At 41.3% G+C, this 72089-nt stretch overlaps 1 non-coding gene and 2 pseudogenes across 1 annotated transcript; all 3 read right to left on the reverse strand.

The window, feature by feature from the left end:
* Positions 1-26241: 26241 nt before the first annotated feature.
* LOC148825056 (5S ribosomal RNA) lies at positions 26242-26360 on the reverse strand (annotated as a pseudogene).
* Positions 26361-26901: 541 nt separating this feature from the next.
* Positions 26902-27020, reverse strand: LOC148825057 (5S ribosomal RNA; annotated as a pseudogene).
* A 31901-nt stretch (positions 27021-58921) lies between these two features.
* On the reverse strand, positions 58922-59034 carry trnal-caa (transfer RNA leucine (anticodon CAA)). The gene is made up of 2 exons: positions 58997-59034; positions 58922-58967 (listed from the first exon to the last, which is right to left on the reverse strand). It is a non-coding gene; the product is annotated as a tRNA-Leu (tRNA).
* Positions 59035-72089: the final 13055 nt, after the last annotated feature.

A 72089-nucleotide genomic window follows, 5' to 3' on the forward strand; every position in this document is an offset into this window, starting at 1 on the left:
GGCGAATAAGCAGCCAACTTCAGCCTCGTTAATGCAATAGGATTGGGTGAGGTAGAAAAATATTTCTTCCTCTGAATCCTAACATTTATGTAGGTGTTCTAGGACTTCTCGCCTCAGATAAAGCTGCCAATACATCACTTATTTCTACTCCATCAATATCAGCAGTGTTATCGGTACTGAGCCCTAAGTGTAGGTCCTGTCATCATATAAAAACTTGAACTTATGGACTGCATTCATCTGATAAAATCTGATAAAATTAAAAAAAATAGGAAACAAATTTGCATGTTTTTCTCAGATCCAGAATAGCATCATCATGAGACTCAAAACAGACCTGTTTTTAATTCTTTCCAGGAGGAAAGATTATTCAGATGCAAGCATGGGTCCAAAATCAATGTACTTACCTATCGCTGTTGCTTCTTCAAATCCATCAACTGAACGTCGATATTGAGGGATGATATCATACAACTTTTGGTTTTCTTTTAAAGCAAATTTTATTAAAATATGAGCCTCTATTATAGTTGTCTTGGATGTTTCGCAAGGTATAATAAACCCCCTTGTGCCCTCCGCTAAAATATTATTAAATACAACAATCTTTATATATATATAGAACAGCATTTATGGTTACATGTATATTAAAATTAATATAAATATACAAAAGTATTAAAATATAAATGTACAGTCCTAACATAATCATGCTGTCCAACTGTCTTTTTTGCTTTTTAAGTTCTCCAACAAATCTGTGTTGTAATTTTAAATATTTTAACTAAGGGTGCAACGAGAGTATAAATGAATTCTCCCGCCAGCCATTTGAAGGTCAAAGTCCATGGCTGAATACGATTCCCTTGAATGTTGGCCATGACTGGTCATTCCTAGTGATAATGACTAATGTACTCAATTGTTTACTTGTTGTAGTTCGCCACACAAAACAACTGCATTTCCTGCAAATATCAAGTGGGTTAAGGTTTTACTAAGAAATCCAATTATCTCCAATAATGAGAAATGGGCTCGAACCACTAACCTTTCAATTAACAGCTCCCAGAGACTCACGTGCATCCCTTTTCTCTATTTGCAAGCTTTTGGTAAAAAAAAGACTTTATTCTTGCCAGCCTGTGATATTTGTTTTGCACTGCTAAGCAAGATCTGTGTTTCATCTTTCGCAAGCTGTATGAATTTCATGAAAAGCAAGTTGTTCTAGAAAGAAAATGAAAACTTGCATTTAACAAAATCAAGCCACACGTGATCATCCATAGTGATACATTCTATAAGACAAGACAGGAAGAAAGGCAACACTGGGATTTGAACTCAAGATCTCCTGTTTAATAGGAAAACGCATTAAACAAATCAGCCAAAGTGCTGTCAGAGCAAAATGCCAAGTTTCCCACTGATGATACGTACAAAGAAATTAATGTACATTTTCCCCCAAAATCAACCAATTTAAAAATCAAATGCATCCCTCCTCATCTGCAGTTGGAGAGAATAATGTCAGAATAAATACAGGTTTAAAAGTCAGGAGCATTGATAGTCCTATTTAAAAATTTTGCTAAAATGCTCACAATATATTAAAAAAGTTCTATAAAATGCAAATATAATTAAAACATATTAAAACAAGGTAAAAAGAAATGATACACAGTTATAAAGATCAGGAATTATCAATTTGAAGTTACAATCCACTTACAATATGCCAAAAATGGCAAGAATATGTAAAACAGGTGTATAATTTTCTTTTTAAATAAAACAAGTTAAAAATAAATACTAAATACTTTTAAAATTCAGGAATGTGATTGGTCAGATGCTTACGATGAGTGTTGTTGGTGTTTCGTGTGATTTAGCGAATTGAAAAAATATTAAATTTAAAAACGGCAATAGCTCGTATGAAAAAATAGTTCGTAAGTATCTTTGTTGTAACAGCTGCGCCAGAACTAGTGTATTCATATTCAGCAGAAAATTACCTGAACTTGACTGGTTTATATTCAGTTATGTGCATTGGGAACAAAAGGGAGACTTACTGTACGTGGATTTTATTAGGTTTTATGAATCAGAAAATGCATTTTTACACGTTTATGCCTACGAGCAGAAATAACTTCCTGCTTTCAGCGCTTTTATTGTTTCTGCTTGTAACCTCGAACAGAGAAACCCAGTACTGACTCACAGAAACGCCCCGGAGTTTCTGTGTTTCTGGGATTTAAGAGGGATGTATGAAGACAGTAGAGGGGAGTTTGTTTGTTTTTTTTCCCCGCTGTAGAAGGCGGTGTGACGAGTCTGGAGGGAGGAGACGCACATTCCGCACTGGGAGTGCAGAGCAATGAGTTTCACCTGCAGCTCGCCGAGTCCTGTTCTATATAACCGCTGAGCCCGGATACACAGAGTCTCCAGCCAGTGTTGGAGACGCACAATGTCAATAGTTTTTTTTTAAGCAAAAGCCGGGGTTCTTTCGCTATTATTATTAGTGGATTATTTGAGTTAGTGGTTACTGAGCTAGACCGGCGCGAATAGCGCTTCTATTTCTTTTCTCTGCTCAAACACTGCTGGGCAAAGCTTAAATTAAAACCCTTTTTCTGAAACATTGAGTGTGAGGGGTAACAGGTGGAGGTAGTCCGTATCGAGGTCACCGGGGGGGTACTCCTGTCTCCCCAGATGACACTTTTTATTTTTAAGATAAACGCGAGATAAACAACGTTTGTTTGAAACCGCTCCACAAATTTTCTCACATGCACGTATTCTCCAATATCACCACAACAAAACCATAAAGTTTGTTTCCACAGACATGACACTATTATGCAATAAACCAATAAATTAATGAACTAGCAGAATCCCAATAAAAACACCCGGCCACCTGGCCAGCCCAGCATGTCAATATCATACATTTTACCAACAAAACCGCAAAAGCAAAAAACAGCAAATATATATATATATCCCATGTTTTTACCTTATTCTGGAGCATGATATATATCCAAAATAACCCAGACTAGTTTATCTCAAGAGCTAGAGACTAGTAAACGTTATTGATTACTAATAAATGTTTGAAGAACGAGCGCCAGAAATAAGGCGATTTGATTGGTAAAAACCGCTGTCATTCATTGTATTTTAAGCCATTCAGAGGCCTTAGGGGGTGAGACTTCCTCTGGAAGCTTCAGGCTGCATTTTTAGCTGTCAATCATTGACTCAGAAGGGATAATCAATCAGTTTTTTATCAGTTTCTTATCAGTGCTCCTTTTTTTCCACACCAGAAGGCAACTCTGAGGTTTTGTTTTCATTGCATAACAGCAGATAAAGGCTCTCTAGCAGTGTCTAAAGGTTTTTATAGCAATTGCAATGGTTTTTATTCTTATTTTCAATATTTTATTAATTTATTAATGTCATTCCAGGTCCAGTCTTCACAAAACATGATGTAGAATTTTTTCTAATTGATCAATTTGTCCCAGATTTTTATCCAAGCTAGTAGTTACCTAGAGGTTTTCAAATCATTCCCAGGCCCTTGACATGCATATAGTTGATAAATCTGACCTCTGAAGACCAAAAATACATGTTCGCCAGCTGTTTTTTTTGGGTTTTTTTCATATGTTTGTCTGCTGAGTGGACACATTAAGAAATATAAGAAATTAAACTATTCACACTCAAAGCCAAGAGGGCTAGCTTCAATTTAAGACCTGAACCAGGCTCCTGCTATGTTCTGCTGCAGAGATATAACATATGTTTAAGGGGGAGGAAATTCCAGGCAGACATTGTCTAAATATGTCAATGTTGTTAAGTGGTTAAAGCCCAAATGAAGGGCTGTTTTGGATGAAAGCAGTAGATTTGGGTCTGATCAAGCTCGTTACTGACCTCACTCACGCAAACTCCATACGCAGTATTCGGGACTACGTGCGATAAAGAGAAGAGTGCCCCCTTCTGATATATCAAGAATACACATAACTATGGAAGCCCGTCTCGCCAGGGAGTGAAAAAAACCGCGCTATGGTATCTCATATTTGCAACTTCGAAATTATCCCCATTTAACTGTCTGTTCAAGTTCAAGTTCAAGTTTATTGTCATTACACTCATATACATGGTATATGGTATAACGAAATGCTATTTAGCTAGCTCTCGGACATAAGTAGTACAAAGAGAAAAAAACAACAACAACAACAGTACAATTGTGTAGCAAAAGAAAGACAGAGACAACAGGCAGTGTGCAAAAAACAACAACAGACGATGTGCAAAACAACAAAAAGGTAACAGGTTACGTGCAAAAATATGCATCAACAGAATAAAATAAAGGGATAGAAATTATGGGGAGTGAGCTTTTGACATGTATGGTAGAGGTAGATTTTCAATGTGTGTCTGGGTTTTTGGTAAGAAAGAAAGGAATCAGGCACTGTGAGGTTCAGATCATAGGTGAGAGGTGAGGTGAGAGTGAGAGTGAGAGAGGCTGGGAATTTAACAGTTTGATAGTGCAGGGGTAAAAACTGTCTCTGTCTGGTAGTCCGGGCCCGAATGCTCCGGTACCGTTTTCCAGATGGTAGCAGATCATAAAGTCTGTAGCTGGGGTGTGTGGGGTCTTTGATAATGCTTAGAGCTTTCCTCAAGCACCGTCTGTCATAAATGGCCGGATAGATGGGAGGGTAACCCCAGTGATGGACTGGGCAGTTTTCACCACCCGCTGTAGGGCTTTGCAGTCAGCAGCACTGCAGTTGCCATACCACACTGTGATGCAGCCTGTCAGTGTGCTTTCTGTAGTGCATCTGTAAAAGTTAGTGAGGATCTGGGGACATGTCTTAACCTTCTTCAACCGTCTTAGGAAGTACAGGCGCTGTTGTGCTTTCTTGATCAGACAGGTGGCATTGAGAGACCATGTGAGGTCCTCGGTGATATGGACGCCAAGGAATTTAAAGTTACTGATCCTTTCCACTTCAGTCCCATTGATGTGGATAGGGGCATGTCTGGTTTGCAGTTTCCTGAAATCAACGATCAGCTCCTTGGTTTTGCTGACGTTGAGGGTGAGGTTGTTGTCATCACACCACGTTGTAAGGAGATTGACCTCCTCCCTGTAGGCCCTCTCATCATTGTCTGTGATCAGACCTACAACTGTGGTGTCATCGGCAATCTTGATGATGAAGTTGGTGTTATGTTTGGCCTTACAGTTGTGGGTGTAGAGGGAGTAGAGCAATGGACTAAGCACACACCCCTGGGGGACCCCAGTGTTCAGAGTTAGTGTGCCGGAGGTGTGGTTTCCAAGCCTGCCAGCCTGAGGTCTGCCTGTCAGAAAGTCCTGAATCCAGTTGCAGAGGGTGGTGTTGAGACCCAGTGCACTGAGTTTCTTGACTAGTTTCTCTGGGATGATAGTGTTAAAAGCTGAGCTGAAGTCGATGAATAGTAGTCTTGTGTATGTGTTCTTTTTGTCCAGATGGGATAGGGCAGTGTGTATGGCAATGGAGATTGTGTCATCTGTGGATCTGTTGGACCGGTAGGAAAACTGGTACGGGTCCACTGTGTTTGGAATGGTGTCCTTAATGTGCTTCATGACCAGCCTCTCGAAGCACTTCATGATGACAGGTGTTAGTGCCACTGGTCGGTAGTCATTAAGACATGTCACTGTGGTTTTCTTTGGTATTGGGATGATGGTGGTTGTCTTGAAGCAGGTGGGGACTACGGCTTGGGCCAGAGACATGTTGAAAATGTCTGTGAATAGACATTTGATTGGCGCAGGCTTTGAGAAAGCGACTGGGTATGCCGTCGGGTCCTGCAGCCTTGCTTGTGTTCACTTTTAGCAGAGATCTCCTCACTTCATCTGCAGACAGTGAGAGCAGCTGGTCAGCTGCGGAGGGTGCAGTTCTGATGACTGGTTCTGTGTTGTTGGCTTCAGACCGAGCATAGAAGGTGTTGGAGATGAGACTAGATGGGTCTTGTATCGGCCGAGAGATAACCCGGAGCCCACACATCCATCGTGACTTCCAGAGCACATCCGACCCAACCCTGAAGTTGAGAAGAGCTGGGGAAGGAATGATGAATCTTCAGGACAGCCCCCAGGTCTGGCTTTTGACACCCAAATCTTTCAAATAAACAATCCAGGAGATTTCAGCTCCTTCAACTGCTTTCCTGTCTTATAGTTACCTTATCTTATCTTCTGGCTCTGTCCTCCTGTATTTAAATGGGCCGGGTGTTTGCTCAGTCTTGAACTGTATCTAACTGGTTTTCGAACTTCTTGATACCGTTTATGGGCCAGTGGGAGTGTCGGTTGCAGTGTGCATATTGATTTCACTCTGTGCTCAGGACCTCGCTCCAAAATCCGAGAACAATGAGCAGTTGTTTGACACCGGGGTTACACCCCTACTCTTTCCGAGAAACGCCCTGGGATTGTTAATGAGCACAGAGAGTCAGGACCTCGGTTTTACGTCTCATCCGAAGGACAGCACCTGTTTACAGTCCAGTGTCCCCCGTCACTATACTGGGGCATCAGGACCCACACAGACCACAGGGTGAGCGCACCCTGCTGGCCCCACTAACACCAGTCCATCACAATCAGACTCACACCAGAGCCCAGTTTTCCCAGAAGTCAATTAACCCCACCAGCCTGGCTTTGGACTGTGGGAGGAAACCGAACCGCCTGGAGGAAACTCATGCCAACACAGGGAGAACATGCAAACTCCACACAGACAGCCCTCTGAGTCAGGACCTCGGTTTTAAGTCTCAGCCGAAGGATGGCACCTGTTTAGTGTCCCCCATCACTATACTGGGGCATTAGGACCCACACAGACCGCAGGGTGAGCACCCCCTGCTGGCCCCACTAACACCTCTTTCAGCAGCAGCCTCAGCCTTCCCAGGAGTCTCCCCTCCAGGTACTGACCAGACTCACACCTGCTGAGCTCCAGTGGCTGCTGGCTATACAACACCCTGAAAGTCTGTGGATTTGAACCCAGGCTCTCATCGACCGCAAACCAGCACGCTACATACAAGCTACAGCACCACAAAGAACAATGGCACCTGGTGGGCTTGAACCACCAATCTTTTGACTAACAGCCAAAACTGCTAACCAAGTGCGCCACAGAGGCCCAGATCAATATGCTCCCAACGAGAACAGGAACAGAGGCAGGAAGAGGAAACAAAAGGCTGGAAAGGCAAATCGTTACACCTGAATGAGGCAACAGGCCGAAACCAGAAACATTTGCTTTGGGGAGTGGAGAGACAGAGTATCTGTGAGGTTTTTTAGGTTGGACATGCTTAATTTTCTGGATTTAGCTGGGATCTTTGTTGGGCAAGATGACGAGCCAAAAGGAATTCAGGGTTACAAGCACAGCGGGTCATCTGTCTGGCTCTTGGTCGGATGAGAGGGACAGCGATAGAAAGCAGTCCCGCTTCTGACTGGGGAGAAATATCAAGGTTAGCTGCGAAAAGAGATCATTGCAGGACACGTATGCAAAATCCACTAACAGCGGATAACAAGCCTTGACGTTCTAAATGCATGAAACAGGCACTAATGCGGGCAGTATTTCTAAGGTGGGGGGAAAAAAGCTGTCTTAATCAAATCTTTCACATGGGGCTCAAAAGACAGGAGAGGATCGAGTGCGAGACTTAGATTCCTGGCTACAGATATTGTCTGGGAGCCTTTTACTTCTTAACGATCAACTTCGCTGCGCTTCAAGTGATATTAAACATCTTGGAGATGTTTTAAACCTTGCTCCTGATCTGTGGCTTTAGAAAACTAGCTCCTTCATTTTCATTATTGAATCTTTGCTTGAAATTCACTACTACAATTTATTCTGAAATCATGAGAACCCCTAGTATTGCACCCAGACCAGAGGCCACTTCCATTGTGTGGCTCGTGAAGATAGTTTTGTGCACATAACTGAGGTATGCCAAAACAAAGAGTTAGAATCATGTTTCTTTCATACAGTATGCTCAATTTATTTTTTGGGTTTTTACTTTGAATGCATGGAGTGGGTTGTGGCCACTACCTAAATATGAATTGCCGGTTCAAAGGCTTGTGGCTACAAGTAATGAAATGTGAAGAGTACTGTACGCATTGTTGTAACAGAAGGAATAAGGTTCTTGATCCCGAGATGAAGTAAAACAGATTAGTTTATTGCATGCAAGGAACAATAAAGCCAAAGTCTTGTTTCCCGCAAGAAACAACAAAACCAAAGTATTGTTCCCCGTACTGGTACAAACTTTTGGGTTATATAGTGTCTTCTTCTCCGTTTCTGATGTCACTCGGTCTGATGGTAAAGAGGGGGGTTCATGGTATTTGGCCAGTTTACGATGTCCTGGCCAAATGGTCAGTTTAAGATTACACCCAGGGGGGTTCCTTGCTCGCATCTGCAATCCTTATCAGTTAACCCCCTTTCCTGCCATAAACCCCAGCTTGTGACTTAGAAGTCTAAACCGTATACAGAAAGGATTAAATTCAAACCCCCGTCTTCACATCTTTCTTCATTCCCCACTTATAAAATACAGCATACGTCAGTGTAGCCTATTTTATACATACAATGTCAGGGCAGATCTTTCAATTCTAGGTGAACAGGTATGTATTGCCATGACATTTTACGTTCCACGGTTATAGCAAGATGTGATACATGTTTTTGTGCACGTGATGATTACAATTACACATATAAGCAAAACTATTCCTACAAATAAACACTGTAAAAAGGTTCCACCCCAGGCCCCAAACACAGACTTTACCCAAGACCCAATTCCCCAATTTTCAGTATAATAGTCCTGATATTTCTGTCCCTCATTGTAAATGTGTTGGGCCAGATCTGAGATGTGCTCAGAATTATCAGGAATATATGTGCAGCATTCAGTGCCAATTACTGCACAAGTTCCTCCTTGGGCCGCCAGTACATAATCTAAAGCTAGTCGGTTCTGCATGGCCACTGTTCTGAGGGCTACCATCTCATCATTAACAGCCTTCAGACTAGATGAGGTAGAATTTGCTAATTCCTCTAAAGTCGAGGCCATTTGAATTAACTCTTGACTCAGAAAGTTCATGCCAGCTTGTGGAAATATTATACCTAAATAATATTCCCAATCAGCCAATTTTCTTTGTGGTCTGTGGTTAGGTCCGAAGGGGCTGTGGGTTTGAACACGGATATGAGGAACCACATATCTTAAATAACATGAGCCAGACCACTGGGCTGGCAACCATGGGTAGGCTTGTTTTCCACAAATGAAGTATGTTCCGTTTGGCGCTCCCCATGCCTCTGAAAATAAGAAGCTTATACCGAATTGTGGGGTGTGCCGATCCCATCCTGGAATTTGGAAGGTAGAGGTGGATATATCTGCAGCGATGGTAAGGTTGCAACGACTCCATCCAACCAAGTGCAGACCATTAGTGTGCTGAAAACATATGTTTCCCTCACCTTCCTTATTTAGAGTCAGGTATGGTGGTGTATGGCTTCTGTTATACTTAGGAGCGTAAGAGCCTGTGAAACTCGTGGGCTCTAAGCCTCGCTCCTTTAGATATTGTAATGTTGTGCAAGTTAAAGTCGTGTTATGGCAACCCCCATAGTTTGTCATATTAAAATCTCCTATATTATCTCTCCAAATGATCATTCCTATGACTTCCTCGAGACGCCAAGGAATGGCCCTCATAGGAAGTCCTCCCTGTACATATTTGGGTAATGCGGCACACACCCAGCAGGCACTTTGGTTGGTTTTCTTAGCTGTCAGATAGGAGAGGCCTAAAAAGGAATTAATTCCATGTTCTCCTTTGTGGGAGAGATGATCATTAATCCCTGTGGAACATAGTCCTACAGCAACAATTATCGTTATTAACAGAAATGATTTCATTCTGAGTCTGTAACTGGGGATGAGGCTCGTCGGCAGTGTGACGCGTGGATCCAGCGATCTTTTCCTTCCACTCGAACCGCAGACTCGGTTGTCAACAGGATCTGGTAGGGTCCGTCCCACCTGGGCTGGAGAACCTGTGAGGGAAATTTCCTGATCCACACCCACTCTCCTGGGATGAGGTCGTGCCCTCCTTCAGGTGGTGGTCCCCACGCCTCCAGGACCTGCTCGCGGGCTCCTTGGGTGGCCTCTGTCAGCAACTTGCAATACTGTAACAGAGAATCAGTTAGTATACTCAAGCCTACTCTGTCATGTCCTGGAGAGTCACTCAGTCTCATGGGACGCCCCGTGATCACCTCAAACGGGCTCAGCCCCACTATTCGATTTGTCCCAGCCCGGATGCTGCACAGTACTGCGGGCAATGCATCCACCCAGGGGATCCCTCCCAGGTGGTACTTTGTCAATTTAGCTTTCAAAGTTCAGTTCACCCGTTCCACCATGCCGGAGGACTGCGGGTGATGAGGGCAATGCAGGTCCCATTTGATCCCTAGTAGGTCTGCCACCACCTGACACACTTTTCCAGTAAAATGTGTGCCCTGGTCTGAGTCTATGCGACACGGGAGTCCCCATCGGGGAATTACTTCTGTCACAAGATATTTGGCAGTTGTCTGCGCAGTCTCTCGTTTGACAGGGACAGGCTCCACCCATCTAGAAAACTGGTCCACCATCACTAGGAGGCCTGTTTTCCCTTTACAGGGTGGCAGTGAACAATAGTCTATTTGCCAGTGTCTAAAGGGCCCCTCGGGTGCAGGACGTCGAAGATTAGGAGCCCGAACCGGCGGTGCTCCAGAGGCTTTTTGGCACTCTCCACAGCGTTGTACCACATCAGCTGTGAAGGGTGTGAAGCCTGTGCCCACCCAGCTCTGAGCAAAGCGTCGAGTCATTTGGCTAACACCTGGGTGCCCTGTGGAGTGTATTTGCTGTGCCAGGTAGGGCATTAGTTGCTTGGGGCAGGCGGGTCTGCCTGTACGCTGGCACCTCCAGGTCCCATCCTTCTGCAGCCCCACATTGCGTTCAATCCAGGTCCATTTCTCAATCCTTGGGGCCTGGGCCTGGAGCTCGCTGAGCTGTTCCGTCCGGAGTGCCTGTATGTTCACTGTGCAAACTGAAATAATCTGAAGAGGTTTTTCTATAGACCACTCCTCCCATTGCCCCAGGGCAGCTTGACGTGCTGTCCAGTCTGCCAGCTTATTGCCCCTGGCCTCGGGAGTGTCCTCTCTGCTGTGGCCCTTACATTTGACTACAGCTACCTGCTTTGGGAGTTGGAGAGCCGCAAGCAGCTCAGACACCAGATCCGCATTCTTTACCGGAGTGCCAGCAGAGGTTAAAAAATCCCTATTACTCCATAATCTTCCAAAGTCATGGCATACTCCAAATGCGTATCGTGAGTCTGTGTATATTGTGGTGGTCTTGCCTTTTGCTAATTTACAGGCTTCCACCAAAGCTTTCAGTTCAGCTCGCTGTGCTGATGTGGGTACCTCAAATCTTCCCCCACATTGGATATCATGTTCTGTAGTCACAGCCCAACCCGCTTTCCTCTCCCCACTAGAATTTATGAATGAAGTTCCATCAGTGAAGAGGATGAGGTCTTCATTCCTTAGTGGTTGCTCGGCTATTTTGATGCCCTCATCTTCTCCCATTGCCCAAACATCACAGCTGTGTTCTAACATATAGGCTTCTGATGGGTCAGGTAACAATGTGGCTGGATTTAGAGCTCCTTCACATTCAATGGTAATATTTGGAGCCTCTAACAAGACCTGCCACTTGCTCCATCGTATCGCATTAACCTGACTGACCCGATTCAGGGACATGAGGGTGTGTACCGCATGTGGGCATCGAACAATCAGTTGTTGATCTAGCACTATGTTATTGACTGCCTGTACTGCTAGACAGACGGCCTGAACGGCTCGTAGACATGGTCCCCAGCCCCTGGCTACCTCGTCCAAGGATCCAGAGTAATACCCTACCGGGCGGTACCTACCCCCATGTTCCTGTGTTAGTACAGCTGTCCAAAATCCATTCTTTTCACTTACATAGAGGTAGAATGGTTGATCTGTCTGAGGAAACCCCAATGCAGGAGCCTGTAACAGAGCTTGTTTTAAATCATTAAAAGCGTGTTCAGCTTCAGGACTCCAAGCAATAGGATCAAGGGACCTCCCTCCCCCCTTTAATAGGTCTGTAAGTGGTTTGGCCCTTTCAGAAAAAGCATCAACCCAATTTCTATTGAAATTGCACAGACCCAGAAATGATCGGAGCTCTCTCACCGTATTGGGACTAGGGTGTGTTCAGATTGCCTGGGCCCAATCTTCTGTCAATTCCCTTTTTCCCTGACTAATCTTCTGTCCCAAGTAAATTACGGTGTCTAGGCATAACTGTGCTTTGCTATAACTAGCCTTGTGTCCTTTTTTAACCAAATGGTCGAGAATAATTTGGAGGTCCTTCGTGTGGGTTTCCTCGTCAGGAGACGCGATTAAAATATCATCCACATATTGGATAACGACGGAGGACACTTGAGGCAACTTCCGGAGATGCCTCCGAAGTGCCATGTGATACACGGTGGGGCTGTTATGAAACCCCTGTGGTAACCTGGTCCAAGTATATTGTTCTCCATCTACAACAAAAGCGAACCAATCTTGTACCTCTGGATGTAGAGGAACAGACCAGAACCCATTAGCCATGTCAATTACTGAAAACACCTGGTGCTCAGGGGTCAGTAGTTGAAAAATAGCAGAGGGGTCTGCTACCAAGGGGGTGAGACGGTTGAGTTTTGAGTAATCAACTGTGAATCGCCATGCTCCGCTGGCTTTCTTTACAGGCCATATTGGACTGTTGCTTGTACTATGTGTTTTTCGTACAATGCCTTGAGCCAATAGTTTTTGTATTACTGGTCGAACCCCTTCCTCCGCCTCTTTGTTGATTTTATATGGCTTTGTGTATGGCGGGGATTTCCCAGTAAATGTGGCGGGTTCCATATCCAGAAGCCCGCATTTGTCCTTATCCATAGTCCAGATTGAATGCCCTTCAGGCAGAATCAGGGCGATTCTCGGGTCTCAACGTCCTTTAAATCCTGCTACTTAATGCTTTGCTCTTTTATTATGAGGTGTGTTTATGTTAGTGTCGTGCGTGTGTATATGTATTTCACAAACAAGGAAAACACCAAAAAACATATATATATATATATCTCTTCTACTTCTGTTTCCTTTAAAACAAAAAACCACGCCACGCCAATATGGCACGATCAAGGCGTAGCTAATCTCAGGACCCCGGGCGCAATTAAGGCCCACACCAATCCTGGATTATACGTGCATTTAATGCACCACTCAGCTCCAGAACCCCGGGCGCAATTAAGGCCCACACCGATCCTGAGCCTCAGAACTCCGGGCGCAATTAAGGCCCACACCAGTCCTGACCTTCAGAACTCCGGGCGCAATTAAGGCCCACACCAGTCCTGAACTATGTGCATTTAATGCACCACTTGCTCCAGAACCCCGGGCGCAGTTAAGGCCCACACCGATCCTGAGCCTCAGAACTCCGGGCGCAATTAAGGCCCACACCAGTCCTGAACTTCGTGGTAAAGGTCCAAAACCCGTTCGAAAACTCCACGCGCAATTAAGGCATACACCAGCTTCGAACGCCTGTACACAATACCGTGGACCGCCTGCCAGACCAAATTCTGGGCTTACAGCAAATAACCCATTACATACACCGGTGTCTTCCCCGGGCCAGAGGAATTCAGGAACTCATGTTTACTCTGTCATCTAGGGCAATTCTTGCAGGGAGCTGAGACATCCCAATCGGTCAGAGAGAGTCGGGACTTTTAAATAAAAGAGCAGTCCTTACCTCTTAGTAATGTGCGCGCTGACCGTCTCTCCTGCCGATGGGAAGTTCTGCGCCTTCTGGAGCATCCGCTGACTACGCCAAATTTGTTGTATAAATAAGGTTTTTGATCCCGAGATGAAGTAAAACAGATGAGTTTATTGCATGCAAGGAACAATAAAGCCAAAGTCTTGTTTCCCGCAAGAAACAACAAAACCGAAGTATTGTTCCCCGTACTGGTACAAACTTTTGGGTTATATAGTGTCTTCTTCTCCGTTTCTGACGTCACTCGGTCTGATGGTAAAGAGGGGGGTTCATGGTATTTGGCCAGTTTACGATGTCTGGCCAAATGGTCAGTTTAAGATTACACCCAGGGGGGTTCCTAGCTTGCATCTGCAATCCTTATTAGTTAACCCCCTTTCCTGCCATAAACCCCAGCTTGTGACTTAGAAGTCTAAACCGTATACAGAAAGGATTAAATTCAAACACCCGTCTTCACATCTTTCTTCAGTATTAACATGGATTTTAATTGGCTTCTATGAAAATTGGCCATGGTGTGAGTGAGTCCTGTGATGGACTGGTGTCACATTATGGGTGATACAGTACTTTGCATCCACTGCTTGCCAGGATGGTTCCAGTTCTACCACAACCCTGAATTGAGTGGATGGGTATATCAATGTAGCCATCAACTTGCATGTTCCTCTTCTTCACTCAATGCAAAGGAAGCCAGCTGTTGTTTGAGGTTTTGTGCTCTTTAACAGGAATTATGACCATTTTCGTGCCCACTTGTTGAAACAACACTTTCTTTGCACCCATTCCTCAACCTGTAATAGCGAGAAAATAAAAATGAATACACCAAACTGTAAAAATCCTATATATGTAATTTCTTACTTTTGTTGTATGAAAGTATTCTTACTGTCATGTTCTTTACCACCCCTGGGTGCTACAGGTGCTTCAGCTGGAGAAAGGCCTGCAGGTAATACAGTACAAGAAGCTGCTCAGGCAAGGTGATGTCTTGCCCAGTCTGTGCAACACATCTCTCTTTGCAACCATCAACACCTTCCAGCATTCCTTCGTACTTGGTTCTGGACTCTGCAACTGTCTATATCTGTGGGAGAAATTAATACTCATCAACTTTTTTTTGTATTCAAATTAAAAGTACAACTGAAAGAAGTTTTAAAATGAAAATGACCTATTTTTAGTAATCTCTTGGCAACATTCTTACTGTTCTTCTTCTGAATATCCTTTAGGATACTTTGGAAGTTGATGATGAGGTTAGCCAGGCTGGGATCCTCTACTTTCACACTGATATCATTTAGGATGTAGCCCGGAAAATGGTTTATGTTCTTAATATAATTAGCAATGATTTGGTGAGACAGTCCAGTGGTCTTCATTTGGTTACAATAATTGTTGTTTTGGATAGGCCCTTTACAAAGTTTAAGGAAGATGCAGATGGATCCATAAAAAGAGGAATCTGGAAACATTTTCTACCTGACAAAGGTAGAGTCACTATGTTTATGGCTGAGATTTCACATGGGTGAATTTTAAGCTAAGGAGAAAAACATGTACTATGGAAATATCACTGCTCAATTTTAAATGCCTTTAAAAATAAATACCTCCTGAGAGCAATCTGCCACTCCAAGATCCTTGGTAAGGTCCTGTTTAAACCCAGCCAGGTGAGGAGCATCCAGGGAGTGAATTCTGTCCAGTCCAGCCTGGGTCACCGTCTTCCTGAGAGCCTGCTGATGGCTTTATAAGAACTGGGGGGACAGTAGGAATACAAAATACACATTTAAACATTTTTACTTCTAAGACAAACTACAATACAAGTATAAAACAAAAGATACATTTGGAAAAAATAGAAAGTTCTCCAGAACTCACATCTTCCCCTTCCTCTTCCACTTCAGTCTCTGGCATCTCTTCCTCCTCGACAGCAGCCTCTTGCTCAGGGCATCTGGACCACTGGTATATCATTTTAACATACCCTTACATAAAGGTAAAGGTTAGAAATGAAACAGAAGAACCCTTATAAATTATAAATATCTTACCTTGCTGATGTGTCCTCAGGATTCCACATAAAACAGTCCATGGACTCCGCCAGTCTCACATTCTCACCACACATGAGCCTTATGCTCTTGCAATCCCCGACCTGCCCATTCCTCAGGTGATTCAACAAGTCCTTCCTGGCCTGGAGAAGGACCTTGCTGATGTCCTCTGCTGAGGCTCATTTCATACACACCCTCTTTAGGTGAAGAGGAAACTGGTCAAATGTCTTCAGGCAGGTCTTGCACACCAGAGGAATCCTCATGGGTCTCTTTTGAAAATAAATAACTTTTGTGTAAAGGAACAAGTCAAGACTGTTTCAGTTTCTTAACCGAGCCTTAATTTTCTCTCCAATAGCTTCACCATATTGTTTATTGTATTTTTATCAGAATTATACCTGGCTCTAAAATAATGACTTTATAAAACAACTTAACTCTTACTTGGTCTTGTTCGCAGTCTTTCCAGTAGAAGTCGTTGCAGAATTTAAAAACTGCTGTGATAATTTGGTCTGCCCGAGTGTCCTTCCCTAACCCAGTATTGATAGCTTGTGTACTGTAGGGTCCAAAGGTGGTGTTCTGCAATTTCCTCCCATAATGTTTCTTTGATCAGTTGGAAGCAAGTTTGAAAACTTCCTCCCAGTGGGGAAGCTCAAGATCCTCTAGTTGTATGACAGATTTTGCTCTTCAAGGATCTGCAGTGTGGTGTGAAGCCAATTTTTGGCATTGCTTACCAGCTTCAAATATGTGAGTTTGGGTGGCTTGGCAGGTTTTATGAGTTCCTCGGTCTTCCGTCGTAGGCTGGCGGGTGCTCGGTTCTCCCGTCCAATAAAACTGCTGTGTTTTGTAAATGGTGGACTGTTTGGATCATTTTGTAGATGATCCTGGTTCCTTGTTGGAAGGTATCCTGTCTGTTTGACATGTTTGTTGTGTAGGCAGTGTGGAGGGTGACCGTACGGTTGCGTGCGTTGTCAACTCTGGATTGATCCATACTTACCATTTAAATGCCTAAAGCTTCGTTGACACCATTAGGTTTCCACCGTTAGGCAGCTTTACCTCTGTAGAATCTGTGGCTCCATAGGAAGACAATCTTGCCTTTCTGTGTGTCGCTATGTTTCTGCCTGGGTCTTCTTCAGGCATTGTTCTGGAACACTGTGTCCATGCTGGCCTGTTTTTATCCTGTTTTGTAAGGGGCAGTGTGTTGTAGTTCCTCCTAGGGGGCTAGTTTGTATCCTATGGTCTGTGTTCCTTCTGTACGTTTCTGTATGAGTAGGTGCAGTTTCAGTTGGTGAATGGGTTTCTGCTTTCCCTGGTGGGGATTATGCATGGACCATTAACATCTCAATAGGCAATCAGGGTCCTCCCTAGTAGGACTGTGCAAGCTGTGCGAGTTTCCATAGCTGATTGGTTTCAGTTATTCTTCTGTTTGTTGCGTGTTAGTATGGTGAAGAGTTCCAGTCCCTGTAGGATCTGGCTAGTTAGGAGAGGGGAACAAAGCTCCTTCTCCCAGATTTTATCCGAGAGGGGACCATCTGGGACAAGGAGAGCACTCTCCTTCCAACGACTAAAACCCTCCCGGTTTTTCTGATGTTCAGGTCTTGTGTAAAGATAGTAATAAGTCTTTTGATCCACTCCCTTTCCTTTTTCTTTCTTTCAATCTCTGTCCAGTTGGGGTTGCTTTCCAGTCCCGTGGTTCCTGATGTACCTGTGTTGTGTCAGCTGGGTTCGGATGGAGTTACCCGTTCCCCCCACATAGGTCACCCCGCACTTTTTGCACTGGATGCTGTAGATGGCGTTATTGATGTTTTCTGAGAGTGCCCTTTGCAACTGGAAGATTTCTTTAGTTTCTTTGTTTTGGATCATTGTTTTCTGTTATGAAATGTTTGGCTCTTGGTGTATATGATCTGTTTTGTACAGGTTTTAGCTTGCTTTGGACTAATTAATGCTGAAGGTTTTTGTTTTTTTCTGTGTGCAGATATGATTTTGTGCTCCCTTAGTATGTTTGTGTTTTCTAATATCATGGTTTTTGGTTGTTTTTTATGCTGAGTTGAGAATATGATGTGTTGAGGGGTATATTTCTGTCATCTGGAGTTTTTCTATTTAGAAATGTTTGTACCACATTTTTGAGGAAACTTTGTGTGTATCTTCTCTGGCATAAAGCTTGGAAGAGTGTGTATTTGGCTTCCTCAAAGTCTTGTTGTTGTGTACAGATTTTGTGGAAGTGTAGGAGTTGTGATTTTACCAGTCCTTTTAAAGTATGTTTTGGGTGGAAGCTATCCTTGTGCAGTAAGCCGTGTGAATGTGTCTTTGAAAAATACCTTGATGTCCAGTTTGTCTGTGTTGTTGAAGGAAGAAACCTTGTATGTGGTGGTGTCTAGGAAGTCTATCAGGCTACCATGCTTGGTGTATTTGAGTTTAATGGACCTGTGGTGTGTGTTGAGGGTGTTAATGATTTCTTGTAAGGCTTGATATGTGCTGCCTATATGTTTATTTTTTATATCTTTGCCCTGGGATGGACTGGTGTCCTTTCCAGAGTGTAGCCTGCCATGTGTCTATTTCTTGCCACGTTTTAAAGTGGAGTTACAATCTTACTATTTTTACAGTTTTAAATTGACATTTACAAATGTATATTGAAGCAGCTACCCACCTGAACTAAACTATGTCAGCATGTGTAGTCTGCAAAGGAACAAGTAATAGGTTTATTCCATACTGAAAAGAGAAGAGAGAAAACTCAATGTTTCGGCTGTGAAGCCTTCTTCAGGTGTGAGAAAGACAGGGCAGATTACAAAGATTAAATAGCACAGAAGAACAAAAGCTGGGAGAGGGGAGGAGGCAGGAGCAGCAGAGAGGCCACACAGGAAGTGCAAAATGGAGAGAGGTGAAGAAAGGTGTGAAGTCAAAACCTGCAAGAGAATAGAGAAGATTACATTAAAATAAGTCAGTCATTGAGAGATCCTGGCTATTTGAGGTGAAAAGAAAAACTATGGGCTTGGAGAAATCTTTAACCTTCCCAGCCCTAATATGTTCTCTGAAGCATTCTCCTAGTCTCCTTTCGGTTTCCCAAATGTAGATACAGATGCAGCCATTCAAAGTGCGCGTCACAGACACGTACCGCAGGTGACGTCGCTCAGTATGACGCAAGATGACGCGTGGCACCGCAGTACGTGATTGGTTGACCGACAGGGGCACTCGTGGTCCGTTGGTCTGTCGTAGAAAGACTTACAGTAAAAACGTCTTTGCTGTGCCCGTTGTAGATATTGAATTTTACCACTGAAGGGAAATCTTAGTAGCTGAGCATAAAAAGAATAGGAGCATACTGTAACGCGTGTGAAGGCCATAAACGATATTAATTTTGGAACATAAACATACAGTATATACTGTAGCTGGTCTTGGTACTTTAAAGAAAAAAATACACACCAGTATTCCATTTCTCCCTAAACATTTTAAGCTTTGAAGTCTTTAACTAACATGATACCGGAGTCAACAAGCATACTTTTAGAATTTGATTAAAAGGGAATATAATATGGAATCGCGTATCTAAAGAATTTAATAACGGTATTCGTGTGCTGCGACAGGGCTGTGTAGGGCTTTTTCGCCTGCCTGTTCATGCGAGCTGTCTTCTAGCCGACTGGTCTAGGTGCGTGACTAGCAACTGGGAGGTTGTGTGATTGAATCCAGCTGGTGCCGGACTTTTCTTTTAACAAACATTTCTTCGAAAAAATAGAATAGCGATATTATGGACAATAAATTGACTTTTATATTTCAAAATATCGCAACATGAACGATATTTGCGATATTTTGAACATATCTTCCCTTCTGACAGCGGTTCCTCCTTCTATTGTGTGTGTGTGTGCAACAGAGTAAATTTTTATAGAGAAATGGAGGCTGGACAGTATGCGTTACAATATAAACATTTATATTGATTTAAATCGTGTTCTGATTTAAATCGCAAACGCGTGTTTAATTATGTGTTTTTTAATCATAATCAGGCTAATGCATTTCTACATTTTCTGTATGAACCAGCTTAGAGGTTCATACAGAAAGACAGCTTGTGTTTAAATTGAGTGTAAGGTAATTTATGCTTCTAAAGTCATGGTCAGCATTTATTATTGTACTGTGCTGTAAACTTTTTCTGTGCCTAGTCACATTATTTTATAGCGTTTTTATTGCGTTATTAAATCCGGTGGCGCTGTGTGTTAGAGTAGTTTCCTGACTCCCTTGTCACATGGTCTGTGATTGAATCCCATAGAACTATGACTATATTTTTTAACAAACATTTCTTTGAAAAAATGAAACGTTTCCCTTGGTCAGAGATTAAATAAAACCTCACTCGCACCAAACAAATTTATATTTCTAAATATCACAAAATACGTTCATTGTCTTCCAATCGAGTCGAGTTGACATTGGAAGCCTGCCACACCCGGACTGTTAAACCAACGCATTAGCACATCAAAGCCCATCGAGGGTATTGAGCCAGTATTGCCTTTAGTATTCCCCCCTCTCCCCTCAATTCAATTCAATTCAAGGTGTTTTATTTGCATGACAGATGGGTACAAGCAGTGTTGGGTATGTATATTGTAACGCTTACGGCAGACAGGCACTGTGTAAGAGCCGGCGCACCAGAGCAGCGCACCGAGGGAGCGTCTGCATTTCTAACTTAGTTTTTAAAATTAGTCAAGCAATATGAAGCATCTCCTTTTACTTAGTGCCTGAGCATAAAAAGAATAGGAGCATACTGCAACGCGTGTGAAGTCCATAAACGATATTAATTTTGGAACTTAAACATACAGTATATGGCTGGAAACATACACACCAGTATTCCATTTCTCCTAAACATTTTAAGCATCGAAGTCTTTAACTAACGCGATACCGGAGTCAACAAGCATACTTTTAGAATTTGATTAAAAGGGAATATAATATGGAATCGCGTATCTCAAGAAATTAATAACGATATAATTATATTCATGTTGCAAAAGAACTGCAACGGACATAAAAACTCCCTTGCTTTTAACAGAGCGTTCCATAATTTCTAACTACGAAAATGCCAGGTGAAAGGATTTGTAAACATATTTTGTTAAAGCAAGTCAGAACCCATTCAGAGCCTACATTACATTTTAGCGTTTCATTCTGAGCAGAAGACCCTCACACCTGAAGAAGGGGGAGGTGTTTTTCGCTGGAAATCTCGCCTGCTTCTACTTTACAACCGGAGTGCTGGCTGTGACGAATTAAACCGGTATTACAGGTTACAATCACAGACCATGTGACATGGGAGTCAGGAAACTAACACAGCGCCACCAGATTTGATAACGCTATGAAAACGCTATAAAATAATGTGACTAGGCACAGAACAAGTTTACAGCACAGTACAAAAATGCTGACCATGACTTTAGAAGCATAAATTGCCTTACACTCAATTTAAACACAAGCTGTCTTTAGCCCTCTAAGGTGGTTCATACAGAAATGTAGAGATCCAGGCTCAGAACACACAGCTTCATTAGCGAATACATATGCAGGACAACTAGAGAAGACGTTTTACAGAGGATGGATTTTTAGAAACATCCCATCAGTGACATCACTGAAGTCAACTCCTAGGTACTGTAACTGTCGTGTGGATAGTTTCACAAGAATCAGACAAAGGTTTAAGCATCGCTTGTTCTAGATAAAACTGCAAAAAAAAACAACAACCCATAATGTACTTCTTTGCGGCTCTGTTTGCCCAAATCATATATTCACAACGTGAAATCTAGAAAATAATATTACGTAACCAAAATCCGCAATATGGAAACAGAACCTGTGTAATTGTTGATAGATGATGTACTCGTAACATTTTTTCAAGACGAACTACAACATTTAAAAAATGACTTGTATGTACTTGATATCTCTAATCAATCCACGGGTCCCAGCACGAAACGAAAGTAAAACGCATACCGTTTCGCGCTTCTTATTAGTTGCTCAAAAGTAATTTGACCGTATGAAATGCATAATATAAACCTAGAAACATATACGTGAGTAGTACTTAAGCACTGTAGTATCGGTGTTAAGACATACCTCTCAAATACTGTAAATCAAGTTAAAAATATCTCAAGATTCTGGTCATAATGAAACCATGTTTCGTGTATGTTTTCTTTAAAGTACCGAGACCAGCCATATACTGTATGTTTATGTTCCAAAATTAATATCGTTTATGGCCTTCACACGCGTTGCAGTATGCTCCTATTCTTTTTATGCTCAGCTACTAAGATTTCCCTTCAGTGGTAAAATTAGATATGAATATTCAATACTTAAACGGGCACAGTTAAGACATTAAATATACATATACATACTGTATACAGTACAGTTTGCATACGGTAATATGTTTATGTCCCTAAATCAATCTCTTTTATGAGCATGTGAAAGGCATGGTGAATCACTGTACTTTGCATGATTGGAAAAAAATGCGTGATTGCGAAATGCTGTGGCGTTACTTTTACAAAGACGGTCAATGAAAAAAAGAATGTGGACCAGGGCAATACTTTGAGTTTACAGCTTGTCCAAGGTCATTTATTATTAATACTATTATTAATATCTTCGTTAAAGACTTTGATGGCTACAGCTCAAACATGAGAGGTTGAGCTTTATTAGCTCCACCTTGCGGAAATTCCGGATACTATTATTTTGCTTGTCGTATTATAGGAGAATTTACGGTAACTCGCGGTATTTACCGGTAGCTTGCGGTAGACTGCGTACAGCGTACCGGAAAATAATGCGGTATCGCCCGCGCATTTTGAATGGCTGCATCTGTAGCTGGGCATTTTTTGCAAGAGATACAGTAAATGAGATACAGGATGTTGTTAGGGTTATCTGGAATTGTCCTGTGATGCCCTGAATGTCGTTAGATATGTATTTGCCAGTGATGCAGCGAGTGCTATTGCAGGGGAAGGTGCTGAGTGTGAGGGAGCTGTGAACAAGAAGCTTATGTGGTGGTCAGCGATAAGAGATGATTGGGCGGTCGGAAAAAAGAGTACCAATGGAGGGATCGTCCTGTAAAATGTACTCATTGTTAATGATGGTCCTGGGGATAGAAATTGGGTTAGGGTGGTAGGGAAGCACCGAGGGAATGCAGTTGTGAGACTGGGAGTTCCTGATTGAGTTGATGATCCGAGGGCTGTTTTTGGCCCGGGAGTAGAATAAAGCGACACCTTTCATCAAACATTTTGACAGGTACCACGCCCCCTTTTTCAGCCAATGGGAGGCCGCCATGGGCAGATGTCCTGCCCCCTTATCGGCCAATGGTGCAATGTTATGGGCGGATGTCCCGCCCCCACGAGAGCCAATGGTGTGTCATAATGAGTGTTGTTGTCCCGCCTTCCACCCCTAGCAGTCCCAGGCCTCAGGGTCCAAATGCCCACCACCGCATCCCCTTCGATTTATAAATAAGTGTGTGAAAGCGCGTATTAGCGATGAGGGATGGAAGGTGATAATGTCTGCTGCAGGTTTGAATGCAATCTATTATAACCCTAGGGAATCGGCGGTGTGGGAAGTCTGGTGAGGGCCGCGAGTTTCAGGGATGTGAGCACACGCACACACACGCACACACACGCACACACACACACACACACACACACACACACACACACACACACACACTGACTGACTGACTGACTGACTGACTGACTGAGTAAAGTGTCACAGAAAGAACTCGCAGGACAAATAGCATGTGAAATGTGAACCACTCTATTTCATCAGTAGGTTTTAAATTACAGAAACATCCCAGTATACACTTTTAAACTTTTCACACACATTACAGACTACTGCTTGCAATCGCCAATTAAATGTTGGTGCAGAAAATTAGTTGTAGCTATTGCCCCAACATTGTTCAGAAACTCAGCAGCATCTGAAAAAGCATTCATAACGCCCTTTCTCTCGCCATTTCTATAGCCGTGAACACCGAACTGGGCGACCCTAACAGAGAAAATAAATTAGCCTGAGTGATCAGAGGGACGGTGTTACCACAGGTTCTATGTAAAATACGTTGTATTTTGGAATACACACCGCTGAATCCGCCAGGCTTCAGTTTCTGATCTGAAAACATCAGAATCGCAGTAATTTCACTCATGTTCTTTACATGCACATCTATCTCTTTAACAAATTCAAGGACATTAGTATTCAGTTAATTGATTTTCATTTCAAGCTTTGCAGAAAGAAGAGTGTAAAGCACTTTTTGTAAGAATTCTTACGTATACATTCGAAATTTTTCATTCTTCTCATGATGGCAAACCTGTGTCTGTAAAACAGAGTGAAAGCTCTATTCACATTGCGAGTATTTCACAGCCCTGGTTTTACATAGATCTTTTTTCTTTTCTGTAAAAATATGTATAAATAAGTATAAAATAAGTTTTGCAACGCACCAAAAGTCACGTGTAGTATTTTTCCATCTACCTTTACAAGTAAGGACCGTACATACTCATATGGCGAGCGGTCGTCAATTATTTTTCTCAGCAAGTGCTTTATACTCCGCTCAGTATCATCTGTAAAAGTATAGGCACCCAGGCCACTGGCGATGTACAGAACAGCCGATAAAATTCGGGCTAAACTGAGACACTTATAAATTTCTAATGCGGCAAACAACACATCTTTGTACTGTAACATGACCAGGGGAAGGGTCATTCATAACAGGTATTTTCGGAATGACCTACTTAAAATACTAGATATGGACCTTAGCAAAATGGCTGCCAAAAAGAATCAGCTGACCGGTAAATGGAAAGGGTCTACCCTGAGAAACAATGAGACACAGCTGAGCCGCATCAGGAACCGAAATATAAGTGCCCCGGAGGCAGTGAACAGGGCGGAAGCCGATAAGGTGAATGCGGTTTGGAGGAAAAGAGAGGAAAGAGGTGTATGTTAAAGATCGGGCTAAAGAATAACGGACTACTGAAAGGAGAAAAGGTTTATGGTTTTTGGATTACGGACACTGGATAAGGATACATCGCGGATTGGCTTTATTACGGACTTTTGGAACTCGGATCGGATCAGGATTAAGGGAACTACTTTCATTTACATAAACTTTCCCCCGGAGACACCACAGTACCCATCCGCGCACCCGACAACTAGGCATGTGTGACCCCGTTGACCTGGATGATTAATCAAACGGGCCGCGCATTCATCAACCACAACCCCCTTTAAACAATGGTTGAAGGTGCAACATACCACCGACTTTACAATCTGATCCATAGCATCGGGCTCATTAGAGCCATCGTTAGCTAAACTAGGTTGAACATCATCATTAATCACATTTTGGCGAACACACATGAACAGACACGAAACATTCAAGCTTGATGGTAGTTTGAAGATTGATGCGTCGACCTCTTCGTTATTCTATTAAAGGAAAAAAGAAAAGGAAGGCTTAACAAAATAAATAGGCATGCTTTTTACCTAAAATATTTACAATTGTAATGCCTCTTTTGTGTTAGAGTTCTTTGTTTGCTTCGAACTTGCTGTGGTTTAATATTTACCATTTGTAGCAACTCTTCATCAGTCGTTGACGGACCCCCAACACCTGAATCACCGTCAGAGTTCACATGACAGCCACTGTCACACACCACTGAGTGCTGGGTCAGCTTTTGCTAAAAAGAAGACAAAGTGTTGAAAACGAAATACGCTAAACGCAGATTGAAAATACAATTCCACTATCAGAAAAAATATTTTAGCAACCTACTTCTTCAGTTTGCATAGCAGAGGAATCCGATGATTCTCTACTCAAAGAAGCCATCTTCGCAGCAGTCAATATCGGGGCCTGACAGCTCATGTGTCACACTTCAAAACCGGCAAGTCGGCTAATTTAAGCATAAACTCCAAATTTGTAACCATGCCTACATAGCTCAAGACATTTTTCAAATGGTTGTGATGTTTTAGAACGCCCCACCATATCCCCCCGCCCCAAAATCACACGTGTTTTATCGAGAGTGAAAAGTAATCACGTTGAATTAAAATATGTAAGCTTATTTCAATGACAAATTCTCAACAACTTTTCAAAAGTTTGAAATGATTTTCCACGTACCGTGAACGTAAAGTCTTTAAACCTTAAAAATATTAACATGCAACCCAAGCCTCAAATGATGTGTGTTTCTCTAGAAAAGAAATTACATTGAATCAAAAAATGTAAAACTTATTTTATCTTTTGAGAAGAGCGTTGTAGGGCAGGTCTTTATATTTTAGTGGATAGGTCATAAAAGTGTTAAAATAATTGAATAAGACACATTTAGCAGCGATAAATTATAAGCACGAGCAAAAATTGATACTTATAACGCTTATAGATTTTAACAATATAACAGACTTTACTAAAATGTTTACTTTTAAATTAAATATTACATCACAACATGTCCACACCCAGGCACCTGCCGTTAAAGGTTATGGGATGTAGAGATACAGTATATAAGGTTCATGATGAGAATAAAAAACGCTCATGCTAATACACAAGCACATGTGTCTCACCAAAGCTGACAAATAAAAAGCCAAAAAGCCGCACTGCACGTGTGAACAGGGGAATGAGCGAGTGAGCAAAGATAGGGCACTTCCTGCGCTTGAAAGCTTACAGCACCTGGTATTCCCAGGCAGTCTCCCATCCAAGTACTAACCAGACCCATCCCTGTTTAGCTTCCGAGATCAGAAGAGATCAGGCGTGCTCAACGGGGTGTGGCCGTAAGCGAGAGCAAAGCTCGCTGGCACCCTTCTTATAGAGAGGACAGCTCCGTCACCTCTTTTACGACGCTGCTTTTTTTCCCTTGCGTTTTTCTCTTCTTCCCACGTTCTCTCTCTTCACTGCCTTCGTCCCCGCTCTATTTCACTTCAGCCTTTCACTCTTGCTTCCTTCCAATGAGGACGGAGATGCGGGAGAAAGGGCGCTATAGAGGATCGCTGTGGATTGCTGCTGCTGTGCTTTGACATCTGAGCTCTGTGGAAAACGATCTCAATACAATTCTGAAAAACGCGACTCCCCGACCGCCAGCCGAACAAGTCTCCACAGCCGAAGCGCTGTGTCTCTTTTCAGCTGGCGATAAACCTTTCCTCGATCCTTTGCGGACTTGTAAAACTGTTCATGATCAGAATAAAAAACGCTCACGCTAATACACAAGCACCCGTGTCTCGCCAAAGCTCACAAATAAACAGACGGACAGGCCGCACTGCACGTGTGAACAGGGGAATGAGCGAGCGAGCGAGCGGGGATAGGGCGCCACCTGCGCTTAAAAGCTTACAGCACCTGGTATTCCCAGGCGCTCTCCCATCCAAGTACTAACCAGGCCCATCCCTGTTTAGCTTCCGAGATCAGACGAGATCAGGCGTGCTCAAGGGGGTGTGGCCGTAAGCAAGAGCAAGCCTCGCTGGCACCCTTCTTATAGAGAGGACAGCTCCGTCACCTCTTTTACGACGCTGCTTTTTTTCCCTTGCGTTTTTCTCTTCTTCCCACGTTCTCTCTCTTCACTGCCTTCGTCCCCGCTCTATTTCACTTCAGCTTTTCACTTGTAGCGGCAATGGTTGTTAATAAGACAGAATTAAGTGTTGCTGTGCTTTTTCTAATGAGGCCCCATCTCTCTGTTCATCTCTGTGGTGCAGCCACAGAGAAGCTATTCATGCAGGCTGATTTAAAGATGTTTTCTTTTGATAAGGGACAGCTCCCAAATGGGGATGCACTTAGCTAAGCCTAGCTATCATGATCAATGGTCATCCATTGGCGCCTATCTGTCTAGGGTGTGCCAGATGGACATCTGGACTGCATTCCTAAGTGTCAGGAGTAAGTGACTCACATCTCACCTTGATCAACCAATCAGGGACTGGTAGGGCCGAGTAACCCACGTGGGACTCTGATGCCCATGGAACTTTTAGCCAATGAACGAGCTGAAGTTCCTCCAGGTAAAAACAGGCAACACAGAGGGCCTGAGAGACTATTTCCTGGACTTTTCTAAAGGGAATTCAAAGGAGAATTCCAGGGCAGGACGGCCCAGGAGCAAAAGGCTCCCAAGGGCAGGACATTCTCGCAGCGCGCCTCTTGACCATCCTAAGACTCAGCCCGGACAACCACGGAACGGCCAGTGTGTCCAAGTGCCAGAACTTTCCTTTGTTCTAAGAGTCTAGAGCGGAGGTTGCCAGAGAGTAACCAGAGGATCCACCTGAGGAAAGCACCAGCAGCAAGCCTTGTGAACAGGTCGGAACTGTGGACAGGTGAATCACTATTCAGAACTAGCGCTTCATCAGGAATGAACCGGTCCTCTTCCTGACTTGCTAGGACCCACAGTCATCTTTTCTCCTGTGCACAAACTTTGCTAGTTAAAGCCAACACTAACTAGCCGGTCAGTGATCATCTGCAGCACAGCACAGCCTGGCACGGAGCCAGAGAGCCCGCAGGAGATCTGAATCCCCAGAGATTGGATGAGTATTCAACTTCAATGCATTACAGCTTGAGAATTCAATTGTTATCCCAACCAGTTGATATCAATTTAATTCCTAAGAGTTATGTACTTGTTTTCAGTATCTAATGTAGAAGTTATAACCAAGTTCACTTTATGAAACGATCTAAATGAATGATATACTGAACGTATGTCCTCTTGATATATGTAACTCTTTGTAACTGATTGTATATATACCTTTTGTATTCTGATAACCCTCTCGATAAGATCTGTTAGGTTTATATGCATATTTTATGTATTAATAAATGTATCCTCGTGTATTAGTACCCGTGTGTGTGTGCGTTGTTTGAGTTATATCGCATGGTTGGATTCTAAGGCCATCAAAAGAATCATTTTGTGATTTACGGCTACAATTAATAAATGTCCCCGTACATGCCCAAACCCTACAGAACTGGTGCCTTCAGAGAGCACACTACATTTATTGGCGTCCCTGGACGGGCTATGGTAAGACTGAAATGAGTCTACCAAGCGGAATAATTCAATATAAAACACCGCGGGTTTCATACTCGACAATACAGTGTGCTGAAAGCCGAAAGGAAAAAAGTTCCCCTTGCTCTTTAAGCAGTGCTTGATTGTTTTGTGATCTTTTGCGATCTACTGGGTTGATTGCATACTTGATCTTGTGGTTTTCTGTGGTAGAACTGTGATTTCGTACTTAAAAGTAATACTCTTTAAGTTTAACGATGGTTTCTAAAAGGTCTGAATTCAAGTCGCTATTAAGCACTCTCTCTAGCAGCGACAGGTCTGACCACGATCTCCGTCATATCTCCGTCAGCGGAGAAGCTAGGAGAATAAACCTCCATTCTCTGAGAGAGCTAGCGAAGGACATGGAGAGATTTGACCCTGCAGTGTCAGAGAATAATATCGAGAGTTATATTCAAGACCTCAGGTATACCCTGCAGTACCTGCCAAACGCTACAGAACAGGAAAAAGTGTTTCTGGTCAGGAAAACTAGCAGCAGAGCTGTACATGAGTGGATGGCTAGGCAGATGAAGAAAGTCTGTGATGACTTTGAAGAGCTGTGTCAAGCACTTATCAGAATACAGTGCGTTTATTGACCCGACTGCCGCGATAGCCGCCGCCCTTAACATTAAGCACGAGAGAGCAGAGTCCCCTCGCGAATATTACGAGAGACTGAGATGAACTTATTTTGCAGGGCGAAATGATGAGGGTTGTGAAGAGAACACACATTTCAAGGGTTTATTCATTGCGAATCTCCACCCGTCAGTCAGAAAGATGATCTTAATGCATACAGATGCACAGACCATGAAAATGACTGATATTAAGAGATTCGTGCAGAAAGCCTGGGAGTATGATGTCCAAAGTCGCTCTGAGCAAAAAGCTGTTAAAGCGACTGTGTTCGCCGTCAGAGCCAGCAGGGTTAATTCCCCCCTGCTTGAAGGAGCACAGGCTCCTGAGCTGGCTAAGCCCTGTTCCAAAGCAGGCACACAGGACCACACCCAGCGTCCTAAGTTCCATGAGAACACCGGGGAAGAGAAAGGGCTAGATAAAGCTGAACAAAAGGATTCAGTAGCCGCCCGCCTGGCCAGGCTTGAACAAGTTTTATTAGGACAGAGACAACCGCTCCCCAAGGCTGCCGGAAGCGTGAATGAGCTGATACTCTCCACTGGAGGAGGCAGAGACCCGCCCCCTCTCCCTCCCTCAGTCTATCTGATTGAATGGAAGGGTTCCTGCCTGGATGAGGTCAGCCACTCCCAAGCGAGTGCTGACTCCACCCCTGAAGTCACAGAGCAGGCAGTAAAACAGAGAGGAAAAGCAGGAAGCTTTTACCTCAAGGCTGCCATGGGAGATGTCTTACACAGTGAGACATTGATTGACACTGAGGTTGAAAGGTGTTTGATGTCATACAGCAAGCTCAAACGGGTAGAAAAAGAAAAGGGCATGCGACTCAGAGAGGAACCTTTGGTGGATCACCAGAAAGGCAAGGTGTGGAAACAGATCAAGGCTCCTAAGCCTTCTGTACAGAAGGAAAGGGGGGCCAAGAGGCAGACTGTGCTCACACAGTGCCCACCGAACACAGAAGCCTATGTGGAGATTCCTTCTGTTCCCTCTGGACGAGAAATAAAAATATTTTCTTGTTCCCCGGATATACAGGGAAGTCATGTCCCGGCTGAGGTCACAACAGCCTCCATGCCACAGGAGCGGTGCTCCAAGCAGCCGCCTGATCCACCAGGTAAAGCACACCCCTTTTACATCCCTAAAGAGGAGCAGATCTCCCCACCTGGCGATGAAAAGGAGCTTTCCCTGTGCACCCTGGCACCCAAGAGGGGTCATGACCACCACCCTGCAGTGGTGGAAGGGATCCAGATGGCAGGAGAGCAGGTTGGTGATGTAGCCCTCACCCTTAGCCCTGAGAGGTCCTCTATCAGTGAGGATCTGCTTGAGCAGCTGTCACAGGGCCACCACCAGGTGCCCCTGGTGCAACATTCACAGGTTAGACAGGAGGTCCAGCTGGACGCTGAGACTACTGCGCTGTGGACACACCTGATCCCAGATGCCGAATCCCTCTGCTGTGACCCAGGGAACCTGCAGTCAGGTAACATTATTTCTCACAACTACCAGGTAGTGAGTGAGACTGACCTGATTTTCCTGCCTCAACGGCAGGGTTTCCAACACACCCAGTCCCCCAGAAGGGACAAGGAATGAAAGCCAAGCCGGTTTTCCTACAGCCACCAGCTCAGTCTGTCAGTCTGAGGCTGACCAACAGTGGTTCAGCCAGACTGGAGCTGGATGGTCAAGCCACCCGCCTGCCAGTGCAGAACACGGAAAAGTGGGGTGTCAGAATCCCCGCCTGCACTGACATGGGCCTGGTGTGTGATAGCGAGTTCGAAGACTGTGAACTGGCTATCCCAGTGCTGGGGCAGCTCCCTGAACCCCTAGCGAGGGAAGGGGGGAGCGAGCAGGTGTCCTACACCGGCCCCCAGCGAACGACTGTAAACATGCCGATAGAGGGATTCCTCAATCAGGAAGTGTGCAGGGTGGACCTGAACAGTGAGAATGGGGTAACAATTCCAGATCACTCAGGTGCTCCAGATGACCACTCAGCCGGGGGTCAGGCATGCTCCACCGCTGCACCGCCCCCTGCAGAGTTCCTAGAGCACAGGCATGAACAAATCGAAAAAGCAGATGCCCTGGAAATGGAGGAGCAGCATCAGCAGCTGCGTCAGATCTCCCCAGATTTCCAGGATGTCGGTGCCCAAGATGCCACATGGCATACTGAGAAAGACACCATGTACACGCTGCGCCAGCTTAGAAAGGCAACAGTCACTCAGAAGGAGATGACTGGGATCAGCCACCCTAAAAGACTTTTGGGAGGACCGATTGCTGCCGCCACTGTTGTGCATTTGCTATTTCTGGTAGGTTTGTTTGCTACTGGCACTCTCACCCTGACTGCCCAAAGAAGGCAGGTGTCAGAGATGCCAGAGGGTAGTGACAGACTGTATCAACAGCAGCAAAAGTTGGAAAGCATAGGGAAAACCCTACAGGCAATTTCCTATGCAACTGGGTTAAACCTTATCCCCTAACCAGTGGACATGATTGCCGGTGTTATACAGTGGGTTTATGCTTGTGTGCAACAGGCCAGAATGTTGACACAAGACCTGTTAAGGGAGTTCAGTGCCACTGTAGCCAGTCTAGCCATGGCACAATTCCCAACCCACTTGATTCCATTCTTCTCAGTAGAGGAGTATGTGACATTAACCACCCCATCGCTCATAGCTCACCCAGAAGGCAATCCAAGATTGAATTTGGTTCCAAATCTTGAGATGGGTATGGCTACCAAAGCTATCCATTGGCTGTGTCTAAATGATTCACCAATGAAGGGTGTAAAGCTACTAACGAGCAGAGGGAGGTTAATGAACCCCATGAAGAGCAGGTGGGAAGTAAATGGCTGGTCAGCACACCACATTTAACTGTCACTATGACTTGTGACAGGCATGATACAGCTACCACAATGCAGCTACCTAACCAACAGTTTCCTGCAAGTTCCCGAGGAGGCCATAGTACAGCTTGGTGACTTAACACTGTACGGTCTGGAACCAGACAATATAAGACCAAACTGGAGGTCATGGATGCCTTCAGGTGCCACACTATTGAATTGGATAGAAATCCAAGAAACACTACGCCCTGAAGAGGTACAGGTAGTTAGTTTGCTTTAATGGAACAAACCTCCAACCCACCCTGGCAGGTGCCCAACACAGGTGTCGTGGTTTATCAGGGGGGCTGGGAACAGGAACTGTTGTTATTGTAACACTACTGCCGGGTCACTGTCATGACTGACAGTGTACTCTGAATGCTGTACTCTTACATCAAGATGTACTCCGGGTAGCATGAATGAGTCAAAGGTAGCATGTCAAAAGAAAGGAAGTTACTTCTTCCCAAATGTCTGCCTACAGAGGTATCAGATATTGACAGTGAACTTCCTGATGTGTAATGCCTAGACTGAGATGATGTCTCCTACCGTGTTTATACATACTCCAGATTTTATTCATCCTGTTTGTTCCCAATGCTGGTTCCGGTATGAATTCTCGAGGAGTAATGTAGACATTTAAGGTTAATGTTCTAATGACAAGGGACATCACTTAACTCTGTTTTGTTTTGAAGGCAACAACGCCTCAGGACCTCGTGACCTTCAAAAAGGGGGGATATGTAGCGGCAATGCTTATTAATAAGACAGAATTAAGTGTTGCTGTGCTTTCCCAAATGAGGCCCCATCTCTCTCTTCAAATCTGTGGTGCAGCCACAGAGAAGCTATTCATGCAGGCTGATTTAAAGATGTTTTCTTTTGATAAGGGACAGCTCCCAAATGGGGATGCACTTAGCTTAGCCTGGCTATCATGATCAATGGTCATCCATTGGCGCCTATCTGTCTAGGGAGTGCCAGATGGACATCTGGACTACATTCCTAAGTGTCAGGAGTAAGTGACTCATATCTCACCTTGATCAACCAATCAGGGACTGGTAGGGCCGAGTAACCCACGTGGGATTCTGATGCCCATGGAACTTTCAGCCAATGAATAAGCTGAAGTTCCTCCAGGTAAAAACAGGCAACACAGAGCTCCAAGACTATTCTAAAGACTTTTCTAAGGAGAATTCTAAAGGAGAATTCCAGGGCAGGACGGCCCAGGAGCAGAAGGCTCCCAAGGGCAGGACATTCTCGCAGCACGCCTCCTGACCATCCTGAGCCTGGACAACCACAGAACAGCCAGTGTGTCCAAGTGCCAGAACTTTCCTCTGTTCTAAGAGTTGAGAGCGGAGGTTGACAGAGAGTAACCAAAGGATCCACCCGAGGTTAGCATCAGCAGCAAGCCTCGTGAACAGGTCGGAACTGTGGACAGCTGAATCACTATTCAGAACTAGCGCTTCATGACTTGCTGGGACCCACATTCATCTTTTCTCCTGTGCACAAACTCTGCTAGTTAAAGCCAACACTAACTAGCCGGTCAGTGAGCATCAGCAGTGCATCGTCGCAAGCCGCACAACACAGCCTGGCACGGAGCCAGAGAGCCCGCTGGAGATCTGAATCCCCAGAGATTGGATGAGTATTCAACTTCAATGCATTACTGCTCGAGATTTCAATTTTTATCCCAACCAGTTGATATCAATTTAATTCCTAAGAGTTATGTACTTGTTTTGAGTATCTAATGTAGAAGTTATAACCAAGTTCATTTACAAAACGGTCTAAATGAATGATATACTGAACGTATGTCCTCTTATGTAACTCTTCGTAACTGACTGAATATATACCTTTTGTATTCTGATAACCCTCTCGATAAGATCTGTTAGGTTTACATGCATATTCTATGTATTTATAAATGTATCCTCATGTATTAGTACCTGTGTGTGTGCGTTGTTTGAGTTATATTGCATGGTTGGATTCTAAAGCCATCAAAAGAATCAATTTTGTGATTTACGGCTACAATTAATAATTGTCCCCGTAAATGCCCAAACCCTACAGAACTGGTGCCTCATGAGAGCACACTACACTGTGAAGGGGAAGAAGTTTGTGACTTCCAGGTGTTTCCAGAAGGGAGAGGTGGTGTGTGATTACAATGGCAAGGTCATCACAAAGACAACTGCTGAAGCTCACAGATGACAGAGAGGAGACATGAGATGTCTTTTCTTTTCAGATGAACCTGCACAAAAACTGTGCATTGATGCTCGTGAAAAACACTGAGCCTGCCTCCCGGATAAGGAGGCAAATCGGAAGATGGATAAATCAATCAAAGAGAAAAGACAATGTAAGGGCTGTAAGAAAGTCATTTATAATCAACGAACAGTCTGTCATAATTCTGTCTGTGACAAAAAGGGACATTTTTGAGGGGAGAAGAGCTCCTCTGTGATTACAGCATTTCCAGGAAATAATTTCAAGGTGAAGGACAAGCTCTGGAGTGGTTGGTTCACTGACCATTTCCAAAAAAGAAACTAAGTCAGTATATTAAAGTGCATATTTTGAAGATATTCATTTTCTTGTACCTTGGAATTAATGTAAAAATTATATTCGTGTTAATGTCTTGAAAATAGCATTTCTCATTCTCATCAGCAAGGATATAAGGAAGGGATATGGATCTTGCAACTTCTTAAAAGTTGTAAAAGTGATTACCACATTGCCAGTGGTTTATATTTAAAACCTAAAGATTTTAAATTGAATCTTTCTTAAACAAAGGACATTTTTCACAGGAACAGCAGCCTAAATCAGTTGATGACCGTAAATATGAAAAGCTTGTGATAAATTGTAAAGTGCAAAACAAAGTTGTATTGTTTTGGTTTTGTCTTCAACATCATATTAATAGGCATGTTATTTTTAGAGCAGCTGCCTGCCATTCACCACCAGCCAAGATGCCACGAGGTACATGAAATGACCCAGAAGTACTTAATGATACAGAGAAGAGCATATGGGGGGAAAAAAAAGAAGACAAGAAATATCCATTAACACGTGCATCTAGAAGCCAGAAGACGGGTGATGATCAGCATTTCAAAAGCAGACACTGGAGGTTGAATTCAAGTTTTAACAGTGATTGTCTATGTTTGGCTTCAACACAAATCATATTAATATGCTCACATTATTCATTTGTACAAAGTCCCCAATATTCATTACAGGCGACGTTCCCAGGAGTACACATGACCCAGCCAGAACGTGGCTAGCTGACGTGCAGTGGACCTCAGGGAAAGAACTCTTGCCCACACGGATGTCTCTGCTCTGAAAACCACTGGATAAAGGTATATGGCGGTCTGTTCTCAGCTGTTGATTTTGTGAAAAATATTGAATATGAAAGATTGAAGTGTCACTATTCAATGAAGTTCAGACATAAGTATTATGTTGAGAAGCTAGATCTCTTCTACTAATAGCTTAAGTACCTTAATATTGTACTGTTTGCTCTGGTTTTCAGACATCAGTCCAAGATCATTGGTGGGTTAATTGATTTCTGGTAAGATTGGCCCCACGTGTGAGTGTGTGTTTACATTTCTATCTGGCATCCTCAAAAGATGGTTTTGTTTCCTTTTCTTAATTGCTCTTGATTACTAGAGTTTATTTGGCATGATACATTTGTGATAAATGCTTTTTCTTTGTGAATAGTCTTATTTTAATCTACATAATGTCAATGAGTTAGTACATTAAAGAACAAGCACTAAAAGAAATGACATTTCAGGTTTATTAGCTAAAGTTTTTATAAGTGAACTGAGATTCCTTTACAGTGCAGAGACCCATCTTTAATATGCTGTGTGTGCTCATAATGGACTTGAAATTTGTTTTTGTCACAATGTAAAGGTATAATACATAGATAATATACTCTATTTATCAAGACTTGACTATTTTAATTCCATACTTCCATTGACTGCTTTGGAATGCATTCCTTACAATTTTCCTAAATAATCATTGTCTCACAGTGTAGACCTGGGTGACATAACAGGGGTCAGGGCTGTGTTGACTGGAGATTTGTGTAGACTGGCCATTGTCTATGTGAGACTGTGGGATCACTAGGGGTCCCCCCAACACCTGTAACATTGACAAGTGGTATAATTACCTACAAAAGCTAAAGTTTCCTCCATTAAGGGGTCACTATTTGTTACATTCTGGCGGAACAAGAGACAAGATAAACCTCTCACTGTCACTGACGGAGCAGTCCGGGACACTCTATGCTAGATTGGACTATTGTCTTTGGAAGATGGGGTCACAGGTGATGAAATAGACCACAGTGGCAGTCCTGCCTAGCTGTGATATCACTGACAGACTCACCCACACATTGTGAAGAGAGCACTGGTTTCTGTGCAGAAAGCAGAACAACTCACTTTAACTGGTCAATTAGGTCTAATGAGTTTTATTGCCCTTGACATCTAACTTACTCCAGCCCCCCTTATGGAAACAACCCCTAATTACTGTTCATGAGCTCCTGGCCACACTTGTTCCCAATGGAACCAACCTGGAGCAGCAGAACAGAGGTTTTTGTTTCTTTAAGTTGTCTGCTGTTGTAAAACAAGTCATCCCTTAGGAATAAAAACTCTCCCTCTAGTCTGGTTGCTATCTCCTTTATTTGCCCCATATTCCCAGGGCAAAGCAGCTGAGTGATCAAAAGCTGAACGGCAAGGAGCTGAATTTCACACTGGGTTACAACAGACCCTGGTGGGAGAATGGGCAGGAGAGGGCCGGTTGTGCTCCAGAACTAGTCCCCTCCTCTCCTACTCTCGTATTTGCATCACAGTCTATAAACTCCAGCCCTATTGCTTTTCTTCCAGTTCATTTTTTTTAATACAGCTCGTGAATTATGTATACTCTTGTGAAGTATCAAGAAAGCACTCTTATCTTTATTTCACGTACAGTATACAGCAGACTGCTTGATAAAAAAAAAATAAAAGCGCTATTCCCGACGGTCTAGCACAGAAACCAGAACTCCAATAACTTTAACTAGAGGAAGAAATCCATCTTCTGCTTAAAAGAAAACTTTAACTTTTAAAAGTTTTTATTGATACACAAGCAATAACAAGTTACACTATTAAGTTCTTACATAAAATTAAATAAAATACAAAAGCGAAGAATAAAAACACTAGACAGATTTTGTGCAAGGCAAGAGGCATCACAAAAAAAAGTTTCCAACATGACCTGCTGAAACATGACCTGTGATCCATCACCACTTGATTGCAACATGCTTGGGCCATAATGTCAACTTCCAGACCCTCTCAGTCTCTTTCTCCCCAAATCTTCTCCGGTGGATCAAAATGTAGTCTCTCAAATAAGACACAGCCTTCTGTATCACTGACAGAGGCAGGGTTTTTTCCATTCTATATACCAATGTAGTTCTAGTCTTCCATAAAGCTTCCCTTAGGCAACAGATGACCTGCCAGGCTTTGCTTTCTTCCGATTTTGATAGCTTCTCAAGTCCATGTCCATAGAGCACTACCTGGGGGTCACTTATACCGCAAGCCAGAAAACACCTTATCCAGCTGTTAGCCAATGTCCACACCTCTTTTGCGATGCCACAGTCCCACAGGACGTGCCGGATGGATTCTTCTTGTCCGCATCCTTCCACTGGACACCTTGATGTCTTCCCCATGCCTCTCGAATGCATCACAGCCCTTGTTGGTAAAACTTCATGTGCAATCAACCAGCACATATCTCTGTGTCTATTCAACAAAACTGTGTGGCCAACCCTTTTCCAAACATGGCTGGGATCCCCAGCCACGAGGCCACGAATGTGACATACTGCACCTCTACCCTGCACAACAAGTTCCAACCTTCTTGCGCTTGTCAACACATCCAGTGCCTCATTCTCCAAATTCTGTTCCCTTAAAAATTTCTTTATGATAAAATAAGAATACGGGAGGTTAAAAGCAACGGGTGCTGTTAAAGGGATCTCTAAAACTTTCAATGTCCTTAAATAAAAACCACACAAAAAGCGAGACATAAAGGATACTTTCCCCCTGTTCCCTACCGCTAAAGACAAATGTAATGATACATATTTGTACATTAGGAAAGTGAACAGTTCAGGCATGCCTTTTCCACCCATTTCCACCTTTTTTTCTACAACCACCCTCTTTACTCTCTCCCATTTTGACCTCCAGAAAAAATAAAAAATAGCCCTCTTTAAAACCAGTAAAACAGACCTTGATGGCATAAAAACAGCGCTGACAAACAACAGTAATGGTAAAATTACAGTCTTGACAACTAAAACCTTGCCTTCCATTGTTAATTCCCGTAAACTCCACAGACCGATCTTGCTTTTGACTTTCCCTACCACCCTCTCCCAATTCCTACTCCCCATCCCATTTCTGTCAAAGTTTATTCCCAAAATCTTTATTTCATCTCTACGAATTGTGATTCCCACATTTTCCTCTTCACTCCAGTTTCCATATTGCATCAGCACACATTTGTTTTTATTCAGCTTGGCCCCTGATGCTCCGCAAAACTGGGTTGTCACCTCCAAGCTATTTCTGACTCCCTTATAATCTGTACAAAAAACAGTTACATCGTCCATGTATAGTACAGTTCTCACCTCTTGGGCCCCACTCCCAGGGATTTTAATGCCTTCAATCCCATTCTCCATTCTCAAGGCTTGTGCCAGTGGTTCTATACAGCAAACAAAAAGGAGTGGGGATAACGGACAGCCTTGGCGAACACCGCAACTCACATTAACCACATTTGACATGCTGCCATTAATCATTATTCTACTTCCTATACCCTTATATAATAACCTTACCCAAGTGAGGAACCTGGTTGAAAGCCCCATCTTTTGTAGTACTCTAAACATATACTCATAAGAGATACGATCATAAGCTTTCTCAAAATCCAAATTTAAAACCGCCAATCCAATATTCCTCTCTCTCGCATAACCTATGGTATCTCTAATCAGTATCAGGCTGTCCGTGATCCTCCTCCCTGCCACTCCACAAGCTTGATCTGGATGAATGACTTCACTCAGGACAGATTTTAATCGAAGCGTTAAACACTTGGAAAGCAGTTTAAGATCACAATTCAATAAAGTTATCGGTCGCCAATTTGCCAGGTCTGTGCGATCATTCTTTTTGAATAGTAAGATCACAACTCCCGTCTTAAAGCTGTCCGGCAGTTCTTCTAAAAACTCAAATTCTTTAAAAATGGTTAAAAGATCCAATGCTAAAATATCCCAAAAGGCCCTGTAAAACTCAATGGGTAGACCATCCAACCCTGGAGTCTTACCCGTTTTGAAGGTCTTCAAACTTTCCATTAACTCTTCTACAGAAAGGCCTTTTGATAACACAGTATCATCTTTTACACTTTTTGGAATGACTTGCACAAATTTTTCTAACAAATCCTTAGACACTTGTTTCTTTCCAAACAACTCCCCATAGAAATCCTCAGCTACAGTCAACATGTCTTCCATACTAGTTTGCAAAACCCCCTCTCGTCCCTTCAATGCAGACATTAGTCCCCTCCCTACAACCCTTTTCTTGAAAAAGAATCTTGTACATTTTTCACCTTCTTCAAGCTCTTTCACTTTGCTTTGAAACATGATTTTTTTAATCTTTTCTCTAGAGAGATTTAAAAGCTCATTCTTTAATTCTTTGATTTCCTCACTGAAGTCCCACCCCTCTTCTAATAACTTAACATACCTCTGCAATCTCTTTTGTAATCCGTTTTCAACCCTTCGTATCCTAGCCTGTTTTCTCCTCCCCATCTCTATGAAAAATGCTTTTGTACGCTCCTTTACCTCCTCCCACCACTGTGCTCTTGTGCCAAACAGGTCGTACAAAGTCTGCCATTCCTTATATCTTTCCCTGAACCTGCTCCTCACTTCCTCATCCTCCAGAAGTGAAATATTCAGCTTCCACACACCCTTCCCCACAGTAACAACTGTTGGAATAGCAAGTGTACATGACAGTAAACAATGGTCAGAGAAAAAAACAGGGGTTAAGCCTGCAGTTGTGCAAGTAAAATCACGTATCAAAATAAAATCTATACGTGAGGCTTGGGTCCCATTAGACTTGTGCCATGTGAAACCTGCCCTCCCCTGACTATGAAGTTTGAGGGCATCTTTCAGTTTAAAATCTTTACATACAGTTTGCAATAATATTGATGATTTATCAAATTGGACCCGTCTCTCACCCCTCATTCTACCTTCTCTTTCTAAAAGGCAATTAAAATCCCCAGCTAAAACCAGTGGTTCCCATCCCAATAAATATTCTCTCAATTCCTGAATTAGGACATATCTGTCGTGTGGGCAACTCGGACAATACACATTTAAAAGTTTAAATTTGACATTCATGAAACCCAGATACACCACCAGTGCTCTCCCTGGTTTCACTACAAGGTACTGACGTACCTCTACCATCTTATTTTTAATTAAAACAGCTATACCATCAGATTTATTCTCATTGGACCCACTCCAAATTGATGGGCCCAATGTCCACAGTTCTTCCATATCCTTATAGCTGTTTTTAAAAGGTAATCCACACTCCTGTAACAACATAATATCAGCATTTACCTTACTCACAAATGATAATATAGTCCTTGCCCTCAACTTGGATCGAATGCTTCTCACATTTATGGACACAATGTTCAGAGCCATACTTAAAGTTAGACCAGGGAAGACTAAAAACTCTGGCTAGAATCATTCAATCTGTGACACCTACTATACAGGCCTTTTTCTTTTTCCATTTGCTCTCCTTGCCTCCTCCTCCACCACCCCCACCATCAATAGGATGGTTCTCCACCTGCCCTCCTTGAGTCTCTAGTTCTAAAGCTGGATCAGTAGGATTGGAGAGAACTAATCCCATGGGAGAACCTGCCATCTGAGGACTCTGAAAATGATCTTCCCTCACTTTTCCACTCGGAGTTAGATCACTTTCTATATCAGATGTCTCAGCAGACCTTTTAGACTGCACCCTTTGTTCTATACATTCCATTTGAGCGCTTTCAGTCTCCACAGGTGGCAGACGATCAGGAGAGATGCTACCACTCAATTCAGAGTCCACCTCACTTTCCACATTATCATCATTCTCTTCTACCTCAGCCTCATCTCCTTCACTCCATTCTGAACCCTCGCTCTCTTTTCCACTACTTTCTTCAACGTCAACCACATCCAGTTCCTGATCCAGGACCACTGCTCCAGCCCTAAATGCCTCTTCAAACTCTTCCTGCTTTTGCATCGGTCTTCCCAGTTTTGTTCTATTTGCAAAAGAATTTGGACAGTCTTTAAACACATGACCTTCACACTCACATAGATTGCATTTCCTCACGCTTGTACATTCAGTATATGCATGTCCAATTTCCTTGCACTTACCACACACCACCTTTGTACAGGCATCCACAAAGTGACCCAGCTCCCCACATCTCCTGCACAGTTTTGGCTGCCCTTGGTAGAACACAAGGCCTCTATTTTCACCTAATCCAATCAAGGAAGGAATGTGTTTAAATCCACCATAACCATTTTTGTCTTCATGCAACGAAATAGGTACTCTCCATGCACAGTTCCAGATGCCATCATCATCCAAGACTTTCTGAGGCTCACCTTTCACTAAACAATACTTAGACAACCATGTCACAATATCTTCCTTCATCACCATCTCATTAAACATGCGAACAATCACAGTTCTATTAGAAAGATCCGTCAGCTTCTGCCATTCAAACATTCTAATCAGGCCCACATCTTTTTTCTCCTCTATTTTTCTCCCAAATTCTTCCAATAACTTTGCCGATTTGAAACTAATGTCAAAACCAATTCCCTTCGGCAAAGTAATTAAGCAATTGACATCTAATGCCTTAACCTTTAACTCTTTCTGTAACACCTTCCTTGAAAAGTCCAACCGTGAAATATCACCCGAGTGAGCCGAGCCCTCACCACTCTTGTACACCAAACGCGCGCAAAAGTAACGGCGCATGCCGACCCTACAGGCCGCCATGGCCGTTACAAATGTGTCAAAACTAAACAAAAACCAAACCTAAGCCTCTTCTGTGCACCAAACCCTATCCCCTTAATCTTATAATCGTACACAAACTCTACTCTCAACTTCTGTGCTTTAACCCTGTAAATCTCCAACACTGGCTGGAGACTCTGTGTGTCCGTGCTCAGCGGTTATATAGGACAGGACTCGCGCAGCAGGTGCGGCTCATTGCTCTACGCTCCCCGTGCAGAATGCGCGTCTCCTCCTTCCAGACTAGTAACACCGCTGCATACATCCCTCTTAAATCCCAGAAACACAGAAACTCCGGGGTGTTTCTGTGAGTCAGTACTGGGTTTCGCTGTTCGAGGTTACAAGCAGAAACAAAAAAAGCGCTGAAAGCAGGAAGTTATTTCTGCTCGTAGGCATAAACGTGTAAAAATACATTTTCTGATTCCTAAAACCCTAATAAAATCCATCTAAGTCTCCCTTTCGTTCCCAATGCACATAACTGAATATAAACCAGTCAAGTTCAGGTACTTTTCTGATGTACAGTATCTGAATAGTTCTGGCGCGGCTGTTGTAACAAAGATACTTACGAACTTTTTTTTCATACGAGCTCTTGCCGTTTTTAAAATGAATATTTTTTTGAATTCGCTAAATCACACGAAACACCAGCATCACTTATCGTAAGCATCTGACCAATTACATTCCTGAATGTTAAACCCATTTAGCATTTATTTTTAACTTGTTTTTTTATTAAATTACACACCTGTTAACTTAGCCCGGATCGCGGTCACCGAGGACCACTCCTGTCTCCCCAGATGACACTTTTTATTTTTAAGATAAACGCGAGATAAACAACGTTTGTTTGAAACCGCTCCACAAATTTTCTCACATGCACGTATTCTCAAATATCACCACAACAAAACCATAAAGTTTGTTTCCACAGACATGACACTATTATGCAATAAACCAATAAATTAATGAACTAGCAGAATCCCAATAAAAACACACGGCAACCCGGAAAGCACAGCATGTGAATATCATACATTTTTACCAACAAAACCGCAAAAGCAAAAACCAGCAAATATAATGTAACGCAACGGGGGCTCAGGCGGGCGCCCTTGCAGCATCAGGTCGGCCCCATACTGTCCGGGGCTCGAACCAGGGACTTCCGCGTCACTCTGCAGCGACCTAGCCCCGTGAGCTAAAGAGAGATTTCTCTGCAGCCCAGTAGCTGTAGTCCTGCTATCACAGGGAAGGGCGGTGACGTCACCTGCTCTGGTACGCCGGCTCTTACACAGTGCCTGTCGGCCGTAAGCGTTACAATATATATATATCCCATGTTTTTACCTTATTCTGGAGCATGATATATATCCAGAATAACCCAGACTAGTTTATCTCAAGAGCTAGAGACTAGTAAAGGTTACTGATTACGTAGTAAATGTTTGAAGAACGAGCGCCAGAAATAAGGCGATTCAAGCTTCAGGCTGCATTTTTAGCTGTCAATCATTGACTCAGAAGGGATAATCAATCAGTTTTTTATCAGTTTCTTATCAGTGCTCCTTTTTTTCACACCAGAAGGCTACTCTGAGGTTTTTTTTCATTGCATAACAGCAGATAAAGGCTCTCTAGCAGTGTCTTAAGGTTTTTATAGCAATTGCAATGGTTTTTATTCTTATTATTTTCTATATTTTATGATTTTTTATTATAGGCGTGAAATTTCATTCCAGGTCCAGTTTCACAAAACATGATGTAGAATTTTTTCTAATTGATCAATTTGTCCCAATTTTTTATCCAAGCTAGTAGCCACCTAGAACAAGAAATTTGACTATTCACACTCAAAGCCAAGGGGGTTAGCTTCAATTTAAGACCTGAACCAGGCTCCTGCTATGTTCTGCTGCAGAGATATAACAAATGTTTAAGGGGGAGGAAATTCCAGGCGGACATTGGCTAAATATGTCACTGGTAGTAAAAGGTTAAGTATTCTTGCCATTTTTAGCATATTGTAAGTGGATTTTTTGCAAACATTTTATTTTTTAAATCACATGAAACACAATCAACCCATTGTAACTTCACATTGATAATTCCTGAGCTTTATAACTGTGTATTATTTCTTTTTACCTAGTTTTAATATTTTTTTTTATTATTTTTGCATTTAACAGAGCTTTTTAATATATTGTGAGCATTTTAGTGTCATTTTAAAATAGGACTATCAATGCTCCTGACTTTTAAACCTGTATTTATTCTGACATTATTCTCTCCACCTGCAGATGAGGGAGGTATTTGATTTTAAATTTGTTGATTTGGGGGGAAAATATACATTCATTTCCTTGTATGTATCACCAGTGGGAAACTTGGCATTTTTGGATGAATTGCAATCTTTACTGCAAGGCCTTCAGACTGATATAGAAATGACTGGAGATTTAAATGACACATTTGATAAATCAGACAGGGACAGCATAACATCTAAAATGGCAGAACCCTCTAAAGTACTGAAAAATTTCCGGCACATTCATAATAAATAAAATTTATTTAATTTAAAGCATAAAATTTGCTTTAAAAAGAAAACCACAATTTGTACGATATCATATTTCAATATCGACGTTCAGATGAAGAATTTGAGGATTTGAATATCAATGGAGAGTACATTGATTTTGGGACAATGTTTGCATCTGAATAATCCTTCCTCCTGGAAAGAAGGAAAAAAAAAGTTTTGAGTCTCAGTCTTCAGGATCCCCCCCAAAAAATGTGCAAATTTGTTTCCGATGTATTTTGGATAAAGATATAACTCTCATAGAAGATACATTTTATCAGTTGAATGCAGTCGATACTTTCGACTTATATGATGATAGGACCTACATTTAGGGCTCAGTACTGATAACACTGCTGCTATTGATGGAGTAGAAATAAGTGATGTACTGGCAGTTTTTTTTTCTGAGGCAAGAAGTCCTAGAACACCTCCTATAAAAATGTTAAGATTCAGAGCAAGAAATATTTTTCCACCTCACCTAATGCTATTGCATTAACGAGGCTGAAGTTGGCTTCTTATTCGCCAGCTGCTGCTTTGCGTTTTTCGTTCCATCTTAAATGCTGCTGCTGTGATGTTATGTCGTCTTTCGCCTGTAGATGGCTCTCTGCAGTCATTTTTAAAAATACTTATCCGGATGTATTACTGTACATTTCCTCAGTAAAGGGGAATATGTAAGTAGAGACTGTCCAAATTGCATTTTTGTATGAAACACATTTCAGAAACACAACTCACAATAAAACAAACTGGCATGTTATACCACGAGTAAATAAGACAAAGGCAAAACGTAAATTCACTGGCACTTTCTGCATATTTTCCACGACCTTGCCTTTTGATCATAAAAAGTCTCAAACTCTTGCATTTTACAAGAAATTTTAATATAGCAGTTTTAAATGGGACATTTAGAACATGGCATATGAGACTATATGGTTAACTGAGGATGAGCAGAGGGTGATCGAACCTACCTCCTGGTTATAAAAATGTCTAAAAATTCTGACACAGATGTGAGAGACACAATGGAAAAGACTATCAAAATCCTGAACTTCAGGACATTGTACTGTACCGTTTTTTAAATACGACCCTCTGAACATGGCATGAGAGAATACATTGTCAAATGGTCAATGCAATGTTTGCTATATTGCTAGGGCCCTCCCTCCTGATTTTAAAATTGTCTCATATTTCTGACATCAAGGTGTGAGACACAATATAACAGACTGTCAAAATCCTGAACTTCAGGACATTTTATGATACCATTTTAAAAATATGACCCTCTGAGCATGGCATGTGAGAAAATGGCATGTGAGAATGCATTGGGAAAAGGTGAATGCAATTTCTGCTGAATTGCTATGGCCCTCCCTCCTGATTACAAACTCGTCTCACAATTCTGACACTGAGGTGTGAGACACAATGTAACAGACACTATTAAATTGTGAAGTACAAGAGATTATACTGTTACGTTTTTTTTTTAGTATTGACCCTCTGGCATGTGAGGACTTGTAGTCAACAAAATAGCACACATTCTGCCAATTTGCTTTGTCCCTCCTTCCTCGTTACCAAAACATCTTAGTATACCGACACTAAGGTAAATGTCTCTAAATCCAGAAGTTAAGTTGTCAAAGTATATCGGAGTCAACCGATACTGATCAGGTTCTGCTGATGCTGAGCCCGTAGCCTTCACCATAAGGTCCAATTCCCCAAGCCTGCTGACCTTATATGTCCATCCCTTCTCGTCAAAATTCGTATTTTCACAGGGTACCCTTCAGAAATTGCAGTATAGAATGAAAAAAACTCCAATAGATATCGGCCACTGTTGGCGATTTTCCTTTAAGATAGATAGATAATACTTTATAAATCCCGTAGGGAAATTGACAGATGATTCTCCAGAAATTTTACCGAGTGTATCACTTTCACTGAGACCGAGAAGTGTTAAGCTGTATATGAGTCTTTGTGGCTTGGTTGTTAACCAAAAGGGTGGTGGTTTGAGACCTCCCAGGGACGCTATGAGCCTTTTAATGAACACACCCTCTTCATTTCATTTCTCCATGGCCGGTCTTGTACCGCAATCAAATACAGAGCCCGTAGGGGGCAGTAAGCCCGCATATATAGCTCACTGTGTATATAATGAAGAAGCAGAGGTTAGTTTCTCATATGCATGTTGCAGAGCCTTACGCAACTCGTACCAACAGCTGGGGTTTGATCCCTGCGTGGGCTATTAGTTGAAAGACCATTGTAAATGACGTGTAACAGATTTATCCAGCTGGCTTTTATGTTTCATACTAAATTGCTATCTTGAAACCAAAAATAATTAGTAATATGGAACACAACTGTTGTTCCCCATGAAGGAAAGCTGTTTTACACTGACGTCACTCCTTTTTATTTAATCCAGATTTTAAAAACAACTCCGCCCTATCAAAGGAAAATGTTACACAAAAGTTGGAAAGCACACTCTGAATCCAGATGTATATTTGATTTCCGCAATCCGTTCAAGGCTGCCTATGTTAATCGTAAGTGTATAGATGAAACATTTAATATATTGTTCAGTTTAAATCAAAATGCTTTACTACTACAAGAGAGAAGTATAGTATGGAGGATGCGACAAATGTGTGATTTCTTGGAAGAAAACTACTTTTCTTTGCGTTCGAAATTAATCGAAACAATTGACACACAAACCCTTTGTCTTTTTTAAAGAGATTATATCTTTAAACAGACAAATGTATAAAATGTGTTTTTTTTACCTAGAGATTTTGGACAGGGGCGATGTATTACTAGTAGAGGCTGCTGACTAATTAACACTGTACTGTCTGGAGATCAGCTCCATTTGCAATAAAAAAACGTGCGTAACAAAGCTGGAGAGCAGCTGAACTTGTGCTCAGTAGTCAGTATGGTGCTGAGGGTTCAATACTGGCGTTGCTGTATTAGCACGAGCTGCACAGGCTCTGAATCAGGCCATTTCAATTAGTCTGATTAGTGCAGGACAAGTTAATGTAGAATTATTGCTTTGTCTGTCTCTTGTTTGTATATAAATGAATGTCTCTGATAACTTAATGTTAGTTTTTAATTTAGTTTTACGATGTAGGTCATGCGTTGATATATGACATGTCTCATTCCTGATTCAGCTCATGCTCCATAGGAGAGAAGAGATTCCTCCTGTTTCCCGTACAACCATATCAGAACAGAAGCCCATATCACCCAGCTCTGATTCAAGATCGAGTTGCATCTTCAACATTTTGTTTTTGTTTCTGATCATAAATTTCTTTAGTTATGATCAATATTGAACTTTTTCTAAATAAAACAAGAATAATCAAACATGCAGGCAGATTTTTGAAAAGTATTAGGAGTTGACAGGGCGCTTCTTCGGAATAGTCGTCAGAAAATGTGAGAAAAGGAAAGTTACGTAAGTTCTCACACACAGCATTAAAGATTGGAATCTGATCATAAAAAAACTAGCTGTCTCCCTGTCGGTAATCAAACCCCGGTTTCCCACGTGACAGGCAGGGACACAAACAACTTTACTAACTAGGAGCGCTTGCTAGCTATTAGGAGGCATTTACTCTTAAATATGTTACTGTTTTGGGATTTGACTTTAATTTTCCCGATACCAGCTTTTAACAAAAGTAAAGGCACACGGCACATGTGTGCCACATCACGTCCGAGTTTAGTGACAACTACCTCAGAGATTGTAAGCTGGGTAGTTTCAGATCAGATCACTTTTTTTATCAAAGGTTCAAGCAAACCCGAATACTTTTGCAAGAGACATTTCAGAATCCCAGTCAAATCCACTACGATTGCTGGATCCTTCGAATTCGACTGAACTATAGCACAGATCTGCAGTCCACCATTAGAATACTGTGGGTGTGTTGTATAAGCCACATGGCCAAAATAGTTCTAAAACAGGAGATGCATCCTCGTTTAGGAATGTGGTATAAAGTGAAATGGTCTGGGATGAGTCCTACGTTTGAACAGTTCAAAATAGACGTAAAGGGGTATTTACGGACTCTTTCGAAATGTAAGAACAAGCTGTGCGGACCTTATCTTTATTTACCTTGTGTAATCGTTTTTCATAAAGTGTAATTGTATTATAGCATGTGCCCCTGACGATGTTCTTGATACGTTATATGTGCTCTTGTTTGTATTGTATGTAGTTTTGTTGTTCAAATAAAACGTAAAAGACACAACTTTCCGGATGCGGCTGCTGTAAAGATAAAATGACATCAAGGGTGCTGTACGCAGAGGTCTGAAACCTGCTCCACAGAAGCTCTTTATCCAGAAGTGTTAAAGAAGTCGAGATCTCGCCATGAGAGGGGAAGCATCTCAGAAAAAGCAGGTGCAGTCGGTTCCACGGTCATAACGCCACTAAGTCGGGCGACAAGAGCAAAACCCACCCGACCTCCTCCGAGCAAGTAACGAGACAAAGAGACAGCGCACAGCGGGTAGCGTGGCCGAGCAGTCTAAGGCGCTGGATGAAGGCTCCAGTCTCTTCGGGGGCGTGGGTTCGAATCCCACTGCTGCCAGGTGCTTCTGTCGCCACCTCCTTTCAGCTGACTTCAGACGAAAGGGAGGGAACTGCCTTTTGGCAGTCTCTCGAGAAACTAAGCAAAGTGTTTAAAGATACTTTCTCAGCTTGACATCAAGGCACAAAACAAAAACCTTCTTGCGTCCTCTCAACCCAAAAGCGCTTTGCCACTTTTTGCGTTATGCAGGGAACGACGTCTGCCCAGATCACTTTTGTGTCAATGCAAATCGTAGTGTGCCCTCCGTTTTAATGTTGGCTGTGCTGGCGTGCCGCTTCTGTCTGTGAAACTTGAATGTTCTGCTTCTTCACACCGAATCGTTGGCTTGGGTTGAGCTTGTTAAATCTTTGCGCATAGCGCTCCTTTGGAAGTACTTTGTCCACGTTCAAAAGCGATCGTGGGATTTACTTCATGCGTTCAAGAAGCATGCCTCGCACGACAGATTTAAATGGGGAATGGAGCCTGCTTCTTGCTGTTTTTCCTGTGGTTGCAGTTACAAAGTTGATCGTGCTTTCACATTCTGTTAACAGTATTCACTGGCTGAGCTTTATCAGTTGGTTCGTAAAGGAATCTCTGCTTCGGTTCCAGAAAAGTCATCTGTAGTGTGTTTTTTTCCGTGCCCATGGCAGTCTTTTAAAGCTGGTAGTAATGGCGGCGAAGTTAATTTTTTATCCTCTTTAAAAGAATAAGGACGGGCTGGGGCGAGCTCCATTTGCCACTCTTTTAGCTAACTGCCGAACTCGCGAACTGATTACACTGCAGAGCCACAGGCGCCTCGCTTTTCTCCATTCTCTCGGTTAGGGTGAAAAAAAAACACTGCTGGTATTAGCTGGCCTGCTGGGAGTACCTCTTCTTCACTGATAAGCAAGATTTGTGTTTCATCTTTCGCAAGCTGTATAGATTTCTTTCAAAACAAGTTGTTCCAGAAAGGAAACGAACACTTGCATTCACCTGAATTAAAAGGCATGGGATTTGCCCGTAAGGATAAATTCTGTACAGTAAGACAGGAAGAAAGGCACCGCTGGGAATCGGACCCAGGATCTCCTGTTTACTAGACAGGTGCTTTAGCCAACTAAGCCACGGCACCGGCAAAGGGCCGTCCTTTGACAGCCACTTGGACACGTCTCAACTGCTCTGAGACATCTGCGTTCGGTGTGCACCGAGCCTGCTCGCCTTGCATGTTGCCTCATTTACATGCGATAGCTCCACCACTAAGAGAAAGGATGAGAAATGGCTTTTATCTGGCACTTTTCATGTCAGAGGATCTCAATCTGCTTTCCGTGTACAAGAGGATGTCCAACTCATGTAGCTAAAGACGTAGACGACAGTGCTCCACTGAAATCTTGATCTCACAACCCTCGGCATGACTCCGCTGTGTTCTGCTTTAGACAAAGGGGGGAAAAGACTTCTTTCATCACACGTTTTGCACTGTTTACGGTGTTTGCAGTGCTCTTTCTTAAATGAAAACCAGGAATCGGCACCATATGAGGTGAGACTAGATAATATTGGAACAAGTAGCCTCGCCATTCCATGCGTGACGTGAGCAAAGTGTAATTCCTGTCTTTATAGTGTGCTTGTTAGAGACTTAGCTGGCACCCAGAGCGCTTTAAATGCGGGAGTCAGCAGCCCAAGACAAGAGAGCTTCCTTCGTCTATGTTTTTTGCGTGAAGGGGGGAAACCATGCGTGTGCTGCAAACGATCTTAGTATCGAAGTGCCGTCCCACATAACCGATCCGAACAATCTGTTTTACAGAGGAGCACTGCCGGAGCTTATCGTTGGCAAACTGAAGACCAGGCCGACCTCTTCTGTGACTCTTGAACACTGAATCTCAAGGTTGTGAATTCAAGCTCCACGCTGGCGGGAAATTCCATAGGTAATGATCACATTTTCTTGCATGCTAATCAAAAGAAATATTAAGAAACTTTTCCCGATACCAGTTTTTTACAAAAGTAAAGGCACAAGAAGACTCTTTCGAAATGTAAGAACAAGCTGTGCGGACCTTATCTTTATTTACCTTGTGTAATCGTTTTTCATAAAGTGTAATTGTATTATAGCATGTGCCCCTGACGATGTTCTTGATACGTTATATGTGCTCTTGTTTGTATTGTATGTAGTTTTGTTGTTCAAATAAAACGTAAAAGACACAACTTTCCGGATGCGGCTGCTGTAAAGATAAAATGACATCAAGGGCGCTGTACGCAGAGGTGTGAAGCCTGTTTCACAGAAGAACTATATCCAGAGGTGTTAAAGAAGTCGAGATCTTGCCATGAGAGGGGAAGCATCTTAGAAAAAGCAGGTGCAGTTGGTTCCACGGTCATAACGCCACTAAGTCGGGCGACAAGAGCAAAAGCCACCCTGTTTTGTCCGGGCAGGTAATGTGGCTCAGTGGTTTAAGTCTCTGGCTTAAGGCTTCAATCTTTTCGGAGGTGTGGGTTCCAATCCCATTGCTGCCTGGTGTTTTTGTTTTAGAACCACCTTCCTACTGTTTAGGAATCCAATGGGGGACATGTGTTTTTTTGATAAATGGAGCAAAAGCTATTTTATCAGCTTAACATCAAAGCAGGGAAAAAAAAAATGTTTCATCTTTTCAACACAGATTCTCGTTTCCACCTTCAGCAGGGAAGTTTGTCTACCAAGATCACTTTTGATTCAGTGCAAATCACAGTGTGCCCTCAATTATGATGTCGGTTGTGTTCCTTTTATCGTTCTGCGTCTTCAAGTCGAGTCGTCCTCAGAGGTAGAGCTTATAAAGTCTTTCTGCATAGCGCTCTATCAAAAATAACTTGTCCAAGTTCAAAAGAGATCATGGGTTTTACTTCAAGCGATCACAACGCATACCTCACATGTCAGATCTAAGTGGGGAATTGATTCTGTTTTTTTTATGTTCTGCTAGAGTATCTATTGGCTTGCCTTTATCAGCTGTGTTGGAAAGATAATCTGTGCTTCGTCTCAGAAAAAAATCATCAGTACCGTCATTTTATTCTGTGCGTATGGCCGTTATTTAAAGTACAGATGCAGCCATTCAAAATGGGTGCGTTATTTTGCGGCATACCCCGGTGGGCGTGTCGCGGTATCACGCAGTGTCACGTGGTTAATCGCGCATCATTTGACGCTCTGCCGGAAACTATCCGGCGTCACCTTGTAAAACCGCCAGGGGGAGCTTAACCTCTCATGTACAGCATTTGAGCCTTTAATTTTGAACAGTGTATTACAGCATGTTAATCTTCAGTCATTAAAATGTTGGTATATTTTATGAAAGCAAGATTGCTCAGTTGGACAAAAGTACACAACCTACCTTTATCAGAAATATTTATGCATCAAAGCCTTTACCGAAGATATTACTAATAGTATTAATAATGGATGACTTTGGACAAGCTGTATACTCAAAGTATAATTTCTTTAGCACATTTGTACAAGCACTTGGAATCTGTCCAAGCCATACTTTGTCAGGCATTTTGTTTTACTTCAACGGGCATAAAAACTTCCTTGCTTTTAACAGGGCGTTTCATAATTTCTAACTACGAAAATGATTTAAAATGCGACACCTATCATTCAACTAGAGCTTAAAATATCACAAGGAAAAATACACACCGGTATTCCATTTCTCACGTTATACCGGAGTCAACAAGCATACTTTTAGAATTTGATTAAAAGGGAATATAATATGGAATCGCGTGTCTCAAGAATTTAATAACGGTATGATTATATCCGTGTACTGCGGCAGGGCTGTGTAGGGCTGTTTCGCCTGCCTGCTCATGCGAGCTGACTGTAGCCGACTGGTCTAGGTGCGTGCCTGCCAACGGGCAGGTTGTGTGCTCGAATCCAGGTGGAAGGTGCTGGACCTTCCAGTTTTATTTATTTTTTAATCGCGTAACATATTACCGTATGCAAACTGTACTGTATACAGTATGTATATGTATATTTAATGTCTTAACTGTGCCCGTTTAAGTATTGAATATTCATATCTAATTTTACCACTGAAGGGAAATCTTAACATAAACATACAGTATATGGCTGGTCTCGGTACTTTAAAGAAAACATACACACCAGTATTCCATTTCTCCCTAAACATTGTAAGCTTCGAAGTCTTTAACTAACGTGATACCGGAGTCAACAAGCATACTTTTAGAATTTGATTAAAAGGGAATATAATATGGAATCGCGTATCTAAAGAAATTAATAACGATATAATTATATTCATGTTGCAAAAGAACTGCAACGGACATAAAAACTCCCTTGCTTTTAACAGAGCGTTCCATAATTTCTAACTACGAAAATGCCAGGTGAAAGGATTTGTAAACATATTTTGTTAAAGCAAGTCAGTTTTTTCTGCAACACATAAAATACATTTTTCCAAGAAAGTTTAGCCTTTGTCACTAATGAAACCACTAAATAAAGACATAAATATAGAAATCTTAAGATTTGTTTTATTTAATGTTGGTAGCAGGATGAACTGTCAGAGTGTATATTTTGCTCGCAAAGTTGCTGCAAGATGTTAACAGTGAAAAAGGTATTTAGAAATGAGTTATTTCAAGATGAAAAAGAAAACATACACGAAACATGGTTTCATTACGACCAGAATCGGTCTTGAGATATTTTTAACTTGATTTACAGTATTTGAGAGGTATGTCTTAACACCGATACTACAGTGCTTAAGTACTGCTCACGTATATGTTTCTAGGTTTATATTATGCATTTCATACGGTCAAATTACTTTTGAGCAACTAATAAGAAGCGCGAAACGGTATGCATTTTACTTTCGTTTTGTGCTGGGACCCGTGGATTGATTAGAGATCAAGTACATACAAGTCATTTTTTAAATGTTGTAGTTCGTCTTGAAAAAATGTTACGAGTACATCATCTATCAACAATCACACAGGTTCTGTTTCCATATTGCGGATTTTGGTTAGGTATTATCAAATCCAGTGGCGCTGTTAGTTTACTGAGTCCCATGTCACATGGTCTGTGATTGAAGCCAGTTAGACCGGTTTAATTCGTCACAGCCAGCACTCTTCAGGTGTGAGGGTCTTCTGCTCAGAATGAAACGCGAATGTTTGTGTATATTCTAATGGTAGTGGGGGCAGGGTGTGTGGGAACAGGTTTGGTTGAAATTGCATTAGAGTTCTATGTTCTTCACACCTGAAACATTTTCTCTGAAAGCATTTTCTTCGCAGTTTAACCGATCTTGTTACAGCATGTTACAGTTTACTTTTATTAACCATATTAATTTTAAGTGCTTAATGTAAAATCTTGTAAAAATATATTTTCATTTCATTGTTCAAATATACATTAAGTCTGACTATCATATAATAAGTTAAATACAAAACTAAAGAAAAAATAGGGATAAATATAATTCAAAATATTTTGCTAACAATGTTAACTGTTTATGAATAATAAAATGTATTAACTAAGGAGTAGGATGGCACAGTTGTTAGTATGTTTTTTGTTTTGTTTCTTTTTCATAAATACAACAGTAGTACCTGATGTCTCAGTGGCTTTCAAAATTTAATTATGCAATAAATAACCACATGTAAGACTCTGATGCTTAAAATGTTTAGGGAGAAAGTGGAATAATGGTGTGTATTTTTTCTTTAAACTACCAATACCAGCCATATACAGTCTGTAACGTAGGGATTTCTATACGTCTTTATTTAGTGTTTACATTAGTGACAAAGGCTAAACTTTTAGCTTCAGTAACGTGTACATATCTCCCCTTTTTATAAAACAACATGGTTGAAAACTGTTCCAGAGCCACTGTTGTTTCATCAGTGAAAAGTACATCATGAAATGCCTCTCCCTGTTCAATCCACTGGAAAAAAGAAAAGGAGCATAAAGCCTCTGATGGTCATAAACGATATTCATTTAGGAGCAGCATCAGAGGTATGTTTTTAACTGCACTGCATTGGAGAGAATACCATAGTGTGTTTTTTTTTTACTCCCTGGCGGAAACTCGCTTCCAGAAGAATCAGTATGGCTCAGAGATTAAATAAAACTTCACTCGCACCAAACAAATGTATATTTCTAAATATCACAACATGATCGAATTTAAGTCATTTTAATAACAATGAATAGTCACCTATGCGTTACAATATAAACATTTATATTGATTTAAATCGCGTTTAAATCACCTTTATTTAAAACCCATAAATAAAGCTGATACTGTTTAGACTTCCAATTATTTAAAACTGTATTAAAGCAGCACGATACACAATGCAACGTAAATCGCTATCTTTGTCTTCTGTGTAATAATGTTCACCTCTCTGTCCAGCAAATTTACAGGTTAAAAACAATACTGTTAGGCTGGGAAAACGATTTTTTTTAAGAAATACAAAATGAGATATAATGATATGTTCCGGCTTAGACATTAACGAAGAGCATAACGCGTGTACTGTATACACTCCAAGTACAACCCCCCTCTCTGCAGGAGTGCTGGCTGTGACGAATTGAACCGTCTCACGGGTATTTTCAAAGTAGGAGGCGAGATTTCCAGCGAAAGACACTCCCCCCCCCCCCCCTCAAAAACCCAGTAAGTACAGTACTTACTAGTTAAAGGCTAGGCTCCCGACTACGGCGAAAGGAACCCTTCTTTCATTAGAATACAATGAACATATTTTAGCCCTGAATGAATAAATAGCAAACATGGTTTACATAAAAGACATTTTTCCAAGAAAGTTTAGCCTTTGTCACTAATGAAACCACTAAAGAAAGACATAAATATAAAAATCTTAAGATTTTTAAAATGCATGACTTTGCTAAAATTTATTTGAAAATAAAAACAATTACAACCGCCAGGGGAGAGAGAGAACAGGGGAGGGATGTTGGTTTTGCATAAGGGGCGGGGCTATGGAAATTAGGTCTGTTTGGGAATGTGTAGTTACATGTTCTGGCTGTTTGTGAATTATCGTTGTTGAGTATGGAGTGTTGAGGTATTGATTTTGTGTAATGCTTTATGTTGAAAATTGAGGTGGATTTTGTTTATGATAAACAGGATAAACTGGGATGGGAGGAAGGTTTGGTTTTGCATAAGGGGCGGGATTATGATAATTGGAGGACTTTGCGAGAGTAAAATGGTTTGATATATTTGATTTTGTATTGTGGTTGTTATCTATGTTTTTGGTTGGTATTATGTTTATATGGTTGTTTTTGTTGGTTGGTTGTTATTATGGTTATTAATAATACGATCTATAGTTGAAATCTGAGCCTAAATAAAAAGAAAAAGCAAGTGATTAGGTTTATGAGCAATCTAATTACTTATTCGTTTAAAACGCTATATAAAATAAAGTTTATTATTAATTTGCTGCACAGAGCGGTGAATATTATTATGCATAAGACAAAGATAACGATCCTGATCAGTTTAGAAATCTGTGTACGCTGTAAGGTTTTTACTTCTTAAACTTTTAAAATACACGTTTTGAATAGAAAGAAATCCTCTTCCTGGTACAGTTTGTATAGCAAACCAGCACGTCTTTTTTCTCCAATCAGAGGGGTGTCAGATGGTGTCAGCCAATCACCATTCTGCGTTGGGTAGCAACGGGTGACTGTTCTCAGGCGGAAGATGTAAACAGCTTAATGTTCGTGTTAAATAATTTTTTTAAATTCAATTAAACGGGCACAGTTAAGACATTAAATATACATATACATACTGTATACAGTACAGTTTGCATACGGTAATATGTTTATGTTACGCGATTAAAAAATAAATAAATAAAACTAGAAGGTCCAGCTGGATTCGAGCACACAGCCTGCCCGTTGGCAGGCACGCACCTAGACCAGTCGGCTACAGTCAGCTCGCTGGAGCAAGCAGGCGAAACAGCCCTACACAGCCCTGCCGCAGTACACGGATATAATCATACCGTTATTAAATTCTTGAGATACGCGATTCCATATTATATTCCCTTTTAATCAAATTCTAAAAGTATGCTTGTTGACTCCGGTATCACGTTAGTTAAAGACTTCGAAGCTTACAATGTTTAGGGAGAAATGGAATACCGGTGTGTATTTTTTTCTTTAAAGTACCAAGACCAGCTATATACTGTATGTTTATGTTCCAAAATTAATATCGTTTATGGCTTTCACACGCGTTACAGTATGCTCCTATTCTTTTTATGCTCAGCTACTAAGATTTCCCTTCAGTGGTAAAATTCAATATCTACAACGGGCACAGCAAAGACGTTTTTACTGTAAGTCTTTCTACGACAGACCAACGGACCACGAGTGCCCCTGTCGGTCAACCAATCACTTACTGCGGTGCCACGCGTCATCTTGCGTCATACTGAGCGACGTCACCTGCGGTACGTGTCTGTGACGCGCACTTTGAATGGCTGCATCTGTATATAAAAATCACGAGTTCATAGATTTCTCCAAATATCAACGACACCTTGTAAACCTGTGATAAGAATTCCTTCAATCCAATAGTTTCACTCCAGGGAAAAGGCAGGGAAACATGGAGAATTCTTATTTAAAGACAACATCCGTATTGGATTGCATGTAAGCAGGCATCACTCAGAATTCCTAATATGATTCTGAATTCAGTTTTGCAGTTCTTTAGTGTTTTACTACTTTCAGAGAGTCCTTTATTGACCTTGCTGAAGCAGAGAAGCGACATAATCACAAATGTGACCAGTTTTTTTGCTGTTTCTGGTTAATAATGATTATTATTTTGTATTTTGATTAGTATTTTTCGTAGCATTCTTCCTCAGCTTTTAAGTTATTTGGTGAGCAAGAACCACTGAGAACGAGTCTGAATGTGTGAGCCCATTTCAAAAAATAAAAAAAATAAGTTATATAAATCAAACCTTTTCTTCTGTAGTAATTTCATTTGATATTAAAATTAGTCCTGATTTACAATTTTTGGACATGGTTCATCTTAAATAATTTTGTAATAAGTTTCAGTTTAGGAAAATCATGCCCAGAAGCTACCAAAACTGGTAATGTTCACATAATGTGTAATGCAATAGCAGCAGTTGGGGTGGGAAACAAAAGGCATCTTTTGGTATGAATCCTAAAACTTCATCGAGGGCGTTCTAGGATTTCTTGCTTCAGATAAAGCTGTCAATACAACATAGATTTCTACTCAGTCAATATCAGCAGTGTTATCACTACCAAACGCTAAATATAGATCCTGGCAATACTTCATGAGTTGTTCATTAGAAAATTGTTTATGTTTTTTTAACATATTTTCAATACCAGACAAAAAGTCGAAAGTTTCAATTTCATGCAACTGATGAAATCTCTCTTCGATGGAAGTTATAAGTACAGTACATCCAAAATACTGCGGAATCAATCAAATTTACATGTTTCTTGTGGATCCAGAAGATCATTTTGAGACTCAAAACATGCCTGTCTTTTCTTTTTTCGAGGACGAAGGAGTAGCAGCAGGAGTAGCAGTAATGGCAAGAACATGTTTAGAGTTCAGCACTTCTCATTTCTAATGCGGAGCCATCGACTCAGAAAGCACCAGCCCCGATAAAATAAATTGCAGAATTGCTGCCTACACGCTTTGAATTGCTGGCATTCTCTGAAAGCGTTCCTTTTTGAGGGTTCATGAAATTCCTCACATTTGAGCCAACACTAAAATATTTCATTCGGGGTCGCCTAATTCATAGTGCAAACCGAATCTACAGGGGAATGCTGTGGCACATGAAGCCGTTTGTTATTCTGTTGTGAGGTGTGAGGGGCGGAATGCAAATCGAGTTGGTGAATAGAAAATGAAACAGGAGTCACTTCTTGAGCTACAAATTCCAAAAAGTATGAAAACCTGTGCATTTTAACAGTGCAGAATACTCACAAATTGCACTGAGTTGCTTGCTTTCTTCTGCTGCTTTTATATTTCAGTCATTCACTGTCAGCTAGCACTGGAACAATTCAAGAGAGGTAAAAACAGAAGCAGTCAGGAGTGGGATTTGAACCCACGCCTCCATTTGGAGACCAGAACACCCAAGCCAGCTGAAAAGACACACATCTTTGAGTCTGGCGCCTTAGACCACTCGGCCACCCTGACAAGCGAAAGCAAGGGGTGTGCTGAATGCACCAGTAGTTGACTAAACTGAGATTCTTCCCTGAAATTATTTGCTTGCGAAGAGCCAAGTTGCCTTTAATGGATCTTGGAAATCAAATATACGGATGGATTGTTATTCGGTTGTGAGTTTTGAGGGGCGTATTATAAACTGAGTTGGTGAAAAGGCGCTTTTTGTTAGTCTGTCGGGAGGCTGCACAAGGTGTTTAGAGGGAGAACTTTTAAAAGACCAGCTTTCTATGTTTAACATCAAGGCAGATTTTTTTTTTCTCAATGGAAATGCTCTTTGGCGCTTTCAGCTTTACGTAGGGAACAACGTCTGCCGAGATCACTTTTGAGCCAGTGCACATGGTAAAGTGCCACCAATTACATTTAATATTGGCTGTGGTAGCAAGCTGCTTTTGTTTGTGAAGCTTTTACTTCTTTAAGCTGAATCATCGGCAGGACTAGCTTATTAAATCTTTGCTCATAGCGCTCCATCAGAAATACCTTGTCCATGTTCAAAAGAGATCAGGGGATTTACTTCATGCTTTCACATAGCATACCTTACACGAAAGATTTAAATGGGGAATTGATTGTGCTTCTTGATGTTGTTCCTGTGGTTGCCTTGGTTACAATGGTGAACGTTCTTCCATGTTCTGCTAGAGTATCCACTGGGTGGGCTTTATCAATTGGCTCGGATAGGTCATCAGTGCTCCGTCTCCAGAAAAATAATCAGCACTGTCTTTTTTCTGTGCACATGACTGTCTTTTAAAACGTGATTATGAAATCACGAGTTCATTGATTTCTCCAAATAACAACAATACATTTTAACCCAGCGGTTAGCATTCCTCCAATCCAATAGTTTTACTCCAAGTAAAAAGCACCGCAATATATAGAGAGATGATATTCAAAGATTTCAACATTCTTATTGGATTGCCTGTATGCAGATATCGCTCAGAATTGCTAATATGATTTTAATTCAGTTTTTCTCTACTACTTTCAGAGTCTTTTATTGACCTTGATGAAGCAGAGAAGTGACATAACCACAAATGCGACCAGTTGTGCAGCTGTTTCTGGTTAATAATGATTAATGTGGAAAAAAAACAGCTCCTTGCATTAAGAGCAAGAGCAACCAACGCGCTTGCTTGTTGAGTTGGGTATTTTCCGAGCTACTCTTTTGCTCCCTTTTTGACCAAGACACAGATGTGTGCTGATTGGTTGAGAATTTGGCGGGCATTGGAGACCCACGTGGTGTTACCACGCCCTGGCAATCCCTGATTGGTTGATGAAGGTGAGATATGAGTCACTTACTCCTGACACTTAGGAATGCAGTCCAGATGTCCATTCGGCACTCCCTAGACAGATAGGTGCCAATGGATGACCATGGATCATGATAGCCAGGCTTAGCTAAGTGCATCTCCGTTTGGGAACTGTCCCTTATCAAAAGAAAACATCTTTAATCAGCCTGCATGAATACTTTCTCTGTGGCTGCACCACATAGAGGGAGAGTGAGATGGGGCCTCATTTAGGAAAGCACAGCAACGCTTAATTCTGTCTTATTAACAAGCATTGCCGCTACAGCTGTAAACTTATTTGGCGAGCATGGACCTCTGAGAAGGAGTCTGAATCCATCAAGAAGACAGGAATTCTAATATCGCACTGCCGTCTTGTGTACAAAATATTTGTTCAGCTCTAATGTCTGTGTGCGTTGACAAGGCATCTCAAAAGGATGTATTAAATAAGAAAATGATCCTTTCTGTTACCATTCCTGTAGTTGGAGCATTGTTTCACCCTTTTACGTTCTACAATATTTACAGACAAGGTTTTATCACTGGAGTTGTACAGAACAAATGTGCATCAGTCCATGAAAATCATCAGTACTGCTGTTTTTCTATGCATAGTTTAATCAAGAGCACTTAAAAGATACAAAAGATGGATTGTGTTCTGTGAGCACCTGCACATCTCTAAGTCACTTCCGCAGCCTTTTATGTGGGGGATGTAGCTCAGTGGTAGAGCACATGCTTTGCATGTATGAAGTCCTGGGTTCAATCCCAGTTATCTCCCAGTGCTTTATGTTACTGTGCTCACATCGCAGTCTTCTGTTGAGTGAGAACTCTTTGCTCGTGCTCATAGAGAGCTAAGTTTACACAATTAAACTTGAAATGCTACAGTGTTCTCTGCAGTTTTAAATGTACCTCCAAAGCATTTAGTTCTGTTAACTACCAAAGAATGTGAACTAATTTAAAGTCACATTCAGGAAATCCAGAGAACGTCTTCACACTTGTCATGGCTGTTGCAGAAAAACCTCACCCGGGATGTTGAATCTCACCCGGGATTTCCTGAGAGATCATTCACCGAGCGAGTCCTCCCTCTGGATTCCGCACTGAGCTGAAAGCTGCGCGAATTCCTCATTGTGTGTCCTGTACTGTGTAGCACAGTGAGAAGAACGCCTTGAGTTTTTTTCCGTATGTGAAGGAAAATGCAAAAGAGCATGAAAAGTATTGATGGCATAAAATATCCATGGTACAACTCGAGAAGGAACTGACGGACAAAACAATGCCATTTGATGATTACAAGAGAAACACAACCGTCCGAACATGGGCTTGGATCCTGAATGCTTGCGTTAAAAGACAAAGCAAAGGATATAACCTGTAAATGTCTTCATGTCTTACAGTTTATGAAATAACACAATTGCTTCCTTTCTTAATAATTTCTTACTATTGATAGATGCTTTTTTGAATTTTAACAGAATCACAATTACAGACATTTGGGGTTAAACTGTTATTCACATACTCTAACGAAGAGAAACGTTAGTGTCTTCCGGTGTGTGAGCCCATTTGTCAAAAAAGTTACATGAATTTTTTTGTTCTTTGCTTTTCATATTTCAGTTAAATCTACCGCAAGCTACCGGTAAATACCGCGAGTTACCGTAAATTCTTCTATAATACGACAATCAAAATAATAGTGTCCGGAATTTCCGCAAGGTGGAGCTAATAAAGCTCAACCTCTCATGTTTGAGCTGTGGCTATCAATGTCTTTAACGAAGATATTACTAATAGTATTAATAATGAATGACCTTGGACAAGCTGTAAGTGTAAACTCAAAGTATTGCCCTGGTCAACATTCTTTTTTTCATTGACCGTCTTTGTAAAAGTAACACCACAGCATTTCGCAATCACGCATTTGTTTCCAATCATGCAAAGTACAGTAATTTTTGAGAATCGATTCACCATGCCTTTCACATGCTCATAAAAGAGATTGATTTAGGAACATAAACATATTACCGTATGAAAACTGTACTGTATACAGCATGTATATGTATATTTAATGTCTTAACTGTGCCCGTTTAAGTATTGAATATTCATATCTAATTTTACCACTGAAGGGAAATCTTAGTAGCTGTGCATAAAAAGAATAGGAGCATACTGCAACGCGTGTGAAGGCCATAAACGATATTAATTTTGGAACATAAACATACAGTATATGGCTGGTCTCGGTACACGAAACATGGTTTCATTATGACCAGAATCGGTCTTGAGATATTTTTAACTTGATTTACAGTATTTGAGAGGTATGTCTTAACACCGATACTACAGTGCGTAAATACTGCTCACCTATATGTTTCTAGGCTTATATTTTGCTTTTAACAATGTCGCCATGGATTGATTAGAGATATCAAGTACATACAAGTCATTTTTTAAATGTTGTAGTTCGTCTTGTAAAAATGTTACGAGTACATCATCTATCAACAATTACACAGGTTCTGTTTCCATATTGCGGATTTTGGTTACGTTATATTATTTTCTAGATTTCACGTTGTGAATATATGATTTGGGCAAACAGAGCCGCAAAGAAGTACATTATGGGTTGTTGTTTTTTTTTTTGCAGTTTTATCTAGAACAAGCGATGCTTAAACCTTTGTCTGATTCTTGTGAAACTATCCACATGACAGTTACAGTACCTAGGAGTTGACTTCAGTGATGTCACTGATGGGATGTTTCTAAAAATCCATCCTCTGTAAAACGTCTTCTCTAGTTGTCCTGCATATGTATTCGCTAATGAAGCTGTGTGTTCTGAGCCTGGATCTCTACATTTCTGTATGAACCAGCTTAGAGGGCTAAAGACAGCTTGTGTTTAAATTGAGTGTAAGGCAATTTATGCTTCTAAAGTCATGGTCAGCATTTATTATTGTACTGTGCTGTAAACTTGTTCTGTGCCTAGTCACATTATTTTATAACGTTTTTATAGCGTTATTAAATCCGGTGGCGCTGTGTGTTAGTTTCCTGACTCCCATGTCACATGGTCTGTGATTGAATCCCATGGAACTATGACTTTATTTTTTAACAAACATTTCTTTGAAAAAATGAAACGTTTCCCTTGTTCAGAGATTAAGGTCGCTGCCTTTCATCTAAAACCCTACTTGAATCCTTCTAAACTAAAAATCAGTGTTAGTGAGTTTTAAATAAAGAGGTATCCAGGTAACAGTGAAACGGGCAGACAGTCTGGGGAGATCGCCCGTTTTCCATGTAAATAGTTCCCTGGTTCCGCACCCCTTGGTGTTTCTCTCGCTCTCTCTCAGGTCACCTGATCATTAGCTCGAAAGATTTGAGTGCTTTGTGTATATTCTAATGGTAGTGGGGGCAGGGTGTGTGGGAACAGGTTTGGTCGAAATTGCATTGGAGATCTATGTTCTTCACACCTGAAACATTTTCTCTGAAAGCATACTAATTAAATGACCGCAGGCACTTTCCACCCCCTCTGCCAGCAGGAACATTCCTATTCTTAGCTCAGCAGCTCATTACAAACCGGGTTTTTTTACACAGCGATACAGCTTTGTGTTGTGAATCTGTTTTTCCGTGTTTACAAAGAAAGTGGAATACAGTGATATTACCTGCTATACAGATACATATGTTTAGATATTTAGACCCTTAAATTAATATCATTATTAATAATAATGATTATAATGATAATAATGATAATAATGATAATCGGCCAGTGAAAGCTCTGTTGTCCTTCACATCAATGCCTGAAACATTTTTTTCATAATGTCGACATACACAGTCGTGTAACTGACAGTTTGAGGTAGCCTATCGTGTAAATTTCACTTTGTTGCTGATAGGTTAAGCTTTCGAAACTCTGCCCCAAAGTCATGTGACTGATTTTTCGCCCTGTTTCGTTGGTTAAACGCAATGATCACAAGCACCACCATGGTAACTGGGATGTGTAGTTTTTAATTCCGTTTGAATTATAACTGTATGTACTGTTATAGTGGACATAAAAACAAGAGTTCGCTGGCATTATATAATTATACGAATTACACGAATATAATTATATCTTATTAATTTCTTGAGATACGCGATTCTTTTAATACAGTCTTTGCTGTGCTCTAGAGGATCCTTGTGATATTTGAGCTCTGGTTGAATGATAAGTGTCGCAGTTTAAATAAATATTGTAGTTGGCAATTATGAAACGCTCTGTTAAAAGCAAGGGAGTTTTTATGTCCGTTGCAGTTCTTTTGAAACTGAACTTGTTTGAATTGACTGAGCTCCGTGCTGTACCACACAATGTCTGTTTTTTTTTTTGTGCTGTCCTACTGTACTTCCTACTTTGAAAATACCCGTGAAACCAGTTTAATTCGTCACAGCCAGCCCTCCCGCAGAGAGGGGGGTTGTACTCGTTAATGTCTTAGCACAAAGCAGAAACTTCTTGGAAAGATTATAGATTTTAATCGTCTTTTTTCTGAACCAGGGAAAATCTGATCATGTTTCTCTATAACAATAATAAAAAACTTTATTTTACATATCACCTTTAAAAGTGTCATCTCAAAACAATACAGTAGATGTAAACCACAGATTACAAAGTAAATACCCAGACAAAAGCAAACGCGTTTTTAATAAGATGCTTTTATTCGTTCATAATCCGACGATCTCAGGAAGACTAATGGGGGTCTGGCTTTTTTTCTGGAAAACCATAACTCTGGTCTTGTCCAGATTGACTGTCAACGCCCAGGTCTGACAGTGCTGCTCCAGCCTCTGTTCTGTGGGCGACAGCAGGACCAGTTCCTCTGGAAAGAGGAGGAACTTGATTTCTGTAATTAATGCAGATCAGTAAATCAAGGGACAAAACAGTTATTGCGCCCGGCTCCTCAATGGGCTTCGACGTGCTAATGCGTTGGTTTAACAGTCCGGGTGTGGCAGTGTTTTTTATTATTGTTATAGAGAAACATGATCAGATTTTCCCCGGTTCAGAAAAAAAGATCTGAAGTACTGTACCGTATACTAGTTTGTCACTCTTCTCATCCCCTCTTTGCTAAATGGCTTTTGAATCGAGTCACATGAAGACAGAGGTGAAACAGCCCTACGCAGCCCTGTCGCAGTACACGAATATAATTATATCTTATTAATTTCTTGAGATACGCGATTCTTTTAATACAGTCTTTGCTGTGCTCTAGAGGATCCTTGTGATATTTCGAGCTCTTGGTGAATGATAAGTGTCGCAGTTTAAATCATTTTCGTAGTTAGAAATTATGGAACGCTCTGTTAAAAGCAAGGGAGTTTTTATGTCCGTTGCAGTTTTTTTGCAACATGAATATAATTATATCGTTATTAATTTCTTGAGATACGCGATTCCATATTATATTCCCTTTTAATCAAATTCTAAAAGTATGCTTGTTGACTCCGGTATCACGTTAGTTAAAGACTTCAATGCTTAAAATGTTTAGGAAGAAATGGAATACTGGTGTGTATGTTTTCTTTAAAGTACCGAGACCAGCCATATACTGTATGTTTAAGTTCCAAAATTAATATCGTTTATGGACTTCACATGCGTTGCAGTATGCTCCTATTCTTTTTATGCTCAGGCACTAAGATTTCCCTTCAGAGGTAAAATTCCATATAAATATTAAATACTACAATGGACACAGTAAAGACATTTACTGTAAATCTTTCTACAACAGACCAACGGGCCAGGAGTGCCCCTGTCGGTCAACCAATCACGTACCGCGGTACCCCGTGTCATCTTGCGTCACGATGCGCGACGCCGTAGCCAATTACCTCCGGTACGTGTCTGTACCGCGCACTTTGAATGGCTGCATCTGTACAGTCCTAATCTCATAATGCTTGTGAAGTTTTCCAATAAATCCGAACTGTAATTTTGAAATATTATTGCTGAGAATGCAAAGAGAATACAAAGATCAAAATCAATGAGTGAAAATACAAAAGTAGTTCATTAAACTACTTCCCTGAAATGAAGAGTTTCTTCCCTGAAATGATTTGATTTGCTTGCAAAGTACTAAGCAGCTTTGAATGGATCGCGGGAATCAAATATACAGATGGGTTCAGAGTGTGCTTTCCAACTTTTGTGTAACATTTTCCTTTGATAGGGCAGAGTTGTCTTCACAATCTAGGTTACATAAAAAGGAGTGACGTCAGTACAAAACTGCTTTCCTTCTTGGGGAACAACGGTTGTGTTCCATATTTCTAACTATTTTGGTTTCAAGATCTCAATTTAGTGTGAAACATAAAAGCCAGCTGGATAAATCTCTTACACGTCATTTACAATGGCCTTTCAACTAATAGCCCGTGCAGGTATCAAACCTCAGCTGATGGTACGAGTTGCGTAAGGCTCTGCAACATGCAGATAAGAAACTAACCTCTGCTTCTTCATTATATACACAGTGAGCTATATTTGTGAGCCTACTACCCCCTGCGGGCTCCGTATTTGATTGTGGTACAAGACCGGCCGTGGAGATGAAGTGAGACGGGTGTGTACTTTAAAAGGCTCATAGCGTCCCTGGGAGGGCTCAAACCACCACCCTTTTGGTTAACAACCGAGCCACAAAGACTCGTGTACATCTTAACACTCCTCGGTCTCAGTGAAAGTGATACACTCCGTAAAATTTCCGGAGATTAATTTGTTTTTAAAGGAAAATCACCAACAGCGGCCGAGATCTACTGGAGTTTTTCATTCTATACTGCGATTTCTGAAGGGTACCCTGTGAAAATATGAGTTTTGACGAGAAGGGATGGACATATAAGGTCAAAAGGCTTGGGGAATTGAACTTTAAGGTGAAGACTGTGGGTTCAGTAGCAGCAGAATCTGATCAGTATCAGTTGACTCCGATATACTTTGAAAATTAACTTCGGGATTTAGAGTCAGACGTTCTACCGTTGCACCATGGGGTACTTAATTTAAAAAAATAGAAAAAAAATCAGTGTTCCTGGATCTGTAATTGAGAACAACACCTGCACAAGAGATGCGCAGGAAGAATAAAATGTGGTCTGGGAAGAAGAGACTCTCTTCGGAAGAGCGGCGCTCTTCACAGGAGATTTTTTTTTTGTGAAGCTGATTTGTCTCCTTTGGGGAATTCAAAGACCCAGACAGCCGTGACTTCGTCGCGCAACGGTAGCGTGTCTGATTCTAGATCAGAAGGCTGCGTATTCAAATCACATCGAGGTCAGCTGTTACTTTTTCAGGTTCTGCTGGTCCTGAACACGGAATTCACACCATGCAGTTGAGTTCTATCTGTACACCACATACAGTAGATAATCTAAACAAAATAGAGCAGTACAGGACACGCAGTGTGGAGCTCACACAGGCTTACAGTCTCCAGCATTGGAGTGGAGGGGAAAAAAAGAACTTTGTTTTTTTTTTAAGAGAAAAGGCACAGTTCACATCTGCTTAACATCACGTCCAACTTTAGAGACAGCTACATCAGATAATGGAATCCTGGAAGTTTCAGATAACTTCTTTTAATACAGGTTCAAGCAAACCTGAAAGTTAGGGAGTTTCTGGACACTTTTGTTTTATTAAAAAGTGTCTGAAGCCTGAAAATGTAATTTGAAAAAAAAAACGCTATTGGACATTAGCAGGTACTTTTTGTAACGATTTGCTATTTCATGCTGGAAAACAGAGGAAACAGACCCAATGTTTGCTTTCAGGTGTGGTTCATTACATAATAGACATCTATTACCGAGGAGCTTGAATAAAATTTACACAAGCCAGGAAGAAGTCGAACCTACAATCTTATGATCCAAAATCAGATGCGTTATTTATTAAACTGCTGGTATTTCACATAACCTGAATTCCCCCATAGTGTGCTCAGCATCGCTACTAGTAATATACCGCCCCGTCTAAAATTTCAAAGTGAGTTTTAAAATATAATCTCTTTAAATCAGACAAAGGGTTTATGTTTCGCACTGAAATTCCAATTGATTGAGAATTCAAAGAAAGACTGTTTTCTTCCACAACACCGTATATTTATCACATCCACCAGACTCTCCAACTTCTCCAGACCTTGCTGGGTGAGCATTTGCTCAGATAAATTAGGTCACGTATCATGTTAAATCACTTCTTCTCAACACAACATTTCCCAGTCCACGTTTTCTCTATGAAAAAAAGACATTTTTCCCTTGCACGATTTCTCGTTTTTTATCAAAGCGTACAGAAATAAAAAAGAAGAAGAAATAGTGTTGCAAAAGAACTCTGTCGCCCTTGGGAGATGTCAAACGCATTGGACATGAAAAATGCCAGATAAAAGCCAGTTCTCTTAGTTTCTCGTTGTCGGGGCTGCTACTGTATGTAAAAGAGGCCATTTGCTCTGAGAGCAGGTTCAGCGTTTTCTGAATGCAGATGTCTCAGAGCGATGTGTCCAAGTGGCTGTTAAAGGGGATGGATGTCATGTCACTGTAGCTCACTTGGTTAAAGTGCCTCTTTATTAAACAAAAGAACTGCGGTTTGAATCCCAGCTGTGTATTTCTTCCTATCTTGTAGTACAGAACGTACCATTTTGGGCACTCACAAAGGGCTTGATTTTGTTAAATGCATGTGTTCATTTCCTTTCTGGAAAACTTGTTTTTGATTAAATTCACACAGCTTGCGAAACATGCAATTCAGTTCTTGGTTATCAGTGCAGAAGAAATATTACCGGCTGGCAAAAAGAACGGTAAGAGATTTTTTTTTTGGATTCGAGAAAAGACTCCACCAGTCAGTGTCTGTGGTGCAATCGGTTAGCGTATTTGGCTGTTATCCAAAAGGTTGGTGGTTCAAGTCCAGCCAGGAATGGGTTTCTTTTGCGATGTAAACATTGTTTTCGCATAGGTCGATTGGATTTTTGAGCTAAACCATAGCTATTTTAATATTTGTAGGAAATGCGACTGTTCAACACGTGTCAAAAATGTCCAATAATGCCCAACATCGCAACTCCCCAGAAAACCATATTCACCCAAGAAAAATGATCATTGAATCGTCATTTATACTCCCGTCACATCCTCTGCTGAAATATTTTAAAAATACAATGCAGATTTGTTTGAGAACTTGACAAGCATTGTTTTGTTAGCACTGTGAAGTTGGATTTTGATATTTTGACATATTTACCTTAATTTTAAACTGTAAATACTGTACAATCTATTGTAATTGTGTTGTAATATTAAAATATGTTAGCTGAGGATGCAAAGGGGTGAAAGGGAAAGGTCAGAGGGTACAGTAACAACAAGGTTAGGATTGGTGGAGGTGATAGGGGTGTTGATGGTTTTTCTCTGTAGAGGATGATTGAGTTTTGTATCCTTCTCTGAAGTGAGAAACTGGAAGAGTTGGGAGTTGAGAGATCTGATGAGGTTAGTTATAAAAGGAAGTTGATGTGGAGCTGTTAGCTGTAAGAATTCCTTAATGTCTTTGATGTTGTCATCAAAGATAAACTGTACTCAGCAAAGATAAAAAGAAAATTATCTTTGCATACTGCCCTGTCTTTCTAACACCTGAAGAAGGCTCCACGGCCAACACGTTGTGTTTCCTTTCTTCTCTTTTCAGCATGGAATAACCTTTTACTTGTTCCTTTGCAGCCTACGCATGCTAACGCAGCTACTCACCTGATATTTAACATTCCTATAATCACAAATATGAATGTCCACTGTGGGTATTTTTTCCATGATTATTTACTCTGTCATTGAAGCATATTTTATGTCATACCGAAGTGTCATAATCACTGAAATTTTTTTTTTAATTTAGAAAGAAAATGATAAATCACTATGAATTGCATTTAGCCTGTTCTGATCTAGATTTTCTATATACTTTAACATGCCATGTTCACAATGTCACAACTGAAATGCAACAGTGAAGTGTTGTAATGTACATAGTGTCGGAACATTGAGATGTTTTGGTAATGAGGAAGGAAGGACATGCCATGTTCACAGGGTCATATTTAAAAAAAAATGACACAGTAAAATTTCAGGATTTTGATAGTCTGTTCCATTGTCTCTCACACCTCAGTGTCAGAATTTTTAGATGTTTTTATAACCAGGGGGTAAGTTTATAGCAAGAAGCAGAAAGTGCCATCACCCGTTGCTCATCCTCGGTTAACCATATATTCTCATATGCCATGTTCTAAATGTCCCATTTATATTAAAAAGTTCTTGTAAAATGCAAGATTTTAAGACTTTTTATGATCAGAAGGTAAGGTCGTGGTAAATATGCAGAAAGTGCCTGTGAACTTATGTTTTGCCTTTGTCTTATTTACTTATTGTGTTTGTGATATTGTGAGTTTTGAAAATTGGTTTACAATTTTCTGAAATGTGTTTCACACAAAAATTCTATTTGGATAGTCACTACTTACATATTCCCCTTTACTGAAGATAAATACAGTAATCCATCCCGATTAGTACTTTTAAAAATTACTGTAAAGAGCCATCTACAGGTGAAAGGCGGCATAACATCACAGCAGCAGCATTTAAGGCAGAAGAAGAAGCCAGATTCAGCCTCGTTAATGCAATACCATTGGGTGAGGTGGAAAAATATTTATTGCTCTGAATCCTAACATTTTTATAGGAGGTGTTCTAGTACTTCTTGCCTCAGATAAAACTACCAATACACATATTTCTACTCCATCAATAGCAGCAGTGTTATCGGTACTGAGTCCTAAATGTATGTCCTGTCATCATATAAAATGTCAAAAGTTTCGACTGCATTCAACTGATCAAATTTCTCTTCGATGACAGTTATAATTTTATCCAAAATACATCCGAAACAAATTTGCACTGTTTTTTTTTTATCCAGAAGAGCATCATCATGAGACTCAAAACATACCTGTTTTTTCTTCTTTCCAGGAGGAAGGATTGTTCAGATGCAAACATTGGTCCAAAATCAATGTGCTCTCCTATCGCTGTTGCTTCTTCAAATCCTTCATTTGAACGTCGATATTGAGGGATGATATCTTACACATTTTGGTTTTCTTTTAAAGCAAATTATATTAAAATATGAGCCTCTGTTATAGTTGTCTTGGAAGTTTCGGAAGGTATAATAGACCCCCTTGTGCCATCAGCTAAAATATGATAAAATACAACAAAATTTATTTACATAGAACAGCATTTATGGTTACATGTATATTAAAATTAAGATACATATACAAAAGTATTAAAATACAAACGTACAGTCATAACATCATCATGCTGTCCAACTGTCTTTTTTGCTTGTCAAGTTCTCCAACAAATCTGTGTCGTAATTTTAAATATTCTAGCTAAGGGTGCATCGAGAGCATAAATGAATTCTTCTGCCAGTCGTTCGAAGATCAAAGTCCTTGGCTGAATATGATGTCCTTGAATGTTGGTCATTATTGGCCATTCCCAGTGATATTGACTTACGTACTTAATTGTTTAACAAAAACATTCACATTTCCTGCAAATATCAAGTGGGTTAAGGTTTTGCTAAGAAATCCGAATAAGTAGAGATGAGGTTTACATTGCAATAATGAGAAGTGCATTTCTGGGTGGGCTCAAACCACTAACCTTTCAATTAACAGAGACTCACGTGTGTCCCTTTTCTCCATTTGCAAGCTTCTGATTAAAAAAAAAGAAAATAATGCTTCTTTCTTACCAGCCTGCAATATACAAGGCAAGATTTGTATTTCATCTTTCACAAGCTGTATGAATTTCATGAAAAGCAAGTTGTTCCAGAAAGAAAATGAAAACTTGCGTTAAACAAAATCAAGCTGTACGTAATCATCCATAGTGATACATTTTGTAAGACAAGACAGGAAGAAAAGCACTGCTGGGATTTGAACTCAGCAT

Source organism: Atractosteus spatula, chromosome 10 (assembly GCF_055471065.1).
Source record: "Atractosteus spatula isolate fAtrSpa1 chromosome 10, fAtrSpa1.hap1, whole genome shotgun sequence".
Lineage (NCBI taxonomy): Eukaryota > Metazoa > Chordata > Actinopteri > Semionotiformes > Lepisosteidae > Atractosteus > Atractosteus spatula.